Here is a 60,948-nt window from a genome sequence, read left to right on the forward strand (position 1 = left end):
TTTTAATTTAATTTATTGTGTTGTTCATCTCTGTTTGTTTGCTCTTTAGTTCTTCTAGCTCCTATTTGAATGTTTCTTGTATTTTCTCCATTCTATTTTCAAGATTTTGGATCATCTTACTCTCATTATTCTGAATTCTTTTTCAGGTAGACTGCCTATTTCCTCTTGTTATGTCTGGTGGGTTTTTGCCTTGCTCCTTCATCTGCTGTGTGTTTCTCTGTCTTCTCATTTTACTTAACTTACTGTGTTTGGGGTCTCCTTTTCGTAGGCTGCAGATTCGTAGTTTCTATTGTTTTTGGTGTCTGTCCCCAGTGGCTAAGGTTGGTTCAGTGGGTTGTGTAGGCTTCCTGGTGGAGGGGAGTAGTGCCTGGGTTCTGGTGGATCAGGGTGGATCTTGTCTTTCTGGTGGGCACATCCACGTCTGGTGGTGTGTTTTGGGGTGTCTGTGGTCTTATGATTTTTGGCAGCCTCTGTGCTAATGGATGGGGTTGTGTTCCTCTCTTGCTAGTTATTTGACATAGGCTGTCCTGCACTGTAGCTTGCTGGTCGTTGAGTGGAGCTGGGTCTTGGCGTTGAGATGGAGATCTCTGGGAAATTTTCACCATTTGATATTACACGGAGCTGGGAGGTCTCTTGTAGACCAGTGTCCTGAACTTGGCTCTCCCATCTCAGTGGCACAGCCCTGATCCCTGGGTGGAGCACCAAGAGTGTGTCCTCCACATGGCTCAGAATATAAGGGAGAAAAATAGAAAGAAAGAAAGAAAGAAAGAAAGAAAGAAAGAAAGAAAGAAAGAAAGAAAGAAAGAAAGAAAGAAAGAAAGAAGATAAAATAAAATAAAGTAAAATAAAATAATGTTATTAAAATAAAAAATAATTATTAAGAAAAAAATTTTTAAGTAATAAAAAAACAAGGATAGATAGAACCCTAGGACAAATAGTAAAAGCAAAGCTATACAGACAAAAATCACACACAGAAGCATATTCATACACACTCACAAAAAGAGAAAAAGGGAAAAAATATATATATATCATTGTCCCAAAGTCCACCTCCTCAATTTGGGATGATTCTTTGTCTCTTCAGGTATTCCACAGATGCAGTGTACATCAAGTTGATTGTGGAGATTTAATCCACTCCTCCTGAGGCTGCTGGGAGAAATTTCCCTTTTTCTTCTTTGCTTGCACTGCTCCCAGGGTTCAGCTTTGGATTTGAACCCACCTCTGCGTGTAGGTCACCTGAGGGCGTCTGTTCTTTGCTCAGACAGGATGGGGTTAAAGGAGCAGCTGATTTGGGGGCTCTGGCTCACTTAGGCCAGGGGGAGGGAAGGGTATGGATGCTGGGTGAGCCTGCAGTGGCAGAGGCTGGCGTGACGTTGCACCAACCTGAGGCACGCCATGTGTTCTCCCCGGGAAGTTGTCCCTGGATCACGGTACCCTTGCAGTGTTGAGCTGCACAGTCTCCCGGGGGGGAGGTGTGGATAGTGACCTGTGCTTGCACACAGGCTTCTTGGTGGTTGCAGCAGCAGCCTTAGTACCTCAGGCCCGTCTCTGGGTCCCGCACTTATAGCCGTGGCTCGCCCCCATCTCTGGAGCTCCTTTAAGCGGCGCTCTTAATCCCCTCTCCTCATGCACCAGGAATCAAAGAGACATGAAAAAGTCTCTTGTCTCTTCGGCAGCTCCAGACTTTTTCCCGGACTCCCTCCAGGCTATCTGTGGCACATTAGCGCCCTTCAGGCTGTGTTCACACAGCCAACCCCAGTCCTCTCCCTGGTATCCGTCTGAAGCCCGAGCCTCAACTCCCAGCCCCCACCCGTCCTGGTGGGTGAGCAGAGAATCCTCTCAGGCTGGTGAGTGCTGGTCGACACCGATCCTATGTGTGGGAATCTCTCTGCTTTACTCTCTGCACCCCTGTTGCTGCGCTCTCCCCAGTGGCTCCGAAGCTCCCCCCACTCTGCCACCCACTGTCTACACCCGCAAAGGGCCTTCCTAGTGTGTGGAAACCTTTCCTCATTCCCAGCTCCCTCCCACTGGTGCAGGTCCCATCCCTATTCTTTGTCTTTTTTTTTTCTTTTTTCTTTTACCCTACCCAGGTACGTGGGGAGGTTCTTGCTTTTTGGGAGGTATGGGGTCTTCTACCAGCGTTCAGTAGGTGTTCTGTAGGAGTTGTTCCACATGTAGATGTATTTCTGATGTATTTGTGGGGAGGAAGGTGATCTCCGTGTCTTACTCTTCCGCCATCTTGAAGCTCCTCCACAGTGAAAATTTTAACAAAAAGTATTAGAAAATATAAAAAAGAACCAGTCACAGATAAAAAAAATAATAACTGAAATGAAAAATACACTAGAAAGAACTAACAGCAGACTAGGTGATATGAAGAATGCATAAGTGATTTGGAAGATAGAACAATGTAAATCTCTCAATAAGAACATCAAAAAGAAAAATAAATTTAAAAAAATTAGAATTATATAAGGGACCTATGGGAAAGCATAAGTGTACTAACATTTGTATAATAGGGATCCCAGAAGGAGAAGAGGGAAAGGGGTAGAAAATACATTTTATCAAATTATGGCTGCAAACGTTCTGAACATGATGAGGAAGGAAACAGATATCCAGGTACAGGAAGCACAGAGTCTCCTAAACAAAATGAACCAAAAGAGCCCCACACCAAGACATACCATGCTTAAAATAGCAAAAGTTAAAATTAAAAGAGAAGTTTAAAGACAGAAAGAGAAAAACAAAGAGCCACATACAAAGAACCCCCCATAAAGCTGTCAGCTGATTTTTTTCAGCAGAAACTTTGCAGGCAAGAAAGGAAAGGCTTGATATATTTATAGTGCTGAAAGGAAAAATCCTAAAATCTAGGATACTCTACCCAGCAAGGTTATCATTCAGAATTGAAGGAGAGATAAAGAGCTTCTCAGACAAGCAAAAACTGAAAGAGTTCATCACAACTAAACTGGCCTTACAAGAATTATTAAAGGATCTTCTTTTGGAAAAGAAAAGGCTACAACAAGAACTTAAAAATATAGAAGGGGGAAAGGCAAATATATAGTAAATGCTGTGGCTCAGTCACTTAAATAAGTTAATATGAAGGTTTAAAGACAAAAATTGTAAATCAACTATAAATGCAATAACGAGTTAAGGGGTAGACATGAAGATGTAAAATATGACATAATAAAAATGTGGGGGAAGGAGAGTAAAAAATATAGAGATTTTAGAATGTGTTTGAACTTAATAACCATCAATTGAAAAAAAGTAGATTTAGTTAGAGTTTAACATATATGAACCCCATGGTAAACACAAATCAAAAGCTTACAATAGATAGACAAAACTTGGAGGGAAATGATCACAAGAATATCACAAAAGAAAATCATCAAATCACAAGGGAAGAGACTAATAGAAGAAGAAAGGAATAGGGAAGAACTACCAAAAAAAACAGAAAACAAGTAACAAAATGGTTATAAGTACACACCTATCAATAATCACTTTAAGTGTCAATGGACTAAATGCTCCAATCAAAAGACATAGGGTGACTGATTGGGTAAAAAAAAAAAAATCCATCCATACGCTGCCTACAAGAGATTCATTTCAGAGCCAAAGAAACAGTCTGAAAGTGAGAGGATTGAAAAAGATATTCCACACAAACTGAAATAACAAGGAAGCCAGTGTAGCAAAACTCATATCAGACAAAGCCAGTTTTAAAACAAAGTGTATAACAAAGGCAAAGAAAGGCATTATGTAATGATAAAGGGGTCACTAAAAGAAGAAGATATAATATTTCTAAACATATATGCTGCTAATATAGGAGTACCTAAATATATAAAGCACATATTAACTGACATAAAGGGAGAAGTTGACAATAATATAAGAATAGCAGAGGACTGTAACACCCCACTTACAATGTTGTGCAGATCATTCAGACAGAAAATCAGTAAGGAAACAGTGGCCTTAAATGACACATTAGACCACTGGAACATAATAAATATTTACAGGACATTCCATCCAAAAACAGCAGAATACACATTCTTTTCAAGTGTACATGGAATATTCACTGATAGATCACATGCTAGGTCACCAAACAATTCTCAACAAATTTAAGAGGATAGAAAGTATATCAAGCATCTTTTTCATCACAATGGTATTAAACTAGTAATAAATAACAGGAAGGAAAATGGGGAAAACACAAACATATGTAGACTAAACAACATGCTAAAAAAAAACAATGGGTCAATGAAGAAATCAAAGAGGAAATCAGAAAATACCTTGACACACATGGAAATAAAAACTTAACTTTCCAAAATTTATGGGATGCAGCAAAAGAAATTCTAAGAGGGAAGTTTATACCCATACAGGCTGATCTCAAGAAACAAGAAAAATCTCAAATAAACAACCTAACTTACTGTCTAAAGGAATTAGAAAAAGAGAAACAAACAAAGCTCAAAGTCAGAAGAATGAAAGAAATAATAAAGATCACAGCAGAAATAAATTAAATAGAGGCCAAAAAAATAGAAAAGATTAATGAAACCAAGATCTGGTTTTTTGAAAAGATAAACAAAATTGATAACACTTTAACTAGGCTCATTAAGAAAAAAAGAGGACTCAAGTAAATAAAATAAGAAATAAAAGAGGAGAAATTACTACGATATCACAGAGACAAAATCATAAGAGAATACTACAGTTAGTTGTATGTCAACAAATTGAACAACCTAGAAGAAATGGATAAATTCCTAGAAACACAATCTTCCAAAAATGAATCAGGAAGAAATATGTAATCTGAACAGACCAATTACTTGTGTTGAAATGGAATCAATTCAATACTAGTAATTGAAAAACCCCCGAACAGAAGTCCAAGACCAGACAACTGGAGAATTCTACCAAATATATAAAGAAGAGTTAATACTTATCCTTCTCAAATCCTTCCAAAAAATTGAAGAGGAGGGAACACTTCCAAATTCATTTGATGAAATCACAATTACCCTGATACCAAAACAAAAAACACTACAAAAAAGAAAATTACAGGCCAGATCCCTGATGAATATAGGTGCAAAAATCCTTAGCAAAATATTGGCAAACCAAATTCAACAGAACATAAAAAATATCATACATCATGATCAAGTGTAATTTATTCCAGGGATGCAAGGATGGTTTAATATCTACATATAAATCAATGAGATACACATTAACATAATGAGGGGTAAAAGTCACATGATCATCTCAATAGGTGCAGGAAAAGCATTTGACAAATTTCAACACACATTCATGATAAAAACTCTCAACAAATTTGGTATAGGTGGAACATATCTCAACATAATAAAGGCCATGTATGACAAACCCACAGCTAACATCATACTCAATGGTGAAAAACTGAAAGCTTTTCCCCAAAAATAGGAACAAGTGAAGGACCTCCACTGTTGCCACTTCTATTTAATATAGTGTTGGATATCCTAGCAGCAGCAATTAGACAAGTAAAAGAAATACAAGGCATTCAAATTGGAAGGGAAGAAGTAAAACTGACACTATTTGCAGATGACATGATACTATATATAGAAAACCCTAAAGTCTCCACTAAAAAAAACTATTAGAACTAATAAATAAATTCAGTAAAGTTTCAGGAAACAAGATCTATATACAGAAATTTATTACTTTTCTATACACTAGTAATGGATATCAGAAAGAGAAAGCAAAAAAACAATCCCATTTACAATTGCAATCAAAAAGAACAAAATACCTAGGAATAAGCTTAACAAAGGAGGAGAAAGACCTGTATTCTGAAAACTATAAGACATTGATGAAGAAAATTGAGGATGATACAAAGAAATGGAAAGATATCCCATGTTCATGAATTGGAAGAATTAATATTATTAAAATGTCCATACTACCCAAAGCAATCTACCAATTTATTGCAATCCCTTTCAAAATACTGATGACATTTCTCACAGAGCTAGAACAAATAATGCTAAAATTTATATGGAACTACAAAATATCCTGAATTGTCAAAACAATCGTGAGAAAACATAACAAAGTTGGAGGTATCATGCTCCCTGACTTCAGATTATACCACACAGCTATTGTACAGTAATCAAAACAGCATGGTACTGGCACAAAACAGACACATAGATCAATGGAACAGAATAGAGAGACCAGAAATACAGTAAGTCCCCTACATACAAACAAGTTCCATTCTGAGAATGCATTCGTAAGTAAGTCCAATTTGTTTGTAACTCCAACAAAGTTAGCCTAGGTACCCAACTAACACAATCGGCTATATGGTACTGTACTGTAATAGGTTTATAATAATTTTCACACAAATAATACATAAAAAACAAACAAACACAAAAAATAAAGAAAACATTTTTAATCTTACAGTACAGTACCTTGAAAAGTAGAGTAGTACAGTACAACAGCTGGCATACAAGGGCTGGCATCTAGTGAACAGGCAAGAAGTGTTACTGACTCGAGGAGGGGGAAGTGGTCAGAGATGGTAGAGCTGTAGTATCATCAGCAATAGGAGATGGAGGGCAAGCTGCAATTCCACTCATGCCTGACGTTGATGGCACAGGTTCTGGTTCCTTGATGGATTCAATTCTATCTCCCCTCTTGAAAAAACAATCCAGTGATGTCTCGGTAGTAGCTCTTTGTTCTTCTCATCATAGATGACATGGTAGCACTGGACTGCATTCTGAACAGCTGTTGCAACCTTTGTGTACCATTCTACATTTGGGTCCTGTGCCTCAAAAACTAACAATGCCTCTTCAAATAAAGAAAATCCCCTTGCCATTTCCTGCATTGTGAATCTCTTTGTTCTTCGGTTAGTTCTTCTTCCTCTTGTTTCTCTTCATCCTTTCTCTGGGCCTCCAGTTCCTGGTGCTTCTTAGCAGTACCAGTTACATTATCACTCCTTTTATGCTTGCTTCCAGATATCCTGGGCTTGAAATAAAGATACTGTACTACTGTATTCTATACAGTACTGTACAGCAAAGTACACAAAAGGACAATCACTTGTAGAGGATGCATGCACATGACAATGTACGCCAGATATGTGCACTAACTTATGTGATTCGACATGCAAACACACGTTGGCATCTTTGAAGGTTCATATGTAGGGGATTTACTGTAAGCCCATGCACATAAAGTCAAGAAATCTATGACAAAGAAGTAAGAATATACAATGGGAATATGACAGTCTCCTGATAAGTGGCTTTGGGAAAACTGACATCTACATATAAAAAGAATGAAATTAGAACATTTTGTCACACAACATACAAAAATAAACTCAAAATGGATTAAAGACCTAGAATGTAAAACCAGAAACCATAAAACTCCTAGAATAAAATATAGGCAGTACACTCTTTGACATAGGTCCTAGCAATATTTTGGGGGTCTGTTCCTCAGGCAAGGGAAACAAAAGCAAAACTAAACAATGGGATCTAATTAAACTTAAAACCTATTGCACAGCAAAGGAAAGCATCAACAAAACTGAATAACAACCTACTGAATGAGAGAAGATATTTGCCAATGATATGTCTGATAAGAGGTTAATATCCAAAATATATGAAGAGCTCATACAACTCAATATCAAAACAAACAACATAATTAAAGAGTGAACACAGATCTGAATGGACATTCTTCCAAAGAAGAGATACAGATTACCAACAGACACTTGAAAAGGTGCTCAACATCACTAATCACCAGGAAAATGTAAATGAAATCCACAATGAGATATCACCTCACACCTGTCAAAATGGCTATCGTCCAAAGGACCAGTAATAAATGTTCACAAGGATGTGGAGAAAAGAGAACCCTTAATACACTCTTGTTTGGAATGTAAAATGGTACAGCCATGGCACAAAACAGTATGAAAGTTCCTCAAAAAATTGGAATTAAGTTGAGACCTTCAAGATGGCAGTGGAGTAAGATGTGGAGATCACCTTCTTCCCCACAAATACATCAAAAATACATCTACATGTGGAACAACTCCTACAGAACACCTACTGAATGCTGGCAGAAGACCTCAGACTTCCCAAAAGGCAAGAAAATCCCCACATACCTGGGTAGGGCAAAAGAAAAAAGAAAAAACACAGACAAAAGAATAGGGATGGGACCCGTACCTCTGGGAAGGAGCTGTGAAGGAGAAAAAGTTTCCACACACTAGGAAGCCCCCTCACTGGTGGGGACAGTGGGGGGAGTTTTGGAGCCACAGAAGAGGGCACAGCAACAGGTGCAGAGGGCAAAGCAGAGAGATTCCCACACAGAGAATCAGTACCAACCAGCACTCACCAGCCTGAGACGCTTGTCTGCTCACCCACTGGGGTGGGTGGGGGCTGGGAGCTGAGGTTTGGGCTTTGGAGGTCAGACCCCAGGGAGAGGAATGGGGTAGACTGTGTGAAGACAGCCTGAAGGGGGCTAGTGTGCCACAGCTAGCTGGGAGGGAGTATGGGAAAAAGTCTGGACCTGCCAGAGAGGCAAGAGACCATTGTCTCGGGGTGTGTGAGGAGAGGGGCTTCCTGCTCCATGTGCCCGTGGATGACAGAGCACCACCTAAGTGAGTTGCAGAGACAGGCGTGAGCTGAAGCTATCATCTCGGACCACAGAGGTGGGCACAGACCACTACTGCTGCTGTCACTGCCACAAAGAATCCTGTGTGCAAGTGCAGGTCACTTCCCACACCCTTCCAGAAGCCTGTGCAGCACGTCACTGCCAGGGTCCCGTGATCCAGGGCCAACTTCCCCAGGAGAACACATGGTGCACCTCAGGCTGTTGTAACATCATACCAGCCTCTACTACTGCAGGCATGCCCCACATTCCAATTGTCACTACTGTACCCCTCCCTCTCCCCAACCTGAGTGAGCAAGAGAGCCCTAATCAGTTGCTGCTTTAACCCCCTCCTTTCTGGGCAGGGAACAGATGCCAGAGGGCAGCTTACATACAGAGGCAGGGCCAAAACCAAGGCTGAACCCTAGGAGCTTCTTTGTGTGAACAAAGAAGAGGAAGGGAAATTTCTCCATGCAGCCTCAGGAGCAGTGGACTAAATCCCCACAATCGGCTTGGTAAACCCTGCATGTGTGGAATACATGAATAGACAACGAGTGTTCCCAAAATTGAAGTAGTGGACTTTGGGGGCAACTGTGGACTTGGGGATCACTTTCTGTATTTGATTTGTTTTTGGTTTTATGTTTAGTTTAGTTTAGTTTTTAGTGATTGTTTTCATTTGTGGATTTGTTTATTGGTTTGACTGTTCTCTTCCTTTTGTTTTTCTCCATTTGTGAGTGTGTGTGTGTATGTTTCTTTGTGTGATTTTGCCTGATTAGTATTGCTTTTACAATTTGTTTTGGGGTTCTGTCTGTTCGGTTTTTTGTTTGTATCCTCCTTTTCTTCTGAGCCATGAAGCTGGCAGTGTCTTGGGGCTCAGGCCTGGTGTCAGGCCTGAGCCTCTGAGATGGGAGAGCCAAGTCCAGGACGTTGAACCACCAGAGACCTCCTGACCCCACTTAATATTAATTGGTGTGAGCACTCCCAGATCTCTGTCTCAACACTAAGACCCAGCTCCACCAAATGGCCAGCAAGCTCCACTGCTGGACGCCCATAGCCAAACAAATAGCAAGAAAGGAACACAGCCCCACGCATCAGCAGAAAGGCTGCCTAATGTCATACTAAGTTCACAGACACCCAAAAACACACCACAAGATGCGGTCCTGCCCACCAGAGAGACAAGCTCCAGGCCCACCCACCAGAACACAGGCACCAGCCACCCCAACCAGGAAGCCTACACAAGCCACTAAACCAAACTCACCCACTGGGGGCAGACACCAGAAATAAGAGGAACTTTGGACCTACAACCTGTGAAAAGGAGACCCCAAACACAGTAAGTTAAACAAATTGAGAAGACAGAAAATATGCAGCAGATGAAGGAGCAAGGTAAAAACACACCAGCAAACAAATGAAAAGGAAATAGGCAGTCTACCGGAAAATGAATTCACAGTAATGATAGTAAAGATGATCCAAAATCTCTCAAATAGAAGAGAAAATACAAGAAACGTTACCAGGGAACTAGAATAACTAAAGAGCAAACAAACAATGAAGAACAACACAATAAATAAAATTAAAAATACTCTAGAAGGAATCAATAGCAGAAAACTGAGGCAGAAGAAGGGATAAGTGAACTGGAAGATAGAATAGAGGAAATAACTGCTACAGTGCAGAATAAAGAAAAAAAAGAATGAAAAGAAGTAAGGACAGTCTCAGAGACATCTGGGACAACATTAAATGCACCAACATTAGAATTATAGGGGTCCCTTAAGACGAAGAGAAAAAGAAGGGGTCTAAGATAATATTTGAAGAGATTATAGTCAAAAACTTCCTTAACATGGGAAAGGAAATAGTGAATAAAGTCCAAAAAGAACAGACAGTCCCATACAGTGTAAACTCAAGGAGAAACATGCCAAGACACGTATTAAACTATCAAAAAAATAAAAACAAAGAAAAAATATTAAAAGCAACAAGGGAAAAGAAAAAAATAACATACAAGGGAATCCCCATAAGGTTAACAGGTGATCTTTCAGCAGAAACTCTGCAAGCCAGAAGGGAGAGGCAGGACATATTTAAAGTGATGAAAGGGAAAAACCTACAACCAGCAGCAAAGCTCTCATTCACATTCGTCGGCAAAATTAAAACCTTTACAGACAAGCAAAAGTTAAGAGAATTCAGCACCACCAAACCAGCTTTACAACAAACGCTAAAGGAACTTCTCTAGGCAAGAAACACAAGAGAAGGAAAAGGCCTACAAAAACAAACCAAAAACACTTAAGAAAATGGTAATAGGAACATACATATAGAAAACTACCTTAAGTGTAAATGGATTAAATGCTCTAACCAAAAGACACAGACTGGCTGAATGGATACAAGAAAAAGACCCATATATATGCTGTCTACAAGAGACCCACTTCAGACCTAGGGACACATAAAGACCGAAGGAGAGGCGAAGCAAAAAGATATTCCATGCAAATGGAAATCAAAAGAAAGCTGGAGTAGCAATTCTCATATCAGACAAAATAGACTTTAAAACAAAGACTATTACAAGGGACAAAGAAGGACACTACATAATGATCAAGGGATCAATCCAAGAAGAAGACATAACAATTGTAAATATTTATGCACCAAACAGAGGAGCACCTCAATATATAAGGCAAATGATAACAGCCATAAAAGGGAAATCAACAGTAACATGAAAATAGTAGGGGACTTTAACACTCCACTTTCACCAATGGACAGATCATCCAAAATGAAAATAAATAAGGAAACAGAAGCTTTAAATGACACATTAGACCAGATGGACTTAATTGATATTTATAGGACAGTCCATCCAAAAACAACAGAATACACTTTCTTCTCAAGTGCACATGGAACATTCTCAGGATAGATCATATCTTGGGTCACAAATCAAGCTTTGGTAAATTTAAGAAAATTGAAATCATAAAAAGTATCTTTTCTGACAACAACACTATGAGACTAGATATCAATTACAGGGAAAACAACTGTAAAAAATATAAACAAATAGAGGCTAAACAATACACTAGTAATTAACCAAGAGATCACTGAAGAGATCAAAGAGGAAATAAAAAAATACCTAAAAACAAGTGACAGTGAAAACACGACAATCCAAAACCTATGGGATGCAACAAAAGCAGTTCTAAGAAGGAAGTTTCTAGCAATACAATCTTACCTCAAGAAACAAGAAACATCTCAAATAAACAACATAACCTTACACCTAAAGCAATTAGAGAAAGAAGAAGAACAAAAAAAAAACCCAAAGTTAGCAGAAGGAAAGAAATCATAAAGATCAGATCAGAAATAAAGGAAAAAGAAATGAAGGAAACAATAACAAAGATCAATAAAACTAAAAGCTGGTTCTTTGAGAAGATAAACAAAATTGATAAACCTTTACCCAGACTCATCAAGAAAAAGGGAAGACCAAAGCAACAGAATTAGAAATGAAAAAGGAGAAGTAACAACTGACACAGCAAAAATACAAAGGGTCATGAGAGACTACTACAAGCAACTATATGCCAATAAAACAAACAACCTGGAAGAAATGGACAAGTTCTTAGAAAAGTACAACCTTCTGAGACTGAACCAGGAAGAAATAGAAAATATAAACAGACCAATCACAAGCACTGAAATTGAAACTGTGATTAAAAACCTTCCAAGAAACAAAAGCCCAGGACCAGATGGCTCCACAGGTGAATTCTATCAAACATTTAGAGAAGAGCTAACACCTATCCTTCTCAAACTCCTCCAAAATATAGCAGAAGGAGGAACACTTCCAAACTCATTCTATGAGGCCACCATCACTGTGATACCAAAAACAGACAAAGATGTCACAAAGAAAGTAAACTAGAGGCCAATATCACTGATGAACACAGATGCAAAAATCCTCAACAGAATATTAGCAAACAGAAACTAACAGCACATTAAAAGGATCATACACCATGATCAAGTGGGGTTTATCCCAGGAATGCAAGGATTTTTCAATATACACAAATCAATCAGTGTGATACAATATACTGACAAATTGAAGGATAAAACCATGTGATAATCTCGATAGATGCAGAAAAAGCTTTTGACAAAATTCAACACCCATTTATGATAAAAACTCTCCAGACAGTGGGCATAGAGGGAACCTACCTCAACATAATAAAGGCCATATATGACAAACCCACAGCCAACATCATTCTCAAAGGTTAAAAATCTGAGAACATTTCCTCTAAGATCAGGAACAAGACAAGGGTGCCCACTCTCACCAATATTATTCAACATAGTTTTGGAAGTATTAGCCACAGCCATCAGAGAAGACAAAGAAATAAAAGGAATCCAAATCGGAAAAGAAAAAGTAAAACTGTCACTGTTTGCAGATGACATGATACTATACATACATAATCCTAAAGATGCCACCAGAAAACTCCTAGAGCTAATCAATGAATTTGGTAAAGTAGCAGGATACAAAATTAATGCACAGAAATCTCTTACATTCCTGTACACTAATGATGAAAAATCTGAAAGAGATATTAAGGAAGCACTCCCATTTACCACTGCAACAAAAGAATAAAATACCTGGGAATAAACCTACCTAAGGAGGCAAAAGACCTGTATGCAGAAAACTAAAAGACATGGATGAAAGAAATCAAAGACAATATAAACAGATGGAGAGATATACCATATTCTTGGATTGGAAGAATCAACATTGTGAAAGTGACTATACTACCCAAAGCAATCTACAGATTCAATGAAATCCCTATCAAACTACCAATGGCATTTTTCACGGAACTAGAAGAAAAAATTCACAATTTGTATGGAAACAAAAAAGAACCCGAATAGCCAAAGCAATCTTGAGAATGAAAAATGGAGCTGGAGGAATCAGGCTCCCTGACTTCAGACTATACTACAAAGCTACAGTAATCCAGACAGTATGGTACTGGCACAAAAACAGAAACATAGATCAATGGAACAGGATAGGAAGTCCAGAGATAAACCCATGCACATATGGTCACCTTATCTTTGATAAAGGAGGCAAGCATATACAGTGGAGAAAAGACAGCCTCTTCAATAAGTGGTGCTGGGAAAACTGGACAGGTACATGTAAAAGTATAAAATTAGAACACTCCCTAACATCATACACAAAAATAAACTCAAAATGGATTAAAGACCTAAATGTAAGGCCAGACTCTATAAAACTCTTAGAGGAAAACATAGGCAGAACACTCTATGACATAAATCACTGCAAGATCCTTTTTGACCCAGCTCCTATAGAAATGAAAATAAAAACACAAATAAACAAATGGGACCTAATGAAACTTAAAAGCTTTTGCACAGCAAAGGAAACCATAAACAAGACCAAAAGACAACCCTCAGAATGAGAGAAAATATTTGCAAACAAAGCAACTGACAAAGGATTAAACTCCAAAATTTACAAGCAGCTCATGCAGCTCAATAACAAAAACACAAACAACCCAATCCAAAAATGGGCAGAAGACCTAAATAGACATTTCTCCAAAGAAGATATACAGATTGCCAACAAACACATGAAAGAATGCTCAACATCACTAATCATTAGAGAAATGCAAATCAAAACTACAATGAGATATCATCTCACACCAGTCAGAATGGCCATCATCAAAAAATCTACAAACAATAAATGCTGGAGAGGGTGTGGAGAAAAGGGAACACTCTTGCACTGTTGGTGGGAATGTAAATTGATACAGCCACTATGGAGAACAGTATGGAGGTTCCTTAAAAAACTAAAACTGGAAGTACCATATGACCCAGCAATCCCACTACTGGGCATATACCCTGAAGAAACCATAATTCAAAAAGAGTCATGTACCAAAATGTTCGTTGCAGCTCTATTTACAATAGCCAGGACATGGAAGCAACCTAAGTGTCCATCATCAGATGAATGGATAAAGAAGATGTGGCACATATATACAATGGAATATTACTCAGCCATAAAAAGAAATGAAATGGAGGTATTTGTAGTGAGGTGGATGGAGTTAGAGTCTGTCATACAGAGTAAAGTAAGTCAGAAAGAGAAAAACAAATACAGTATGCTAACACATATATATGGAATCTAAGGGGAAAAAAAAGGTCATGAAGAACCTAGTGGCAAGATGGGAATAAAGACACAGACCTACTAGAGAATGGACTTGAGGATATGGGGAGGGGGAGGGGTAAGATGTGACAGGGTGAGAGAGTGGCATGGACATATATACACTACCAAATGTACAATAGATAGCTAGTGGGAAGCAGCCACATAGCACAGGGAGATCAGCTCGGTGCTTTGTGACCACCTAGAGGGGTGGGATAGGGAGGGTGGGAGAGAGACACAAGAGAGAGGAGATATGGGGATATATGTATATGTATATGATTCACTTTGTTATAAAGCAGAAACTAACACACAATTGTAAAACAATTATACTCCAATAAAGATGGTTAAAAAAAAAAAAAAGAAACGAAATAGAGTTATTTGTAGTGAGGTGGATGGAGTTAGAGTCTGTCATACAGAGTGAAGTAAGTCAGAAAGAGAAAAACAAATACAGTATGCTAACACATATATATGGAATCTAAGGGGAAAAAAAGGTCATGAGGAACCTAGGGGTAAGACGGGAATAAAGACACAGACCTACTAGAGAATGGACTTTAGGATATGGGGAGGGGGTATGGTAAGCTGTGACAAAGTGAGAGAGTGGTATGGACATAAATACACTACCAAACGTAAAATGGATAGTTAGTGGGAAGCAACCACATAGCACAGGGAGATCAGTTCGATGCTTTGTGCCCACCTAGAGCGGTGGGATAGGGAGGGTGGGAGGGAGGGAGATGCAAGAGGGAAGAGATATGGGAACATATGTATATGTATAACTGATTCACTTTGTTATAAAGCAGAAACTGACACACCATTGTAAAGCAATTATACTCCAATAAAGATGTTTAAAAAAAAAAAAGGAAAAGTGGAAATTTTTTCAGAGAGTATTTCTTCTTTATTTAATTTTTAAATTGTGGGGAAAAAACATAACATTTACCTTCTTAACCATTTTTACGTGCATAGTTCAGTAGTATTAAATATATTCACATTATTGTTCAACAGATCAGAACACTTTCATCTTGCAAAACTGAAACTCAACATCCATTGAACAAAAACTCCCCATTCCTTCCTCCTCCAAACCCTTGGTAAGTACTATTGTTCTTTCTATTTTCATGAATTTGCCAACTTTAGATACTTTTAGTAGAATCACATAGTATTTGCTTTTTCTGACTGGCTTATCTCACTTAGCATAATGTCATCAAGTTCATTCATGTTAAAGCATATGACAGGATTTTCTTCTTTTTAAAGGTGGAATAATGTTGCATTGCATGTATATACCACATTTTCTTTATCCATTATCCATTGATGAACATTTGGATTGCTTCCCCCTTTTGGCTATTGTGAATAATGCTGCAATAAACATGGGTGTGTAAATATTTCTTTGAGATTTTGCTTTCAATTCTTCTGAGTCTATACCCAGCAGTTCGATTGCTGAATAATATGTTAATTCCATTTTTAATTTTTTGAGGAACTGCTATACTGTTTTCCACAGTGGCTGTACCATTTCACACCCCAGCAGTGCACAAGGGTTCCAATTTCTCCACATCCTTACCAACATTTATTTACCTTTAATTTTTAAAAAAATAATAGTCAACCTAATGAGTTTGAGGTGATATCTCATTTTGCTTTTGAGTTTCATTTCTCTAATTTCCAGTGATGTTGAGCATCTTTTCATAGGCTTGTTGGCTATTTGTACATCTTCTCTGGAGAAATGTCAATTCAAGTCCTGTGCCCAATTTTGATTTGGTTTGTTTGGGTTTTGTTTGTTGAGTTTTAGGAAATCTCTATATATTCTGTATACTAATCCTTTATTATATATACGATTTGCAAATATTTCTCCCATTCTTTTTACTCTATTGATAGTGTCTTTTGATACACAACTTTTTTAAATGTTCATGACATCCAATTTTTCTATTTTTCTTTTGTTACTTCTGCCATTGGTGTCATATCCAAGAAATAATTGCCAAATCCAATGTCATGACGCTTTTGTCTTATGTTTTTTCCTAAATTTTACTGTTTTAGGTCTTACATTTATATCCTTGATTCATCTTGAGTTATTTTTTGCATAAGGTTAACACCTTAAGAGTCCAGCTGAATTTTTTGCTTATGGATATCCAATTTTCTTAGAACCATTTGTTGAAAAGACTTTTTTTCCCATTGAAACCCTTGACAAAAATCATTTGACCATATATGGAAGGGTTTACTTCTGGGTTCTATGTTCTGTTCCTTTGGTCTGTATGTTTGTCTTTATACCAATACTACACTGTTATGATTACTGTGGCTTTATAGTAAGTTTTGAAGTAGTCCAGTTTTGTTCTTTGTTTTCAAGATTGTTTTGGCTATTCTGGGTCCCATGAGATTTCATGTGAATTTTCAAATGGATTTTTCTATTTCTGAAAAAATGTCATTAAGATTTTGATAGGTATTGCATTGAATCTGTAGACCACTTTATGTAGTATTGGTATTTTAATAGTATTAAGTCTTCTAATCCGCAAACATGGAATGTCTCCATTTATTTAGATCTTTATTTTATCTCAGCAATGTTTTGTAGTTTTAATTGTACAAGACTTTCACTTCCTTGGTTAAGTTAATTCCTAAATATTTTATTCTTTTTGATGCTATTGTAAATGGAATTGTTTTGTAATTTCCTTTGGTGAAGATTGTTCATTGCTTGTGTGTAGAAATGCAACTGATATTTTGTGCATTGACTTTGTATCCTAATATTTTGCTGAATTCATTTATAGTTCTAATAGATTCTTGTACAATCTTTAGGGTTTTCTACATATAAAACCATGTAATCTTCAAAAAAACAGAGTTTCACCTCCTCCTTTCCAATTTGGATGACTTTTATTTTTTTTCTTGCCTAATTCCTCAGGCTAGAACTTTTAGTACTATGTCAAATACAAGTGGTGAAAGTGAGCATCTATGCCTTGTTCCTGATCTTGGCAGACATGCTTCAGTCTTTCACCATTGAGTATGATGTTCACTGGTGGCTTTTCATATATGGCTTTTATTATGTTGAGATAGAAAATGCTCTTTCTACATCTATTGAAATGATGAATATACAGATAATTCCATCCAACAGCAGCAGAATACACATCCTTCTCAAGTGTACCCAGAACACTCTCCAGGTTAGATCATATGTTACATGACAAAGCAAGTCTAAACAAATTCAAAAGAATAGAAATTATGCCAATATCTTTTCTCACCACAATGGTATGAAACTAGAAATCAATAACAGGAGGAAAATTGGAAATTCACAAATACATGGAAACTAAAAACACAGTATTGAACAACCAATGTTTTAAGGAAGAAATCAAAAGGCAACTCAAAAAATATCTTGATTATTGTTTTTAAAATGATATTTAAAGGCCCATTTTGTGTCCTGGAGGTTCATGCATATAGATGTGGGATCCTGTGTTGCCTTCTTCCAGGCTTAGAAAGTTGAACTTGGAACTGTCTTAGAAATCATTCACCTCTTGTGAGCCATTTCTTTCTTAGCTTCAATTTCTTCATTAATAAAATAAGGGTCAGACTAAATTAAGGGTTCCTACGTTTTTGGAGTAGGAGGACTGTTTATGAATGCAAAATATCTTACAGATGCAGCTATGCAGTTGATTTTGGTATTAATATTTTTAGAGACTATATAATGACAAAAAGTTTCTAGGAGGTTCAGTGATTCTTTTAAATAAACTTACATTTTATCAATCAAAAAATAGTCTTAAAACAAACAAAAATGGAATAACAATATACTGAAAATATGGGACAAGCCAAAAGCAGTTCTAATAGGGAAGTTTATAGTGAAAAATGCCTACATTAAGAAAAAAGAAAGACCACAAATAAACAACTAAACTTTACATCTCAAAAAACTAGAAAAAGAAGAAAAAATTAAGTCCAAAATTAGCAGAAAGAAGGAAATAATAAATATTGGAGCAGACGTAATTAAAATTAATAATAGGAAAACAATAACAAGGTTAACAAAACTAAGAGTTGTTTCTTTAAAAAAGAAAACAGGGCTTCCCTGGTGGTGCAGTGGTTGAGAGTCTGCCTGCCAATGCAGGGGACATGGGTTCGAGCCCTGGTCTGGGAAGATCCCAAATGCCGTGGAGCAACTAGGTCCGTGAGCCACAACTACTGAGCCTGCGTGTCTGGAGCTTGTGCTCCACAACAAGAGAGGCCGCAACAGTGAGAGGCCCGCACACCACAATGAAGAGTGGCCCGTGCTTGCCACAACTAGAGAAAGCCCTCGCACAGAAACAAAGACCCAACACAGCCAAAAATAAATAAATAAATAAGTAAATAAGCTTTCATTAAAAAAAGAAAACAAAATTGACAATCTGTTAGCTAAACTAATCAAGAAAAAAGGGAGTGGACTCAAATAAAATTATAATTAAAGAGGAGACATTGTGGGTTTCCCTGGTGGTGCAGTGGTTGAGAATCTGACTGCCAATGCAGGGGACATGGGTTCAAGCCATGGTCTGGGAAGATCCCACATACCACAGAGCAACTAGGCCCGTGATCCACAACTACTGAGCCTGTGCATCTGGAGCCTGTGTCCCACAACAAGAGAGGCCGTGACAGTGAAAGGCCCACACACTGCAATGAAGAGTGGTCCCCACTTGCCACAACTAGAGAAAGCCCTCACACAGAAACGAAGACCCAACACAGCCAAAAATAAATAAATAAATAAATAATTTTTTTTTAAAAGAGGAGACATTGCAACTGAAACCACAGAAATACAAAGGATAAAAGAGAATATTATAAACAATTATACACCAGAAGATTGAACAACCTAGAAGAAATTGATAAATTCCTAGAAAGTTATAGCTACCAAGACTAAATCATGAAGAAACACAAAATCTAAACAAACTAATAATGAGTAACAAGATTGAATCAGTAAACAAAAACATCCCAACAAAGAAAAGCCTAGAACCAGATGGTTTCACTGCTGAATTCTTCCCAACATTTAAAGAAGAATTATATTAACCCTTTTCAAGCTGTTGCGCAAAAAATGAAGCGGAGGGAACACTTCCTAACTCATTTTATAAGGCCAGCATGACCTGATACCAAAGCCAGATAAGGACACTAAAAGAAAATTATAGGCTATAATCCCTGATGAATATAGATGCAAAAATTCTCAACAAAATGGTAACAAATAGAATTCAACATTATACTAAAAGATCATGTACATGATCAAGTGGGATTTATCCCTGGGATGCAAGGGTGGTTCAACATACACAAATCAATAAGTGCAATACACCACATAAACAAAATGAAGGATAAAAACCATATAATCATCTCAATAGATGCAGAAAAAGCATTTGACAAAATACATCTTCCATTATTAAAAACTCTCAACATATTGGGCATGTAATGAATCTACCTCAACATAGTAAAGGCCATATATAACAAGCCTACAGTTGACATCATACTCAAAGGTGAAAGATCGAAAACTTTTTCTTTAAGATAAGATGGTACCCACTCTCACCACACCTATGCAGGAAAGTACTGGAATTCAGAGCCAGAACAATAGAGCAAGAAAGAGAATTAAAAGGCATCCAAATAGAAAAGGATGAAGTAAAATTGTTTCTGTTTACAGAAGACATAATCTTGTATATGTAAAATGTACCTTACTTATAGACAATAATAAAGAAGCCACCAAAAAAACTGTTAGAACTAATGACTGAATTCAGTAAAGTTGCAGGATACAAAATCGACACACAAAACATAGGCATACTTCTATACACTAAAAACAAACTATCTGAAAGAGAAGTAAAGAAGAAAATCCCATTTTCAATAGCATTAAAAACAGTAAAATGTTCAGGAATAAATTTATTCAAGGCAGTGAAAAATCTGTACAATAAAAACTATGACACTGATGAAAGAAATTGAAGAAGACACAAATAAATGGAAAGATAATCTGTGTTCATAGAATGAAAATTAATATTCTTATAATGTCCACACTATCCACAGCCATCTACATTTTCAACACAATCCCTATGTAAATTCCAATGGCATTTTTCCCAGAAATAGAAAAAACAAAAATAAAATATGTATTTAATCACAGAAGACCTCAAACAGCCAAAGCAATGCTGAGAAAGAAGAACAAAACTGGAGGCATCACACTTCCTGATTTCAAACTATGTTATAAAGCTACATTAATCAAAACTGTATAATACTGGCACAAAAATAGCTATAGAGACCAATGGAAAAGAACTGAGATCCCAGATATAAAGCCATGAATATAGAGTCAACATATTTGGGGGGAAGGGATAAGTTAGGAGGTTGGGATTAACATATACACACTACTATATGTAAAATAGATAATCAACAAGGACCCACTGTATAGTACAGGGAAGTCTACTCAATATTCTGTAATGTTCTGTATATGGGAAAAGAATCTGAAAAACAATGGATATATGTATATGTACAAGTGAATCACTTCACTGTACACCTGAAACTAACACAACATTGTAAATCAAGTATACTCTAATATAAAATAAAAATTTAATTTAATTTAAAAAACCATACTTGACAAAGGAGCCAATAATACTCATGAAGAAAGAATAGTTTCTTCAATAAATAGTGATGGGAAAACTGGATATTTACATGCAAAAGAATGAAATTGGCCCCTATTTTACACCACTCACAAAAATTAATTCAAAATGGAGTAAATACTTAAATGTAAGAGCTGAAACCATAAAACTCCTAGAAAAAGTAAAGGAAAAATCTCCTTGACATTAAGTTTGGCAATTACTTATTAGATATGACAACAAAAGCACAAACAACCAAAGCAAAAGTCAAGTGGAACTAACACATCAAACTAAAAAGCTTCTGTACAGGGAAAGAAACAATCAACAAAATGAAAAGGCAACCTACAGAATGCGAAAAAAAGTTTGCAAACTATATATTGGATAAGGGATTATGTTCAAAATATATAAAGAACTCATACAACTCAATAGGAAAATAATACAAATTATCTGATTTTAAAATGGGCAGAGGAATTAAAGAGATATTTTTCCAAAGAAGACATACAAATGGCCATACATATGGCCAACAGATACATGAAAAGGTATTCAACATCACTAATCATCAAGGAAATGCAAATAAAAACCACAATGAGATAACACCTCATACCTGTTAGGGTGGCTATTATCAAAATGGCAAGAGATAAGTGTTGGTGTGGACAGGGAGAAGAAGGAATTCTTGTGTACTGTTGGTGGTACAGCCATTATGGGAAACAGCATGTCAGGTCCTCAAAAAATTAAAAATAGAACTACCATATGATTCAGCAATTCCACTTCTGGGTTTATACCCAAAGAAAATAAAATCATGATCTCAAAGCGATATCTGTACACCATGTTCATTGCAGCATTATTCACAATAACCAAGACATGGATACATCCTAATTGTCCATTGATGGAAAATGAATAAAGAAATATGTGGTATTCATACACAGTGGAATCATATTCAGCTATAAAAATGAAGGAAATCCTGCTATTTGCCACAACATAGATGAATCTTGTGGTTTTTATGCTAACTGAAATAAGCCAAACAGAGAAAGACTAATAGTATATGGTACCACTTAGGTGTGGAATATAAAAGAAAAAAAAAGCCAATTTCACAGAAACACATAAAAGAATGGTGGTTGCCAGGGCCTGGGGTGAGTGGAAAATGGAATATTGTAGGTCAAAGGGTAAAAACTATCAGTTGGAATAAGAATAAGTTCTGGGGAGCTAATGTACAGCATGTGACTAAAGTTAATAATACAGTAATGTATACTTGAAAGCTGATGATCTTAAGCATTCTCACCATACACACACACACACTAAAGTTAACTATGTTAACTGTGTGCAGTGATAGATCTGTAATTACCTTGATCTTGGTAATCACTCTACAATGTATATGTATAACAAATCATCACGTTGTACATTTTTTAAATTTTATATTGGAGTATGGTTGACTAACAATATTGTGTTAGTTTCAGGTGTACAGAAAAGAGATTCAGGTGAGGGATTAACCAAGATGGCAGAGTACAAGGACGTCCTCTCACTCCCTCTTGCGAGAGCACCAGAATCACAACTGCCTGCTGGACAATCATCGACAGGAAGACACTGGACTTCACCAAGGAGGATACCCCACGTCCAAGGACAGAGGAGAAGCCACAGTGAGACGGTAGGAGGGGCGCAATCAGAGTAAAATCAAATCCCATAACTGCCGGGTGGGTGACTCACAGACTGGCAAACACTTATACCACAGAAGTCCACCCACTGGAGTGAAGGTTCTGAGCCCCACGTCAGGCTTCCCAACCTGGGGGTCCAGCAACGGGAGGAGGAAATCATAGAGAATCAGACTTTGAAACCTAGTGGGAATTGATTGCAGGACTTCAACAGGACTGGGGGAAACAGAGACCCCACTCTTGGAGGGCGCACATGGAATAGTGTGTGCATTGGGACCCGGGGGAAGGAGCACTGACCCTGGGGGAGACTGAACCAGACCTACCTGCTATTGTTGGAGGGTCTCCTGCACAGGCGGGGGCTGGCTCTGTTTCACCGTGGGGACAAGGACACTGGCAGCGGAGGTTCTGGGAAGTACTCCTTGGCGTGAGCCCTCCCAGAGTCTGCCATTAGCCCCAACAAAGAGCCCAGGTAGGCTCCAGTGTTGGGTTGCCTCAGGCAAAACAACCAACAGGGAGGGAACCCAGCCCCACCCATCAACAGTCAAGTGGATTAAAGTTTTACGGAGCTCTGACCGCCACAGCAACAGTCAGCTCTACCCACCATCAGAGCCTCCCATCAAGCCTCTTCGATAGCCTCAACCACCAGAAGGCAGACAGTAGAAGCAAGAAAAACTACAATCCTGCAGCCTGTGGACCAAAAACCACAGTTACAGAAAGATAGACATGATGAAAAGGCAGAGGGCTATGTACCAGATGAAGGAACAAGAAAAAACCCCAGAAAAACAACTAAATGAAGTGGAGATAGGCAACCTTCCAGAAAAACAATTCAGAATAATGATAGTGAAGATGATCCAGGACCTCAGAATAAGAATGGAGGCAAAGATCGAGAAGATGCAAGAAATGATTAACAAAGACCTAGAAGAATTAAAGAACAAACAAACAGAGATGACCAATACAATAACTGAAATGAAAACTACACTAGAAGGAATCAATAGCAGAATAACTGAGGCAGAAGAACGGATAAGTGACCTGGAAGACAGAATGGTGGAATTCATTGCTGCAGAACAGACTAAAGAAAAAAGAGTGAAAAGAAATGAAGACAGCCTAAGAGACCTCTGGGACAACATTAAACGCAACAACATTCGCATTATAGGGGTCCCAGAAGGAGAAGAGAGAGAGAAAGGACCAGAGAAAATATTTGAAGAGATTATAGTCGAAAACTTCCCTAACATGGGAAAGGAAATAGCCTCCCAAGTTCAGGAAGCGCAGAGAGTCCCATACAGGATAAACCCAAGGAGAAACACACTGAGACACATAGTAATCAAAGTGGCAAAAATTAAAGACAAAGAAAAATTATTGAAAGCAGCAAGGGAAAAATGACAAATAACATACAAGGGAACTCCCATAAGGTTAACAGCTGATTTCTCAGCAGAAACTCTACAAGCCAGAAGGGAGTGTCATGATATACTTAAAGTGATGAGAGGGAAGAAGCTACAACCAAGATTACTCTACCTGGCAAGGATCTCATTTAGATTTGATGGAGAAATCAAAAGCTTTACAGACAAGCAAAAGCTAAGAGAATTCAGCACCACCAAACCAGCTTTACAACAAATGCTAAAGGAACTTCTCTAAGTGGGAAACACAAGAGAAGAAAAGGACCTACAAAAACAAACCCAAAACAATTGAGAAAATGGTCATAGGAACATACATATCGATAATTACCTTAAACGTGAATGGATTAAATGCTCCAACCAAAAGACACAGGCTTGCTGAATGGATACAAAAACAAGACCCATATATATGCTGTCTACAAGAGACCCACTTTAGACCTAGGGACACATACAGACTGAAAGTGAGGGGATGGAAAAAGATATTCCATGCAAATGGAAATCAAAAGAAAGCTGGAGTAGCTATACTCATATCAGATAAAATAGACTTTAAAATAAAGAATGTTACAAGAGACAAGGAAGGACACTACATAATGATCAAGGGAGCAATCCAAGAAGAAGATATAACAATTATAAATATATATGCACCCAACATAGGAGCACCTCAATACATAAGGCAACTGCTAACAGCTATAAAAGATGAAATTGACAGTAACACAATAATAGTGGGGGATTTTAACACCTCACTTACACCAATGGACAAATCATCCAAAATGAAAATAAATAAGGAAACAGAAGCTTTAAATGACACAATAGACCAGATAGATTTAATTGATATTTATCGGACATTCCATCCAAAAAGAGCAGATTACACTTTCTTCTCAAGGGCACACGAAACATTCTCCAGGATAGGTCACATCTTGGGTCACAAATCAAGCCTCAGTAAATTTAAGAAAATTGAAATCATATCAAGCATCTTTTCTGACCACAATGCTATGAGATTAGAAATGAATTACAGGGAAAAAAATGTAAAAAACACAAACACATGGAGGCTAAATAATACGTTACTAAAAAACCAAGAGATCACTAGAGAAATCAAAGAGGAAATCAAAAAATACCTAGAGACAAATGACAATGAAAACACGATGACCCGCAACCTATGGGATGCAGCAAAAGCAGTTCTACGAGGGAAGTTTATAGCTATACAAGCCTACCTCAAGAAACAAGAAAAATCTCAAGTAAACAATCTAACCTTACATCTAAAGAAACTACAGAAAGAAGAACAAACAAATCCCAAAGTTAGCAGAAGGAAAGAAATCATAAAGATCAGAGTGGAAATAAATGAAATAGAAACAAAGAAAACAATAGCAAAGATCAATAAAACTAAAAGCTGGTTCTTTGAGAAGATAAACAAAATTGATAAGCCATTAGCCAGACTCATCAAGAAAAAGAGGGAGAGGACTCAACAGACACCGCAGAAATACAAAGCATCCTAAGAGACTACTACAAGCAACTTTATGCCAATAAAATGGACAACCTGGAAGAAATGGACAAATTTTTAGAAAGGTATAACCTTCCAAGACTGAACCAGGAAGAAACAGAAAATATGAACAAACCAATCACAAGTAATGAAATTGAAACTGTGATTAAAAATCTTCCAACAAACAAAAGTCCAGGACCAGATGGCTTCACAGGTGAATTCTATCAAACATTTAGAGAAGAGCTAACATCTATCCTTCTCAAACTCTTCCAAAAAATTGCAGAGGAAGGAACACTCCCAAACTCATTCTATGAGGCCGCCATCACCCTGATACCAAAACCAGACAAAGACACTACAAAAAAAGAAAATTACAGACCAATATCACTGATGAATATAGATGCAAAAATCCTCAACAAAATACTAGCAAACAGAATCCAACAACACATTAAAAGGATCATACACCACGATCAAGTGGGATTTATCCCAGGGATGCAAGGATTCTTCAATATACGCAAATCAATCAATGTGATACACCATATTAACAAATTGAAGAATAAAAACCATATGATCATCTCAATAGATGCAGAAAAAGCTTTTGACAAAATTCAACACCCATTTATCATAAAAACTCTCCAGAAAGTGGGCATAGAGGGAACTTACCTCAACATAATAAAGGCCATATATGACAAACCCACAGCAAACATCATTCTCAACGGTGAAAAACTGAAAGCATTTCCTCTAAGATCAGGAATGAGACAAAGATGTCCACTCTCACCACTATTTTTCAACATAGTTCTGGAAGTCCTAGCCACGGCAATCAGAGAAGAAAAAGAAATAAAAGGAATACAAATTGGAAAAGAAGAAGTAAAACTGTCACTGTTTGTGGATGACATGATAATATACATAGAGAATCCTAAAACTGCCACCAGAAAACTGCTAGAGCTAATTAATGAATATGGTAAAGTTGCAGGATACAAAATTAATGCACAGAAATCTCTTGCATTCCTATACACTAATGATGAAAAATCTGAAAAAGAAATTATGGAAACACTCCCATTTACCATTGCAACAAAATGAATAAAATACCTAGGAATAAACCTACCTAGGGAGGCAAAAGACCTGTATGCAGAAAACTATAAGAAACTGAGGAAAGAAATAAAAGATGATACCAACAGATGGAGAGATATACCATGTTCTTGGATCGGAAGAAACAACATTGTGAAAATGACTCTACTACCCAAAGCAATCTACAGATTCAATGCAATCCCTATCAAATTACCAATGGCATTTTTTACGGAGCTAGAACAAATCATCTTAAAATTTGTATGGAGACACAAAAGACCCCGAATAGCCAAAGCAGTCTTGAGGGAAAAAAACGGAGCTGGAGGAATCAGGCTCCCTGACTTCAGACCATACTAGAAAGCTACAGTAATCAAGACAATATGGTACTGGCACAAAAACAGAAACATAGATCAATGGAACAAGGTAGAAAGCCCAGAGATAAACCCACGCACCTATGGTCAACTAATCTATGACAAAGGAGGCAAAGATATACAATGGAGAAAAGACAGTCTCGTCAATAAGTGGTGCTGGGAAAACTGGACAGTTACCTGTAAAAGAATGAAATTAGAATACTCCCTAACACCATACACAAAAATAAACTCAAAATGGATTAGAGACCTAAATGTAAGACTGGACACTATAAAACTCTTAGAGGAAAACATAGGAAGAACACTCTTTGACCTAAATCACAGCAAGATCTTTTTTGATCCACCTCCTAGAGTAATGGAAATAAAAACAAAAATAAACAAATGGGACCTAATGAAACTTCAAAGCTTTTGCACAGCAAAGGAAACCATAAACAGGACGAAAAGACAACCCTCAGAATGGGAGAAAATATTTGCAAACGAATCAACGGACAAAGGATTAATCTCCAAAATATATAAACAGCTCATTCAGCTCAATATTAAAGAAACAAACACCCCAATCCAAAAATGGGCAGAAGACCTAAATAGACATTTCTCCAAAGAAGACATACAGACGGCCATGAAGCACATGAAAAGATGCTCAACATCACTAATTATTAAAGAAATGCAAATCAAAACTACAATGAGGTATCACCTCACACTAGTTAGAATGGGCATCATCAGAAAATCTACAAACAACAAATGCTGGAGAGGGTGTGGAGAAAAGGGAACCCTCTTGCACTGTTGATGGGAATGTAAATTGATACAGCCACTATGGAGAACAATATGGAGGTTCCTTAAAAAACTAAAATTAGAATTACCATATGACTCAGCAATACTACTACTGGGCATATACCCAAAGAAAACCGTAATTCAAAAAGACACATGCACCCAAATGTTCATTGCAGCACTATTTACAATAGCCTGGTCATGGAAGCAACCTAAATGCCCATCAACAGACGAATGGCTAAAGAAGAAGTGGTACATATATACAATGGAATATTACTCAGCCATAAAAAGTAATGAAATTGAGTCATTTGTTGAGACGTGGATGGATCTAGAGACTGTCATACAGAGTGAAGTAAGTCAGAAAGAGAAAAACAAATATCATATATTAACGCATGTATGTGGAACCTAGAAAAATGGTACAGATGAGCCAGTTTGCAGGGCAGAAGTTGAGACACAGATGTAGAGAACAGACATATGGACACCAAGGGGGGAAAACTGCAGTGGGGTGGGGATGGTGGTGTGCTGAATTGGGCGATTGGGATTGACATGTATACACTGATGTGTATAAAACTGATGACTAATAAGAACCTGCAGTATAAAAAAACAAACAAACAAAACAACTAATACTAAACTTTCACTGGCTTATTTGTATGGAAATATGTTAATATAAATGTTTCAGACATTACATCAAATTTCTAAAAATCTTATATGTTCTGGTATAATGTTATAAGTCATAATCCTAGTTATTACTTTAAAATGTATATCTCAGAAATAACTAATTTTCTTGTCAACTGCATTATTATGAACTTTCATCAGATCTTTAACCGTGGTCATTTTTAAGTCTTTTGTGATTTACAGACAGTTCTGAGTGTACTCTGATGCTTTTGCAAATATGTTCCTATAAAAGGGCTTCATCTTCAAGAAATTCATGGAAAAGACTCTGACAAGTACAGGTTTCTGGTAACTGACTGTACTGCTGAACTGAATGAATAAGTATTTTCAGAACTCTAATGAAATACTGATGAATTCATAAAAGTGCTAACAAAAGATCAAGATGAAAAAAAATTAATTACATGGGACTGAGTGAACTGATGAGGATGAGTATAATTTTTGTGACTTTCTGTTTGAATTAAAAAAAAAAATCCCACAAGGACTCAGAGGCAAAGAATATACAAATCAATTTTCACTGCAAAGTAAAGGAGCTGTTACAGTGGAGGATTACTGGACTGAATGTCAATATTATGACATAGTATGAGTGTGTTTCATGTTTGGTAATTGCAATCATTGTTGCTTTTGTTGTGGTCATCCATGTACAATGCTTGGTGTCAGTCTATTTATCTCTTGTAAAAATAAAATTCAGTGTGTGTGTGTGGAAAAAAAAAAGAAAAGAGATTCAGTTATACATATACATTGTACACTTTAAATACATGCAATTATATTTGTCAATTATTCCACAATAAAGTTAATAAAGACAAAGTAAGCAGAAGAAAAGAAATGATAAATGTTAGAGCAGAAATCAAGGAAATTGAAAAGAGGAAAATAATAAAGAAAATCAATGAACCAAAACGCTGGTTCTTTGAAAAGATCAATAAAATCAATAAGGATCCAACTAGGCTAACAAAGATAAAAAGAGAGAGAACACAAATTACTAATATCAAAAATGAATGAGGGGACATAACGATAGATCACATGTATTTTATAGGATAATAAAGGAATATTATGAATAACTCTATGCCCACAAATTTGATAACCTAGAATAAATGGACCAATTTCTTGAAAGACACAATCTGCCAAAACTCACACAAGAAGAAATAAATAATCTGAATAGGCATATATCTATTAAAGAAATTGAATCAATAATTAATAACCTTCCAAAAAAGAAGGCACCAGGCCCAGATTCGTTCACTGATGAAATCTACCAAACATTTAAGGAATAAATTACACCAATTCTCTATAATCTCTTCCATAAGACAAATGCAAAGGCAACATTTCCTAACTCATTCTATGTGACTAACATTACCTCAAAACCAACACCAAACAAATACATTACAAAAAAAGAAAACTACATACCAATATCTCTCATGAACATAGATGCAAAAACCTTCAACAAAATATTAGCAAATTGAATCCAACAATGTATATAAAAATTATAATAAGCCATTACCAAGTGGGATTTACTCCAGGTATGCAAGGCTGGTTCAGTATTGGAAAATCTATTACTGTAATTCATTACATCAACAGACTAAAGGAGGAAAATCACATGATCATATAAATAGGTAAAGAAAAAGCATTTGAAAAATTCAACACACATTCATGAAAAAAAAACTCTCAGCAAACTAGAAATAGAGGGGAACATCCTCAAATTGATAAAAATATATACAAAACACTACAGTTAACATCATACTTAGAAAAAAGACAACCCTCATAATGGGAGAAAATATTTGCAAATGAAGCAACTGACAAAGGGTTAATCTCCAAAATTTACAAGCAACTTATGCAACTCAATAACAAAAAAACAAAAACCCAATCCAAAAATGTGCAGAAGACCTAAATAGACATTTCTCCAAAGAAGATATACAGATTGCCAACAAACACATGAAAGGATGCTCAACATCACTAATCATTAGAGAAATGCAAATCAAAACTACAATGAGGTATCACCTCACACCAGTCAGAATGGCCATCATCAAAAAATCTACAAACAATAAATGCTGGAGAGGGTGTGGAGAAAAGGGAACACTCTTGCACTGTTGGTGGGAATGTAAATTGATACAGCCACTATGGAGAACAGCATGGAGGTTCCTTAAAAAACTAAAAATAGAACTTTGTTACGACCCAGCGATCCCACTACTGGGCATATACCCTGAGAAAACCATAATTCAAAAAGAGTCATGTACCACAATGTTCATTGCAGGTCTATTTACAATAACCAGGACATGGAAGCAACCTAAAAGTGTCCATCAACAGAGGAATGGATAAAGAAGATGTGACACATGTATACAATGGAATTTTACTCAGCCATAAAAAGAAACAAAATTGAGGTATTTGTAGTGAGGTGGATGGACCTAGAGTCTGTCATACCATGTGAAGTTAGTCAGAAAGAGAAAAACAAATACCATATACTAACACATACATATGGAATCTAAAAAAAAAATGGTTCTGAAGAACTTAGGGGCAGGACAGGAATAAAGACGTAAAGGTAGAGAATGGTCTTGAGGACATGGGGAGGGGGAAGGGTAAGCTGGGACGAAGCGAGAGAGTGGCATGGACTTATATATACTACCAAATGTAAAATAGATAGCTAGTGGGAAGCAGCCACATAGCACAGGGTGATCAGCTCGGTGCTTTGTGACCACCTAGAGGGGTGGGATAGGGAGGGTGGGAGGGAGGGAGATGCAAGAGGGAAGAGATATGGGAACATATGTATATGTATAACTGATTCACTTTGTTACAAAGCAGAGCTAACACACCACTGTAAAGCAAATATACTCCAATAAAGATGTTAAAAAAAATCATACTTAATTGTGAGATACCAGAAGCATTCCCACTAAGATCAAGAATAGGCACCAATGTACACTTCCACCACTGGTTTTCAACATCGTACTGTAAGTTCTAGCTAATGCAGGAAGACATATAAAGTGGAAAAGTTATAAAAACTGGGAACAAAGAAATAAAAAGTTTTTGCAGATGAAATGATAGTCTATGTAGAAAAACTGAAATAATAATAATAACTCCTGCAACTAATGAGTGATTGTAGCAAGATTGCAGGATACAAGATTAATATACAAAACTCAGTCACTGTTGTATACACCAGCAGTAAACAAGTGGAACTTGAAATTTACAAATGTATTACCTGAATTTGGTAAAGTAGCAGGATACAAAATTAATGCACAGAAATCTCTTACATTCCTATACACTAATGATGAAAAATCTGAAAGAGAAATTAAGGAAACACTCCCACTCACCATTGCGACAAAAAGAATAAAATACCTAGGAATAGAACTACCTAAGGAGGCCAAAGACCTGTATGCAGAAAACTAAAAGACACTGATGAAAGAAATCAAAGAAGATGTAAACAGATGGAGAGATGTACCATGTTCTTGGATTGGAAGAATCAACATTGTAAAAATGACTATACTACACAAAGCAATCTACAGATTCAATGAAATTCCTATCAAACTACCAATGGCATTTTTCACGGAACTAGAACAAAAAATTTATCAGTTTGTATGGAAACACAAAAGACCCCGAATAGCAAAAGCAATCTTGAGAAAGGAAAATGGAGCTGTAGGAATCAGGCTCCCTGACATCAGACTACACTACAAAGCTACAGTAATCAAGACAGTATGGTACTGGCACAAAAACAGAAACATAGATCAGAGGAACATAATAGAAAGCCCAGATATAAACCCACGCACCTATGATCACCTTACCTTTGACAAAGGAGGCAAGAATATACAATGGAGAAAAGACAGCCTCTCCAATAAGTGGTGCTGGGAAAACTGGACAGCTACATGTAAAAGAATGAAATTAGAACACTTCCTAACACCATACACAAAAATAAATTCAAAATGGATTAAAGACCTAAATGTAAGGCCAGACTCTATAAAACTCTTAGAGGAAAACATAGGCACAACACTCTATCACATAAATCACAGCAAGATCCTTTTTGACCCACCTCTTAGAGAAATGGAAATAAAAACAAAAATAAACAAATGGGACCTAATTAAACTTCAAAGCTTTTGCACAGCAAAGGAAACCATAAACAAGACAAAAAGACAACCCTCAGAATGGGAGAAAATATTTGCAAACAAAGCAACTGACAAAGGATTAATCTCCAAATTATACAAGCAGCTCATGCAGCTCAATATCAAAGAAACAAACATCCCAATCTAAAAATGGGCAGAAGACCTAAATAGACGTTTCTCCAAAGAAGATATACAGATTGCCAACAAACACATGAAAGAATGCTCAACATCACTAATCATTAGAGAAATGCAAATCAAAACCACAATGAGATATCATCTCACACCGGTCAGAATGGCCATCATCAAAAAATCTACAAACAATAAATGCTGGAGAGGGTGTGGAGAAAAGGGAACACTCTTGCACTGTTGGTGGGAATGTAAATTGATACAGCCACTATGGAGAACAGTATGGAGGTTCCTTAAAAAACTAAAACTGGAACTACCATATGACCCAGCAATCCCACTACTGGGCATATACCCTGAGAAAACCATAATTCAAAAAGAGACATGTACCACAATATTCATTACAGCACTATTTACAGTAGCCAGGACATGGAAGCAACCTAAATGTCCATCAACAGATGAAAGGATAAAGAAGAAGTGGTACATATATACAATGGAATATTACTCAGCCATAAAAAGAAATGAAATTGAGTTATTTGTAGTGAGGTGGTGGTCTGTCATACCATGTGAAGTAAGTCAGAAAGAGAAAAACAAATACTGTATGTTAAGGCATATATATGGAATCTAAAAGAATGGTACTGATGAACCTAGTGCCATGGCAGGGATAAAGATGCAAATGTAGAGAACGTACTTGTGGACACTGGGGTAAGGGGAAGCTGGGATGAAGTGAGAGAGCAGCATTGACATATGTACATTACCAAATGTAAAATAGATAGCTAGTGGAAAGCCGCTGCATAGCATAGGGAGATCAGCTCGGTGTTTTGTGAAGACCTAGAGGGGTGGGATAGGGAGGGTGGGCAGGAGGCTCAAGAGGGAGGGGTTATGGGGATATATGTATACATAGAGCTGATTCACTTTGTTGTACAGCAGAAACTAACACAATGTTGTAAAGCAATTATACTCCGATAAAGATGTTAAAAAAAAGATTTAAATAAGGAAAGTACCTGAAATTGAGAAAAAAAAAATTTTTAATAAAATAAAAATGCATTACCATTTACATTATCATCCAAAAAATTAAATTATCAGGTATAAATCTAACATAGTATGTACAAGATCTCTATGAGGACAACTACAGAACTCTCATTAAATATATCAAAGAAAAACTAAATAAATAGAGATGTATTCCATATTTACGTATAGAAACACTCAATATTGACAACATGTCACTTCTCAACTTGATCTATAGATTCAAAACAAACCCAATCAAAATCCCAGCAAGTTATTTTGTAGATAGCAACAAACTGATTCTAAAGTTTACATGCTGAGAAAAAAAGACCCTGAATACCCAAGACAATACTGAAAAAGAACAAAGTTGGAGGACTGACACTACTCCACTTACAAACTTATTATAAAGCTACAGAAATCAGGATAGTATGGTTTTGGTGAAAGAATAGACAAGTAGATCAATGGAACAGAATACAGAGCCTAGAAATAGAACCACATAAATATAGTCAACTGATTGTTGAAAGAGAAGCAAAAGCAATACAGCGGTGCAAAGATAAGCTTTTGAACAAATGGTACTGGAACAACTGGACATTCACATGCAAAAAACTTGAAACAGACCTTACACCCTTCACATAAATTGACTCAAAGTGAATAATAGACCTAAATGTAAAATTGAATACTTTATAAAACATCTAGAAGATAACATAGGAGAATACTTATATGACCTTGGGTATGGCAATGACTTTTTAGATGCAACACCAAAGGTATGATCTATGAAAGAAAAACTTGCAGAAGTCTAGGTCAAGAGAATGAGGAAACAATCCACAGACTTGGAGAAAATATTTGCAAAAGACACATCTTATAAAGTACTTTTATCCAAAATATAAAAAAAACTCAACAATAAGCAAATGAACAATCCGATTTTTTAAATGGGCAAAAGATCTGAACAGATTCCTCAACAAAGAAAATATTCAAATGCCAAGTAAGCCTATGAAAGATGTTCAACATCATTTGTCATTAGGGAATTGCAAATTAAAACAAAAATGAGTTACCACAACATACCTATTAGAATGGCCAAAATCCAAAACACTGACACCAAATGCTGGCAAGGATGTGTAGCAGCTGAAACTCTCATTCACTGCCGGTAGAAATGCAAGATCGTACAGCCACTTTGGAAGACAGCTTGGCAGTTTCTTTTGAAACTAATCATGTTCTTATCATGTGATCCAGCAGTCGTGCTTCTTGGTATTTACCCAAATTAATTGAAAACTTTTATCTACACAAAACCTGCACACAGGTATTTATAGCAGCTTTATTCATAATCGCCAAAACTTAGAAGCAAATAAGATGTCTTTCAGTAGGTGAATGGAGAAGTAAACCTTGGTACACCCAGAGAATGGAATAGTATTCAGTGATTTTAAAAAAAGAGCTACCCTGCCATGAAAGACATGGAGGAAACTTAAATGTATATTAAAGAAATTTTAATTTCTTTAATTTCTTTAATTTTCTTCTTTAAGAAGAAAATCTAAAAAGGCTACATACTGTGTGATTCCAACTCTATGACATTCTGGAAAAGGCAAAACTATGGAGACAGTAAAAATATCAGTGGTTGCCAGGGGTTAGGGGCAAGGAGGGATGAATGGGCAGAGCACAGAGGGTATTTAGGGCAGTGAAAGTATTCTGTAGGATACTACAATAGTGGATTCATGTCAAAACCCATAAAATGTACAATACCAAGAGTGAGCCCTAATGAAAACTATAGACTTAAGTGATAATGATGCATCAAAGTAGGTTCATTGATTGTAACAAATGTACCACTGTGTAGGGGGGAAGGTTGTGGGTAGGAGGGGACCAGGGGTATACTCTCTGTACTTTCAATTTTGCTGTGAACCTAAAACTGATTTAAAAATAAATTTTATTAATTATTTTATAAATCATATATAATTCATAAAGTTATATAATTATTTAATTCATATATATATATGTATATATATATACCAAATATGTATATACCATTATTAGCTCACAGGCCTCAGTTTGGTTAGATGAAGGATAATGAAGTTTAGGTGTTTAGGAGAGAATGAAAATGCCGTGGAGAAATTACCCAGTGAGAGAACGAGCAAAAAATAGTAAGGTGAGATGATGTGAGAGGTATTTTCTAATGGGAGAGAATAATGAAACTGGACTGAAGGCAGGTCACAGTAAAAGCAAACCTTTTAGAGTGAAAATGCTCATTACAAAATCAAATGTCAGTCACTAATGTGACTCTATATTGGCTTCAAAGCCAAACTGTTCTGAAACAATCCCTCACAGAATGCCACCTAGAGTTATAAAAAAGGCCACACTCCATGTTTCTTTCATCAACTAGTTCACCCACCACAGTGCTTCCTGGCCCTCATAGTGCACATGTTCCTCTTTGGAACTAATCTAAATCTCTCCCATTACAGTTTGTGCCAATTTTCCTTTTCATCCTGTGTTCAGTGAATATGGGCATAACGACTGGGCTTGTTGTTATAGAATTGTCAGGAGTTCTCCAAGTCCTGATCCCTAGACCCTGTATAAACATTATGGCCATACTAGTGATTTATTGGCTGCTTCTTACTGGATGTTTGACCTTGGGCCTGTCACTAAACCTCACTGAGTCTCCATTCTCACCTCCATCCCCCCACCCACTGTAAAACAGGGCTGATACCATCTACTCCTTTTGATTGTAATGACCTTAATGGGAGTTCACACTAGAAAGGAACCAGCACTGGTTCTGGCCTAGAGTACATGTTTTGTGAACTGGGTTTCTGATTTTCTTTCCCTAAGAAGATAGCCGGGACTTGCATTTCTCTTTTTCTTTCAGAGAATCAGCCTACCTTAATCCTTTCAGACTCCGTCTGAGGCTCCTTTAATACCAGTGTTAGGTTTGTAGTCTCCTCATTTTTTATTGGCCTCTCTGCCTTCCTCCTCTCTCTTCTGTAAAACCCCTCCCTGACCTATCCTTCTTAAGTTTGGGATCTTGGCATTAAGCACTAGCCCTTGCTTGCTTCCATACGCATACCTTATCTCTCCCAGAGTTGAGGATGCCTTTGAATGCCCAAGAAGCCTGTTTCTCCACTATATTGTATTTTTGCCTCCATCTCAAAGCCCTAGACTTTCCTCATTCCTACTGTTCTCCTAACCCAGAAATGGGCAGCTTACCCTGGGGGCAGGGTGGGTACAGAGCCCTGGCCCTCCACCACTCCAACAAGTATTTGCCCTATTAACATTCCCATGAAAGAACCTTAATCTTTCTCCAAAACACTCCTTGGTCCTGACCCCACTACGATACTTTGGGGTAGGCCCAGAGCCTAGTAGTGCTCATTCTCCAGGGTGTCTGGCCTTGCAATTACAAAAGCCCATCACAATGATGAAGATGGATGGAAAAGACACAGGGCTCCTTTCTTGTCCAAGACACAAGTGCTGGCATCACTAAGGCTCCAAGGAGTTCAGGGAGGTAGGTAAGGATGGGTTGGTGGAAGGATGCTGTTTTCAGAGCCCAGAATGCGAAGCCTGAATTGAGAGCCAATAGGCAGGAAAGTCCAAACTGCTCTGAGCCTTCTCCCTAATCTCTCAATGCTGTCCATGCTTAGATGTGGACTAAGGGAAGCATGGTAGGTCCATGCCCTGTGGAAGTCTCAACCACTCTGTGGATGACAATAATAATGGCCATTTGTTGAGTATACCAATGGTGCACTGAATCCTCCCAACATCCATCTAGAGTGATTTCTATTGTCAGTCCCATTTTTCATGTTGGAAACTGAGGCCGAGATAGGTAGAGTGCCTTGTAGAGTTCCTCAGTCGATTATGCTTGGGTTTAAATCCAAGTTCCACAGATAAACTACTAGTGTGAGACTCAGGTAAGTCTCTTCCTTATGCTCAGCCTCAGTTACCATGTCAGTAAGAAAGACTTAATCTGCATTCTTCATATCCTTCCTAGTAGTAGCGAGGGTCCAATGACTGACGACTGAAGCCAAGCTCCATAACACAAATACACTCCTTCCCCTCTCCCTGTCGCTCTGCAGAGGCTGAACCAAGCTGAAATCTGGGCCAGGGAAGTGGGAGAGGTTTGACGGTAGTGGAGAGTAGCCCTGGGCTATTCTGGCAACCCCGAGAGGCCAGACCAGGCTTAGAAAATATTTACCAGGCAGTGAGAGCCTCCCAAGCATTAAGCCTGCTAAAGAAAAGGCTTACCCAGATCCCCATAGTCCATCACGGGTGGACTGTACTGTTTATAAAGCAATCTCACATTCATTATCTCCTGCAAGCCTTACAATAACATGGTTTGTGGGGGTCAGCTCAGACCTGGCAGTGGAGGGGTGTCTAACTGAAGCCCCATTTGACCCATGCCCCTCTAAGTCTCAGAAAAACTAAGCAATCACTCCCTAGTGATGTTAAATAACCCTTGCATAGCCTGAGCCATGATCTTCAGCCTGTGGGGTTTGACTTTTCTGCAGGCCACTCTGCTTTCTGCAGTGAGGCTGCCTCTCTGATTAATCTCCAGGTTAAAAAAAAGAAATAAAGATTTCCAGTCAAATAAACTAGACTGAACCTCCGTGCCAGTCCACCTCTCTCTCCTACCTTCCTACACCCCACATTCCACTCCCATCCCCAAAAACAAACAAACAAAAACACAAAACTGAATTAATCCTGAAGCCACGTTCTGCCAATCACTGGACAATGTACTCACTGGCTTCTCTTCCAGACATCCCTAAAGTTGAGTCAAAATGGTGATTTCCAATCTGTTATTCCAAGGTCATTTATTGATTCAGCACACAAATATTTCTTGAGACCCTATCATGTGCATGACACTCCACTCTGCAGGGCTCAAACACACCTCCTCACACCCTTTCAATGTGCTCAAATTCCAAAAGATTCAGATAAGACCCCAAGTAACTCCAAGGTGGACAAGAATAGTATTAGTCAGTGGGGGAGGGGAGTTGATAATGGGATTCAGACAAGAGGAAGAGTGCTTTCTGAGAGTATCATAACATAGGGCTTTAGGGAGGAGGGGACATTTGAACTGAGCCTTGAAGAAGAGGGAGAATTTGAACATTTTTTATGGATAAAAATAGTCTAGACAAAGGGACTTGCATAAGCAAACATACATTTTTTAGTGGAAAGAGTGTTGATCTGGGAGTCAACAGATCTGAGTTTGAATCTCAGTTCTGTCATTCACTGCCTTAAAGAATACCTTCCCTACTCATGCCCTCAGTTTCCTCATAGGTAAGATGATAATATTGCGTTAGCTTACTTTTAAAGTTCCTGCATATGCTTTCATCCTGATATAGCTTTTCAAATGTCAGGTAGACCAGTTTGCCTCAGGATAGAATAGCTGAAAGACAATAATGCAAGGGTATTGGGTCTATGTTATGAAAAGGATTGAATGCTGGGCCTGGGAGCCTGAGCAGGCAAAGAAAATAGAAGCCAGGCCCCAGGCCTCAGCCCTGAGGTTGTACGTTTTGCCTGGTTCCAATTTAAGAACATGAACTTTGCAATCAGAGCTGCCTAGGATGGGAACCTAGCTCTATTATACACCAGCAGTTCATTTAAATACTCATGCCACCTCTCTGAGCCTCTGTTTCTTCATCTCTAAAATGGGAGTGAAAATAAGTAACTCATGAGGCTCTTGTGAAGGTTAAATGAGATCATGAGCAAAAAGTGCCTATAAGTATGTGACTTTCCTGTCCCTTAGTCCCTTCTCCCCAGTGCTTGGTTTTAATTAGTCTTTGTTGACCAATTACTTCTGTTCCTTCTTTTCCTTCTCCTTCTTCAAAGCAGGCTTCAAAATATATCCAGAATTCAACCACTTCTCTCCATCCCCAAATGCCATTCACCTGGATTATTGCAATAGCCTTTTAATTAATCAGCCTGATTCTATTTTGCCTACTTACAGTCTATTCTTAATCCAATGGCCAGAGCAATCCTTTCAAAACTTAAGTCAAATCATGTAACTCATCTGCTCAAAACCCTACAATGTCCCCCTACCTCACTTAGAGTAAAAACTTAGAAATTAAAAATGACCTACCCCATTAGATTTTGGACCTCATCTACCTGTTAGCCACACTTTCCTTCTTGCTATTTCTTCAATAGAAGACAGACTTTTTACCTGTTGTTCCCTCTGTCTGGATCCTCTCCTCATAGCTCACTCCATCACTTCTATATTTTATTTAAATATCATTTCTAAGTAAGGTCCTCCAGACCACCACTTGTTAAGTTGCAACATCCTCCAGCATTCCCTATTCTCCTTGCTTTCTTTTTCTTCACAACATTGATTATTATCATCTGACATAACACAAAATTTCATTACTTATTAGTATTTCTCCCCTTGAGAATATAAGTTTAATAAGGTCAAAGGCTTTGTTCACTATTGATGTCTCCATGCACAGAATAACACCTAGCATTCAATAAATATTTGTTGGGTAAATTAATGAATACAGTGGTCCTGTGCTGTGTGCCAAGCGTTAAGTTAAGCAGTTTGCATACATCATCTCAGGAAATCCTGCCTTGTAAATGCAGACACTGTTAGGATCCCTATTACACAGGGGAAAACCCTGAAACTCCCAGAAGTGAAGTGATATTCCCAAAACCAAAGAGGGATTAGTTAATGGAGGTGCCAGGTTGTGTTGGACTTCATACAGGAGCACATTCTCTGAATAGGAGCACAGCCTGAACTAAAGATTGTGGTAGGCTTTGGGAGGGGGAAGAGGTGAGGGAGCATGTGGGTGAGAAGGAATCCTGGAATACAAATTGGTTTTGTCGTCAGGAGGTGAGCTGGCTTCTTGAAGCAAAATCTTGAGTTCACTGGCATCTACTGGCAAGTCCATGCCTTTTTTCAACAATTGGAGCTTTACAAAGGAAGTCACCTCAAGTGTGAAAGAAAGTTGGGAGCTTCAGCTGCCCTGGACTTGAGACTGCAGGAATTTGGCTCCCTGGGATACTGACAGAAAGAGACACCCAAGCAATACTAGTGAAACTGAAAGGGAAATAAAAAAGCCCACTACCCACATGGGTCTTCTCCTTCTTTCCTTCCTTTTTTCATAACCTCCTCTCTTCATCTTTCTTTAATTTGTGCATATTTGTAAAACATCCAACTTATTGTGTGCCTACTGTGTGCCGGACTGTTGTAGACACGGGGGATAGAGTAGTGAACAAGAGACAAACATCCCTGCTCTGCCTTCCTAAGGTTACATTCCAGTAGACGGCAGGCCGGATTAATTGGATGTTTTACAAATGAATCTCTGTGAAATGAATCTCTGTCCTTAGAAACAAAGCTCTCCTCCTCGTGGAGGGGGCGATGAGGAGTAGGGTATCATGGGCCAGTGCCATGTGGAGTACCCGTGCCAGGGAATGTGGGCAGAGGGGATACCAAGGATGCAGACTGGGTGCGGGAAGATCAGCGTAAAGAAGCCGCGGGGTAAGGACCAAAGAGCAGGATTTGGCCCTGATTCTACACGTCTCCATCTCACTTTGGAGGGAGCTGCTCAGAAACCTCTGGAGGAGCTCCCTTCTGCCTCCAAAAGCGCAAAATTAGTGCTATGGGACCAGATGGACAAAAGCGAGAAAGATGAGATAGAAAGGCCCAGGAGCTCTGGGAGAGGGAGTGTAGAGTGAACAAGTCCCTGTGAAAGTGAAATGGCCGTTCATTTGAATGCAAATGCTATGTAAAAGCCTAAAGCCCCTTGACGTCAGCCCAGCCATTGGGGGCCCATCTATACCGGGCTACCAGTCACCTGGAAACCGTCAGGGTAGGAAACGCCGATGGAGTAGTCTGAGGGGCGCGGAGGAGCTTGCAGCACAGCTACGGCCTAACCTACTGGTTCCCTACTGCTTCTCAAAGTCGGGTTGGGGCCTTACAGGGACTTCAGGATGGCTTAGGGAGCTCCTTTCTCATACCCAAGCCACTATGTACAGAAGCTGCCTTTTGGAAAAAGAAACGGGCATGTACTCGGGCACTCTCAGGAGCCCCGCAGGAGGTGGCACAGCCGGGGCTGGCGCCACTGGGGACGGTGGGAGTCCGATGCCAGCCTCCAACTTCGCAGCGGCCCCGTCTTATGCGCACTATATGGGGTATCCCCATATGCCCGGTATGGATCCTCACGGGCCATCGCTGGGGGCCTGGGGGTCACCCTATAGTCCCCCTCGGGAAGACTGGAGCGTGTACCCCGGGCCGTCCAGTACAATGGGCACGGTGCCCATGAACGACATGACCTCGAGCACCGCTGCCTTTGGCTCGCCGGAATACAGCAACCTGGAACCCGCAGGGGGTGGAAACAGCGGTAGCAGCCTGCCTACACCAGCCGGCGGATCACTGTTCCCCATCGACGCCTGCATCGCCGACGCCAGTTCTAACAGAAGCCGCCACAGCCCCTATGCGTGGATGCGCAAGACCGTGCAGGTGACTGGTGAGTAATCGATTCCAAAGCTCTCACACTTTTCCTTCCTTTGCTTCTCATCTACTTCTCTTGGCCTTCTGGCCCTCCTACTCCTCAGGCTTCTCCCCGGACAGCTTAGCTAAGGAGACCATTGAGTGTCTTACTGCCCAGGGCCCCAGCCCATTAGTGACGTCCTTCGCTTGTGCCTCTGTTCAAAAGCAGAGCATGGTGCTTGGAACTAAGCCGACCGTAGGGGACTTTTTCACCATTTTCTGATCGGTCAAGGGAGCAATCGGGCGGACAATGGGCATGTTGAGCCACAAGGGTCAAGATCCAACCCTGTAGTTGCCCAGATGGGAAAACAGATGCACGGGGAAGATCAGTGGGTGAATGAGGAGAGGACAGCCACGTGTCCCTGTGCTCAATCACTGCTGCTTGCCCGTTCCATTTCAAACCCTTCCCCATCTGGGCAGGTCGGCTTCCCCCTCAAAGCTGGTGGTTCTCAACTTAGGTTCACAGTGCTTGGTTGGCAACAGACCCTCCAGTTTAGCCACGAAAGCCCCAATGGCAAAGCAACCTGGTCACCCTGGACTCTCAAGGAAGCTCCAGCTTCTTTCGCCCAAGCTGGCAGAGGCAAGCTGGATTCAAACCCAATGCCTTCTAACAATTTCCCTTCCGCCAGTGGAAGCATAGAGGCTGTGAGAAAGCTACAGCACACCACTGGGACATAATAAGCTACTCAACCCTAACATCCCCTGGGCGTGCACGAATATCAGCCCCAACATCAATAAGATTAAAGTGATTAAAGCCCTGCTAACAGTCAGGTAGGCGTTTCGAGGTGCAGGGACTGGATGCAGGCTTGTCACCGCACATAGGAAAGCCCAGAGATCCCAGCCTAATGCCTACCCACGCTCCTGCCAGCAAGCCGGTGGGCGGCTACTGGGAGCCAGGGGCGGGGGAAGTGGGTACTCTGCTTTAATCTTGGACAGGGGGTGGAGGAGGGAGGCGGGGAGATGTTTGTTTTCAGCTATAGTTGTTCTTTTATCACATTCTTATTATTCCAACCTATCGCTCCCTGTCATTAGAGAAAATTAGTAAAATTCAGCTCTATCACTTTCATCCCTCTGGGGAAGAAATGACATTTCAATAGCATTTGTCCACAATGATTATGCTTCTGCTCACAGTTCTGCCCTTTTTCTCTCCCTAAAAAAAGCAAAAGCAGGAGGGTGGGATGGGACCAACTTTCACCGTTAAGAGGGCTCAGCCCAGAGGAGATAGTTCCAATTGATTAGGACATTACTGGGGTAGCAATCCCAAATTAAGAGTTGAGCTTAAATACTTAGCTTTAAAGTGTTTGGAAGTAAGTCTGCATATTGCTTTTTGAAATAAGAGTGAGTTGGCTGGCTAAAGAGAATAGAAAATTAGGTTAGGGTATTGTATTCCCAGGGCTGTTATTATATCTAATCTTAGGGTTGTAATTAACATCTATTCACTAAGCCCTAACCATCAGCAAAAGACACAAAAGCCAGAAAAGTAGCTGCTCCCAGTTCAGGATTATGTTTTGAAATACTTTAGAAGAGGAAAGTCACTAGTATGTTGTTTGGAAGAGAGAACAATGGGAAGAAAAGGACAAGACAAAATAAATCTTGAGTCATGAATTTTCTGTTTATGAGAGAAAATATGATGGGTTTCTCTGCTTAAAAGTCTTTCATTTGCATTTGTCAGATTCTCTCTTGGGTAAGTTTAGAAAGGGACTCTAAATTGCTCTGTGGTGTCTTCATCATTAGCTAACTCTTGAAACCTGGGTGTACAATGCCACCTTCACAAGATTTTCTCTCCTACTTCTATGAGAAATTCTAAATTGAATGATTTTGGTACCCCATTGACTTCTGGCAGCCTATCCTATAGATGGGGCTTTATTAAATTCAATCTCCATTTCATTTTAATGTCTTATAAAAGTACCCCTTTATTATATTCTTGTAGCCTAAGGTGCATATTTAGCAACAATTTAAGAATGTGATGAAAAGTATGGACCCTCTCCCCAGAAAAATGCACAAAGGCACAAATGCGCATGTATACACACATGTCATTTTTTGAATAATTTTGGGAGATTCATGGATCCACTGAAGCCCTTCCATGGATCTCAGGTTATGAACCCCACAAAAAATTAAGTTGATCACCTCTTTGTATCACTCCAAACAAAAAGACACTCATTTGTATGCTTAGTACATAGCGAGTGTTAAACAAATATTTGTTAAATGAATGAATAAGTCAGATCCTCCTAAATTTTCTACTTCACTCTGTAGTATTGTAGGACAACATTTGACTTATGGCTGAGAAGAAAATAGATGAAGTACAAAATTGAAGTAACCCCTCCCTGATTATGGTAATCAAATGAAAGCTCTTTCCATCACTGACGAATGTTTTTAAAATAGCCTTAAGTTAAAGAAACAAAAATACACATATTAGGGGACAATCGGAAAACATTTCATAGTGATTATTATCGCATTTGATTTTCAAATGAGAGAAAGGGGACTGACACAGAATAAATGAATGTCCACTAAGTGATTTGATTTAAAAATGAAATATTTTTATTTCCACTTTGTTCCCTAAGTATTCTGTTCCAATACACTTCTGGCTTTAAAAATTATATGGAAAGGAACCTGATAGAAAGATTCTGGGAAAAGTTCAGTATTTTCGTATTTTAAATATTGTCAGTGCATCACAGCTAGGAATTTTTTCATTTTTTGCTTTTTTTTTACCCAGAGTTGTAACCTTGGATGAGTATTGGCAAAGTGGTAACCTAAGCAGGACTGGAGAGGGGCTTTCTTTTTAGGTGTGGGAAAGAAGAGGAGAGAAGGAAGTGACTTTGAATAATTATGATTAACCCACTGGACAAAATACAAAACACTGAGGAAGTTATACTTAAAAGATTTTATTCAGTTAGGACCCTTCAGAAAATGAGTTAATAATTCCTGAAGTTTATCATTATCTTTCTTTGTTTTGATCATTTAATTGGACAATTTTTATGAATGAATTTGGATGCAATTTTTAACTAAAAGCAGCAAAAGATTACCATCAGATGGAAAGTCATCATGATGGTGTCAATTACACTCTACTCCCTAAAGAAAGAGATTGGTTTTCATCCTCTTTACCCTCACTGTCATCATCATCATAACCCCTAGGTTTGGAGAGTGCTTTTCTGCCTAACAGTGCTTTCACAGCCAGTCTCTCAAATGAGCACGTTTAGGGTGATGATAAGTCATCATATATAATGATATGTGTTTGCAAACTCTGTAGGGATACTGTCTTCTAGGTAGTGGGAACTACAGAGGTTTCTCCAAGGCTTTAGGCAGGGGGAGGCAGTGAAATCCCCACCACAGGGCTATGAAGCAGCCCTGTAATACAACTTACAGTTTATTACTTTCTTAAATTAACCCACAAGAGCGCCAGAGAAGGGGATCCCTCACCCTCAGAAATGTTGTAGTCTCTGGGAGAAGAGAATAGCTTGAACAATAAAAGCTAGTGCTCTTAGAAAAATGCTCTACTAGAAAAATGTCCAAAACCCATTCAATCAGATTTCATCATTTAAGGGAAGAGGCAATGAAAGGGGTGGAAAGAAGACAGTTTGGGAGCAGGGACACAAGAGGAGCACCAGGAAACAGGAGTTCATATCTCTTTGTTAAATGTGCAGTCAATATTTCCCCCTGATCTATGTCTTCTTGAGGTTTGAGGTCTTATCTGTCAGATTGGGGCAACAGACTCTTTTTAACACTTTGCATGGCTTTGATATGCAGCTTGGCTCTTCCTCATTCCTCCTTTCTTCAGGGGTTATATTGCCGGAAAGGGTGAGGATTTTCATGGCAAATAAAGAGGCCTGGTCTTGACTTTATTGTCCTCAGAAGAAACTGCAAGAGGGGAATTTATGACCAATGGGGGTGGGGAAGGACTGCAACCTTCCAGAGTTCTTGAAGTCTGGTTATATTTACTGATTATCAAAGAGCGGAAAACAGACACACACAAGTTGAATTTTAACTTCTGCCTCAAGTTAGAATTTAAACACTTAGTCACTTTGGGATTAGGAAGGGTTTTAGGGAACATCTCTTCAAAGATATATTTTGATTCTAAGATTTGAGGTTCTGGAAATAAATTAAACCTCAATGTTTTCATTGTGACCTCAAATATACATTCTGCCTTTGTAACATACCAAATGCCAGACCTTTGGTTTCCTAAATTCAGAAAACCAGCTCAAGTTTGTTTTCTGTATCTGTGAGTCTGTTTCTGTTTTGCATATACATTCATTTGTATTATATTTTAGAGTCCACATGTAAGTGATATCATACAGTATTTGTCTTTCTCTGTCTGACTTATTTCACTAAGCATAATATTCCCTTGGTCTTTCCACATTGCTGCAAATGAAACTAACACAATATTGTAAATCAACTATACTTCAATTTAAAAAATTGACAACAAAAAAAACACAAAAAACAAACAAAAAAGAAAACCAGCTTAAAATTTGAGCCTTTGAGACAGATTGACTGGGATTCATCGTTTTCCATTTTTAAGAGGGAAAGTTTTGTTTAGTTCTTTAGTCCATGAGTTAATCCTAAAACATATCTCTCATCTAGAATTTGTTTCTACATTCATGTCCCTTTTTTTTTCTTTCCTGGAGATGAAAGGGTGTCTGACATTTGTTTAGGGCTTGTAAATTCCAAACCAATTTGCTAGTGTTCCTGAATGTAAAGAGGGTTCAGGATGGGATCTGATGCTATGTAGCTCCTTTGTTAAGCTTGTGCTGCATCTTAACACCTCAATGGAGTTTAGGGAAACACTTTAAAGAAACCTTTGTCTTACAGATCGCTCCCCAAAACTTCACATCAAAAACAACCAGGGAAGATCAGAAGGAGTTTGCCAAAAGCCATAGAGAAAAGGAGGAAGATCCTGGAGGGGGTTAGAAAAATGGAAAAGAAAGAGAAACTTCCTAATCACCTTTGGAACATTTGAAAGGAGGAATAAAACTCTATTTGAAGGAGGGCATGAGAAATTAGTTAAACGTTGTAACACAAAGCAAATGTTTGTATATCCTTTCAAAGAATACTAGAATACCCATTTTATTCTGCTAAAGTCAACACCCCCTCTTTCTCCCATTCATTATCCACTTGGGAATAAAAATTTGTTTAAGACTCTCCCCAAAAAACTAAACTATTTTTTCTAATAAGTAATAGGGGCTATCCTAGAACAGAATCTAAGTGACAATAGATGTTTTCTTTTTAAATTACTATCCAAATGAAATTCTAGAATGTATATGTAATTAGAATGTCAGGATCACAGAACAGCTTGCCTCACTTGAGCCATTCTTATGCTCCCCAGCATGTTTAAATCAGGAATAACATTTGGCACACCGGACTGGGAGCCAAGGGTATGTGTTTGGGTCCCCACTCCTCAGCTCACTAGCACAAAGCCACTTACTTACCTACACTGAGCCTCAGGTTCCTTATCTGCAAAATGGGGATAAGACACATTCTGCGTAATTTGAAAGGGTAAGTGAGAGGTTCAATAGGAAACAATATGAATGAACTGCATAAAATATCAATATAAAAGGAAGTGCATGTATAATGAATGTTGCTACTACTGACAATGACAATGCTGTTCCCCTATGTTAGTGTGAAAGGAATGAAAATCATGGCTTAAGTGTTTGCTTTAAAATGCTTTGGTGTAACAGTATGTCAATGGTGGTGTGATAGGTGTGTTGAATATATATATATACATATATATATGTAAAATAGCCACAGATGACAAAGTAATTAATGGAGAAATGGACTTATGACATATTTGGTTAAAAAAAGTACTTGTTTTATATTTGAAAGTAATAGCTAAGGGTAGGAACAATGACTATGATTCCTCCAACCAAAACAATCTCCAAAGAAGCAAAATATGATTAAATGCACTGCTTTCTCCCCTAACAGGGAAAACCAGGACAAAAGAAAAGTATCGTGTGGTTTACACAGATCATCAAAGGTTGGAGCTGGAGAAGGAATTCCACTGCAATAGATACATCACCATTCGGAGAAAATCAGAGCTGGCAGTCAACTTGGGCCTTTCTGAAAGACAGGTACACCAGAAGTACATCTAACACGTTTCATATAAGCATTTCAATAGGCTGAGGTTTTAGGGAAGTCTGTAAGTAAGAGTGGCAGCAAAACAGAAGACCAAGCCATTCTCAAAGCTCTCCTAAAGCCCACATTCATCCTACTGGACCACCTAGTTTAGTACCATTGGTTGATGGGTTTATTAATAACTGAATGTGGTGGGCACTGTGTAGGTGTGAAAGCAAGGGTGGGGACGTAGGGGGAGGAGAAGGATTAAAACTCCCATACAATTGATCAGTCAGGGCAAAACCTTGATATGGTTCCCCAAGTAGTCATAATCAATGTGTGAAGTGGAAATCTGTCAATCATGGCAATTATCTGGTTCATATCAGTCAAACTGTAACAGTAAATGAACACCAATGCTGCTACCTGAAGCAAGTTTTTCTATTACTCAGGGTAGGAATTTAATTTTCTGTGGTCTATGTAATCCTATGATTCTTGCCTCAAATTTAGCTTACTGTGGATACTCAGTAAAGATTAAATCATGGCAAGGATCAGTGGTTTCCACTCACCCAGATTTTGACATTACATAACTACCTGATTTTTTTTTTTTTTTACTTAGGTCTAGGAGTAATCCTGGAAATCATAAGATTCTAGAACTATAAAGTCCATTAATGTATTGCCGTATCCCAAGAAGCCTGCATTTCAACCATTTATGAAGGCACATTGGTATCCCAGCAAGAGATATAGTATTTCATCACCCTTGTTCACCCAGTTCTGTTTTAACAACCTTACTTCTTTTAATGACAGATCATAATCACCTTTGCTATTTAAATCCCTCCCTTTTTATCACCATGGCTCAGCATCTGCCATTCTATCATTATTTATTTCTACCTGCGCAACAGAGATGGTGGGTGAGGTATAATATAAAGAGCACTGCATTCAGAGTCTGAGGCCCTGGACTTGATTTCAGTTTCATCTCATGCAAGATATTTTCCTTCTCTGAGTCTCAGCCTTTTTAAAACCTGTTGTTAAATGGGCATACTTCACAAGGTCATTGTGAGGCTCAATTAAGTGATGCATGTGAAAGGACTTTGTAAATACTAGAGTCCCTGAACAATATCAGCAATGACTGAAAAGTGCATTCAGTATGTTGCCCCATTAAATCCAAAGCATTTTGTGTTTCAGGTGAAAATCTGGTTTCAGAATCGCAGAGCCAAGGAGAGAAAGATGATCAAAAAGAAAATATCCCAGTTTGAGAACAGTGGAGGCTCAGTGCAAAGTGACTCTGGCTCCATCAGCCCTGGGGAACTACCTAACACTTTTTTCACCACCCCATCTGCTGTCCGTGGATTTCAGCCTATTGAGATACCGCAGGTCATAGTCTCTGAATGAAAGAAGGGCAAAGAGAAATGGAAAGTGCCTTTCCTTTAGCATTGTCTTTTTGGTCTCTAAGATATCAGCAGGGGAGTTGCAACATTATGTAATTCCTTGTAAGGCAGTATTCAGAACAAGTGGATGCGCCATGGGTTGAAGATAATTCAAGGGTCACTTACTGTTAGGAACTATCCCCAGAAAACTGTTGTGTGCTATGCTATGTCAGTCACTCAGGGAGCTTGGTGATAAGCTGTATAATTAAAAGCTACAATTGCGAGCCCTTGAACTCTATTCACAACTTCAGAAATTTGCTTGTGCACAGGCTGTAAAAAACAGTTCTGCCAGGATGCACGTTTGTGTATGTATACTTGTGTTTGTCATTTGATGCTTGGGTGTGTCTTTTGATGCTATCTTTTGGGGGTGGGGAAAAGGTTAAGCAGAAATTTATCTATCTCTAGCTAAACTTTCATGTGTTTAATTCAAAAGCTAACAGCGTTTTCATAACAAGACAAATGTTTTTAAAAACATCAGGAGGTGATTCTGAATCCATAGTCACTTGTTAATAAAAATAATAAATTTTTAAAAAGTTTTCGTCCCTTGATGATACTTGTCTGGCATCAATTATCTCAGAACTTCCAAACTGCAGTGTCAGTTTCAAATCTTGCCAAAACAATGAAATCAGACTAGAATAATACAGGCCAGCTTGGTTGAATCATTAGAAAGGGCAGATTTCCAACACACAGAATAAACTCTTCCCCTCTTCTGTCTCTCCACTCCATTTACTGTTAGAGTGTGAAACGGCAGTCAGATTGAACATGAGCACAAGGACAGTGTATGTTCTATAGCTTCTCTCATTGCCATCATCTTCAATCTGTTCAATTTTACCTACATTATATCATAGTGCAGTGCGACCCAAGAAACTGCAGTTTACAGGTTACAAACACACAACTTAGGCTGCAGTGAATGGAGTTGTCTGGAGTTTGTGGTGTTGGTCCAGTTCACTGTTTGCATATCAAAGTGGCCAGAGGATGAACTCTGAATCATTTAAAATTAAGATGGTTTAAAAGAAATTTTGATTAAAGTAGGCAAAGGATCAGAGCACAACTTTCCTTTCCTTTTCAAAACACATCTTTGAAGTTCTTAAGAAAATAGAATCTTGAGCATAGCTACCTGTTCTTGGGTTGGGGGTAAGAAATTTATCCTCCCTCTCCTTATGAAAATCTCAGAAAGAGGGTGTCTATTCCATTACACTGCTTCCAATAAATATGGGGTGGACTATATGTTAACTGGCCAACAGGTCATCTGGATTGCTGAACATAGAAAATCAGCATTAAATGAGTCCTTCCAAACTAGTAAAGGGAAAGTGGGAATTATAAGGATGAGGAAGCTAACTTCTGAGTGTACTTGTCTATGTACACTCAAAGTACACTCAGAAGTTAGCCTCTCATCCATAAAACCCCCCAAGAAAAGGTATACCTTTGGCTATAGCAGTTGGATTTCCCTGGGGTTTGTTCTTTCCTGCTGTAAACTTTTTGTTCCACAGAGAAGAAACATTTCTCTATTTTTATAGATTCTAATTCTCTAGAACCTGCTAGCAGAACCACAATATAGAGCTTTTGTTCTTAGCCTCATATTGCAGCTACATCCTCTAAGAAGACATGTTGATTCTTTCTCTGAGACCTGAGAAAAATATATACCCCATGCTTTTATGGTTTTATTATGGTGGTGTGTGCTGGAGGTATATAGAGAAAAAGTTAAACACAAACAAAAGTTGCATTCGAAGTAGGTTTCAATAAAGAATTTTTTTTCTGGTTGGGGGAAGAGTCAGGAATGAAAACATGCCAAATGACTGACAGTGTTCAGCTAGGGTAGTGGGATTATGCAGATTTTCTTCTTTTAATTACTTTTAAAATGTATGCTATTTTATAATAGAAGTTTCCTTAAGAAACATGCTTTCACCTCAAATCTTTCTTTAGTTTATCTTCAAGTAATTTGCAACTTTAGATCCTACTTGCAACTTATAGAAGTGTTTCAATCTCCTAGTTCCTTACTTAAGGCCTTTGATCTAGTCTTAGAGTTGTTTGTGTACAGCTGCAAAGATAAGTCTTTGGGAGGGTCTGACTTCTTTTCAAAGGAGGAAGGAAGCAAGGCCCAAGGGATGTCTTCTACTCTTGGCTCAGATGCAGAGAATCTAGCTGTTTTCTTGGGTTGGAACACTTTAACATTACCAAACCAAGTCAAGAAGGGCAAGAGGAGACAGCAAGGGATTTGGGTGGTGGGAGGGAGGGATATATTATAACAGGGTATGAGGAATATTGGTGTGGGGGGGTAGTAGACATGTTTATTATCTTAATTCTGGTGATGGTTTCATGAGTGTATACATATGTCAAAAAATCAACTTGTATACTTCAAATATATGCAGTTTATCATATGTCAGCTATGCCTTAAGAAAGCTGCAAACAAGTACAACAGAGTGGTTGCAACTGTAACAACAATACAGAAGGGAGGAACTCACTAGAGGAGTTAGTCTATGGAGATAGTCACCTTAGATAACTTAGATTCAGCGCCCAGGTGGGGATCACTTTCTTGTATACTCATGTCTGAGTGTGCTATTGAGGAGGGACACCAATAATTGATCGTCAGTGAGTCTCTCATAAAACGAGGATGGGTTTGGAGGGTAGGGAGAGGCCAAGATATGTGGACACTGAATCTTAAAGTATGAGTGTCAACTCAAGGCAAATAAGTCCCATATTGTGTTCTTTCAGGACCAATATTGTGAGTTGGTAGTAAAAGTAGCTATTCACATCTTATAGAAAAAGAAGCACTGGTCAGAGGCGGGATCAAGATGGCAGAGTAGAAAGACCCTGAGCTCACCTCCCCCCACAAACACATTAAAACTACAACTACATAAACAGCAACTCTCATGGAGAATGACCTGAAGACTAGAAGAGCGGCTCTTCTACAACCAAGGCTGTAATGAAAGATCCACACAGAGTCTGGTAGCAAGGGAGGAGAAGTAAGTTAGTCAGGATGTACATCGCTAGTGGGTGACCCAGAAGGTTCAGGATCCTCCCTGGGGAGCAAGGGGTTTAAGCCACATATTAGGCATCCCAGCCCTAGGGTCCAACACTGGGAAATCAAGCTCCATTATCTGGTTTGAAAACCAGTGGGACATAACGGAAAGATGTAAGAAACCAGGACTCCACTCTTGAAGAACACACACAGATTTGCTGGCTCCCAGTCCCAGCATGGATACCATACATTGAAAAGTTGCCTGGTGCTCTTGCCAGCCTGCCAGCACTGCCTCAGCATGCCTCACAGCCTGCACCAGGCTACCACTCCAGCCCCTACTGCTTTAGCACTCCTCCCTGCTAAGATGGAGGCCACTATTGCCAATGCACATGCGCTCACTGGGGAAGGAGCAGAGCCAGCTTGGGCCACAGCCTTGCCCCTAGCTAGGGTGGAGACTGCCATTGCCAGTGTGCACATACACCAGGGAAGGAGCAGAACCTGCACAGTAGTGTGGCTCCAACCCCTCTGGCCCCAACACTGCCTCTAACAAAGACACACACACCAGGGAAAAAGTGAAACCTAAGCCTTCAGGCCCCAGCCACAACTCCAATATGGCAGTGACCACCACTGAGCCTAGGAGAATCCCCAATTCACACTTGGCTCTGTCTCTGGCCCCTCTGATTCCAGCCCTATCTCCCACTAAGGCCAATGTACCCAGGGAGAAGATGTAGCCCATGCTCACCTCAAATCCAGCTCTCCCAATAAGCCACTAGGCACATGTAGACTGCACAGGGATGCCTTCACACAAAGACATGCCTTTAAAACCAGAATAGGTAACTATTTCACCTAATTTCATAGTGACAAACAGAGAAACTTAAACAAAATGAGAAAACAGAGAAATAGGTTTCAAATGAAAGAACAAGATAAAAGCTCAGGAAAAAACCCTAATGTAACAGAGGAAAATAATTTACCTGAAACATACTTCAAAGGAATAGTCATAAAAATGCTAAGTGAACTCAGGCAAATAATAGATGAACACAAAAAGAACTTTAACAAAGAACTAGAAAATACAAAAAAGAAGCAGTGAAAGCAGAAGAATACAATAACTGAAAAGAAAAATACACTAGAAGGAATTAAAAGCAGATTAGGTGATACAGAAGAACACATAAGTGATCCAAAAGATAGAAAAGTGGAAATCACCCAATCAGAACAGCAAAAAAGAGAAACAATTTTTTTAAAATAAGGATAGTTTAAAGGATTTCTGGGACAACATCAAGCATATTAACATTCATATTATAAGGGTACCAGAAGGAGAAGAGAGAGTGAAAGAGGCAGAAAATGTATTTGATGAAATTATGGCTGAAAACTTCCTGAACCTGAAGAAGGAAACAGAAATCCAGGTACAGGAAGTACAGAAAGTCCCAAACAAAATGAACCCAAAGAGACCCACACAATATATATCAAAATTAAAAAGGCAGAAGTTAAAGAAGGAGTTTTAAAAGCATCAAGATAATATAGTCATATACAAGGGAACCTTCATAAGGTTATCAGCTGATTTTTCTGCAGGAACTTTGCAGGCAAGAAGGGAGTGCCATGATATATTTAAAGTGCTGAAAGGGAAAAACCTATAAACTAGGATACTCTATCCAGCAGAGTTATCATTTGGAATTGAATGAAAGATAAAGAGCTTTTCAGATAAGCAAAAACTAAAAGTGGTCATCAATACTAAACCAACCTTACAAGAGGTGTTAAAGGGTCTTCTTTAAGTGAAAAAGAGAAGTCTACAACAAAAAATAAGAAGTTATAGGAAAGGAAAAATCCCACAGGTAAAAGTAAATATGTAGTAAGTACTGTGGATCAAGCACTTAAATAAGCTAGCACAAAGGTTAAAGGACAAAAATTATAAAATCAAATGTAACTACAGTAAACAGTGGATAGACATGAATTTGTAAAATATGACATCAAAAACACAAAACATGTGGGAAGGGAGTAAAACATGTAGATCTTTCAGAATGCATTTGAACTTAAATGACTATAAGTTAAAAACAAGTAGATATACTTACAGGTCAACTATATGAACTCCATGATAACCACAAATCAAAAACCTACATTAGATACACCAAAATTAGCAAGAAAGGAACTCAAACATAACAATAAAGAAAATGATCGGAGCACAGGGAGATCAGCTCAGTGCTTTGTGACCACCTAGGGGGTGGGATGATAGGGAGGGTGGGAGGGAGATGCAAGAGGGAGGGGATATGGGGATATATGTATACATATAGCTGATTCACTTTGCTATACAGCAGAAACTAACACAATATTGTAAAGCAATTATACTCCAATAAAGATGTTAAAAAAAAAAAAAAGAAAATGATCAGGACTTCCCTGGTGGTCCAGTGGTTAAGACTGCATGCTCCCAATGCAGGAGGCCTGGGTTCAATCCCTGGTCAGGGAACTAGATCCTGCATGCCACAACTAAGTCCCGGTGTAGCCAGCTAAATAAACAAACAAACAAATAAATAAATATTTTTTTAAAAAGAAGAAGAAAGAAAATCATCAAACTGCAAAGGAAGAAAATAAATGAAAAAGAAAAAATTAGAGGGGACAGGCAAAACAACCAGAATACAAGTAACAAACTTGCAATAAGTACATACCTATCAATAATCACTTTAAATGTCAATGTACTAAACGCTCCAATCAAAAACATAGGGTGACTGAAAGTGAGGGATGGAAAAAGACATTCTGTGCAAATGACAATGAAAAGAAAGCTGGGGTAGCAAAACTCATATCAGACAAAGTAGACTTTAAAATAAAGTCTATAATAATAGACAAAGAAGGGCATTATATGATGATAGCAGGATTAATACAAGAAGGGGATATAATAATCATAAACATATATGTACCTAATAAAGGAGCACCCAAATAAAGAAAGCAAATGTTAACAGACATAAGTGGAGGAATTGACAATAATGCAATAATAATAGGGAACTTTAACACCCGATTCACATCAATGGACAGATCATCTAGACAGAAAATCAATAAGTAAACAGTAACCTTAAATGACACATTAGACCACTTACACTTAAAAAATATCTACAGAGCATTCCGCCCAAAACAGCAGAATACACATTCATTTTAAGCACACATAGAATGTTCTCCTTCTCCAAGACAGATCACATACTAGGCTACAAAACAAGTTTCAACAAATTCAAGAGGACAGAAATTATGTCAAGCATCGTTTCCAACCACAATGGTATGAGACTACAAAAAAATTACAGGAAGAAATATGGGAATACACAATCGTGTAGATTAAACAATATGCCACTGAAAAAACCAATGAGTCAATGAAGAAGTCAAAGAGGAAATCAGAAGATACCTTGAGACAAATGAAAATAAAAACATAACTTTCCAAAATTTATGGGATGTAGCAAAAGCAGTATTAAGAGGGAAGTTTATAGTGATACAGGCCTATGTCAAGAAACAAGAAATATCTCAAATAAACATCTAACCTACCATCTAAAGGATTTAGAAAAACAAGAACAAACAAAGTCCAAAGTCAGCAGAAGGAGGGAAATAATAAAGATCAGAGCAAAAATAAATAGAATAGAGGCAAAAAAATAGAAAAGATCAAAGAAACCAAGAGCTGTTTTTTTGAAAAGATAAACAAAATTGATAAACTTTTAGCTAGGCTCATTAAGAAAAAAGTGAGAGGACCCAAATAAACAAAATTAGAAATGAAAGAGGAGAAGTTACAGAAATACAAACAATCATAAGAGAATACTACAAACAGTTATACTCCAAAAAATTGGACAACCTAGAAAAAACTGGAAACATTCCTAGAAACATACAATCTTCCAAGACTGAATCAGGAAGAAACAAATAATCTGAAGAGACCAATTACTAATATTGAAGTTGAATCAGTAGTCAAAAAACTCCTAACACACAAAAGTCCAGGACCAGACAGCTTCACAGGGAAATCTACCAAACATATAAAGAAGAGTAAATTCAATTCTTCTCAAACTATTCCCAAAAACTGAAGACGAGGGAACACTCACAAACTCATTCTATTAGGCCTGCTTTGCCCTGATACTAAAACCAGAAAAAGATACCCCCCCACCAAAAAAAAGAAAATTACAGGCTGATATAGATGCAAAAATCCTCAACAAAATATGAGTAAGCCAAATAAAAAACACATTAAAAGGATAATATACAAAGATCAAGTGGGATTTATTCCAGGGATGCAAGGACGGTTCCACATTCACAAATGAATAATGTGATACACCACATTAAAAAAACAAAGGATAAAAATCACATGATCATCTCAATAGATCCAGAAAAAGCTTTTGACAAAATTCAACATCTATTTACAATAAAAACTCTCAACAAAGTGGGTATCAAGGGAATACATCTCAACAGAATAAAACCATGAATGGCAAACCCACAGCTAACACCATACTTAACTGTGAAAAACTTAAAGATATTCCTCTAAGATCAAGAACAAGATAAGAATGCCCACTATCACCATTTCTATTTAAGATAGTACTGGAAGACCTAGTCACAGCAATCAAACAAGAAAAGGAAATAAAATGCATCAAAATTAGAAAGGAAGATGTAAAACTGTCACTGTTTGCAGATGACATAATACTATATATAGAAAATCCTAAAGATTCCACCCAAAAACTATTAGAACTAATACATGAATTAAGTACATTTTCAGGATACAAGATTAATATACAGAAATATGTTGCTTTTCTATACATTAATAATAACTATCAGAAAGAGAAAGCAAGAAAACAATCTCATTTACAATAGTATAAAGAAAATAATAAAATAATGAGGGATAAATTCAACCAAGGAAGTGAAAGACCTATATTCTGAAAACTAAAAGACTTTGATGAAGGAAATCAAAGAAAATATAAATAAATGGAAAGATATCCCATTTTCATGAATTGGAAAAATTAATATTATTAAAATATCCATACTACTCAAAGCAATCTACCAATTTAATGCAATCCCTATCAAAATACCCATGACATTTTTCACAGAACTAAAACAAATAATCCTAATATTTATATGGAAACACAAGTGACCCCAAATTGCCAAAGGAATCTTGAGAAAAAAGAACAAAGCTAGAGGTATCATGCTCCTTGACTTCAGAATATATTGATATTACAAAGTTACAGTAATCAAAACAATGTGGTACTGGCACAAAACCAAACAAACAGATCAATGTAACAAAACAGAGAGCCCAGAAATAAACCCACGCACATATGGTCAATTAATCTATAACAAATGAGGCAATAATATATAATGGGGAAATTACAGTCTTTCAATAAGTTGTTTGGGAAAACTGGACAGCTAAAAGCATGAAATTAGAGAATTTTCTCACACCATATATCAATACAAAAGTAAACACAAAATGGATTAAAGACCTAAATGTAAGACCAGAAACCATAACGCCTACCTAGAAGAAAACATAGGTAGTATACTCTTTGGCATAGGCCTTAGCAATATTTTTTTGGATCTGTATCTTCAGGGAAGGGAAACAAAAGCAAAAATAAGCAAATGGGACCAAATCAAACTTTAAAACTTTTACACAGTGAAGAAAACCATCAACAAAATGAAATGGCAACCTACTGTACTAACTGGGAGAAGATATTTGCAAATGATATAACCAATAAGTGGTTAATATCCAAAATATATAGAGCTCATACAACTCAATATCCAAAAAACAAACAACCCAGTTTAAACATGGGCAGAGGACCTGAATAGACATTTTTCCAAAGAAGACATACAAGTGACAGGAAAAGATACAGACACATCAAAAGATGCTCGACATCACTAACCATAAGGGAAACACAAATCAAAATCACAATGAGATATCACCTCACACCTGTCAGAATGGCTATCATCAAAAAGGCAAGTAATAACAAGTGTTGGCAAAAATTAGAATAAAAGGGAACCCTAGTATACTGTCAGTAAGAATGTAAATTGGTACAGCCACTATGGAAAACAGTATGGATGTTCCTCAGAAAGTTAAAAATAGAGCTACTATATGATCCAGCAATTCCACTCCTGGATGTATATCTGAAAAACACAAAAACACTAAGTCGAAAAGATATATGCACATCAATGTTCATAGCATCATTATTTACAATAGCCAAGATATGGAAGCAACCTAAGCGTTCAACAGATGAATGGATAAAGAAGATGGAGATATATATATATATATATATATATATATATATATATATATATAAATGGAATATTACTCAGCCATAAAAAGAATGAAATTTTCCATTTGCAACAACATGGAGGGTATCATGCTTAGTGAAGTAAGTCAGACAGAGAAGAACAAATACTGTGTTTCCACTTATATGTGAAATCTAATAAATAAAACAAAGGAACAATTATAACAAAACAGAAACAGACTCACAGATACAGAGGACAAACTAGTGGTTACCAGCGGGGAGAGTGGTAGGGGGAGGGGAAAGTTAGTGGAAGGGGATTAAAAGACACAAACTACTAGGTATAAAATAAATAAGATACAAGGTTGTAATGTACAGCATTGGGACTATAGCCAACATTTTATAATAAGTTTATACAGAGTATAATCCATAAAAATATCAAATCACTATGTTGCACAACTGAAACCAATATTGTGAGGCAACTATATGTCATTATAAATAAATAAATAAATAAATAAATAAATAAATAAATAAAATTTTAAAAAGGAAGCACCAAGTTGGAAAATGAGACCTGAAGTTCTAATTTTACCTAATTCTGCAATTAAATAGCTGTGTAATATTTGGTCAAGTCACTTCACTAATAAGGGTCTCAGTCATTTCATTTCTATAGTCTAGGGTTTTGACTTGGCATTATGAGTTTATTCCAGCTCTAGTTTCTATATGACATCCTGGGAAGACCCCATATGCTTTCACCCTTCCCCACTACTCACACAAAATAAAATATGCGTGTGAGCACGCACGTACACACACACATACACACACACACACACACACACACACCTTCTCTTTGTTCTCAGGGACTAAAGTTCCACTGATGCTAGATTCAATCCTTTGGACTCAAAGACATTTTCTGTCTTTCAGTGTTTACCATGGGACTTTCTCTTTCAGAGTCCCCATGTCTCCATGTATAAAATGTGGATTTAGAGCTTAATCTTGCCAATCTCTAAAATTCTAGGTCTGCAAATCTCTAATTAAAATGCAAATATCACTGGAAGAGGAAGGCGCTTAACGTGCTATTATTCATTTCTCTAAACTCTTTCCAAGCAGAAAAGACTTAGAAAGGACAGCTAAAAATGGAGCACATGGAAATGACTCCCTAAAACAGGAATGAATCCCCTAAAACAGGAGAAGTATACCACAAAATAATAAACACAAATTACTTGGACTTTATAAGTTTGCCTTTAGTTGTACTTGTGCACACATTTCTCATTTTCCCCTATGGGTAAGGGAAGTAGCAAGTCAAATGCCTTCTGGGGAAAAGAAAAAAAATTCTCCCCTCTCTTCTTCTAGCATAGCCTCTCCTGGCTCTTGGCCAACCTGAAGAAAGAAAAGTAGAAGAAAAATGGAGCCCAGAACAGGTTGAATGGTGGCTCCTCAAAAGATACATCCACTTCTTAATCCTAAAAACTTCTGAATAATAATATCTTATATAGCAAAAGAGTGAATATTTTCTTATATGACAAAAAATTAGATTAGTGAACTTCAGAGGAAAATCTTACCCTGAATTATCTGGGTAGACCCTAAATGCAACCAGATGTTTCTTTACAGGATACAGGTAGAGGGAGATTTCTAACATGTCGTAGTTGGTTTGGCCTGCTATAAAAAAATACCACAGACTGGGTGGCTTATAAATAACAGAAATTTATTTCTCACAGTTCTGAAGACTGGACTTCCATGATATTTTTATTGTCCCCATAGTTTTGCCTTTTCCTGAATGTCATAATGTTGGAATCACACAGTGTGTAGCCTTTTTATATTTCCTTCTTTCACTTAGTAATATGCATTTAAGGCTCCTCCATGTCTTTTCATGGTTTGATAGCTCATTTTATTTGAGCACTGTCTGGATTTTCCACTGTCTGGTTGTAACACAGTTATATACATTTCACCTGCTGAAGGACATCTTAATTGCTTCCAAGTTTTGGTAATTATGAATAGAGTTCACATTAAACATGCATGTGAAGGTTTTTGTGTGGACATAAATTTGCTAGACCTTATGGCAAGAGTATGTTTACTTTTGTAAAAAACTCCCAAACTGTCTTTCAATGTGGCTGCACCATTTTTTATTCCCACCAG

General features: G+C 38.0%; 1 protein-coding gene across 1 annotated transcript; it reads left to right on the forward strand.

Moving 5' to 3' along the window:
• Positions 1 to 39,022: 39,022 nt before the first annotated feature.
• CDX4 (caudal type homeobox 4) lies at positions 39,023 to 55,650 on the forward strand. Its single transcript, XM_082447437.1, has 3 exons — positions 39,023 to 42,179; positions 48,116 to 48,261; positions 49,427 to 55,650. The coding sequence occupies exons 1-3, from the start codon at positions 41,426 to 41,428 to the stop codon at positions 49,631 to 49,633; spliced, it is 1,107 nt and encodes a 368-aa protein (XP_082303563.1). The 5' UTR covers positions 39,023 to 41,425; the 3' UTR covers positions 49,634 to 55,650.
• The last annotated feature ends 5,298 nt before the right edge of the window (positions 55,651 to 60,948 follow it).

The sequence above is a fragment of the Balaenoptera physalus genome (genome assembly GCF_965194825.1).
Source record: "Balaenoptera physalus genome assembly, chromosome: X".
NCBI lineage: Eukaryota > Metazoa > Chordata > Mammalia > Artiodactyla > Balaenopteridae > Balaenoptera > Balaenoptera physalus.

What these genes read in the sequence shown, in the direction of transcription:
- CDX4 (XM_082447437.1), top strand. Translation starts at nt 41,426, where the DNA reads ATGCAAATGCTATGTAAAAGCCTAAAGCCCCTTGACGTCAGCCCAGCC. An exon ending in CAAGACCGTGCAGGTGACTG is followed by an intron (nt 42,180 to 48,115) that starts GTGAGTAATCGA and finishes CTCCCCTAACAG; the next exon opens with GGAAAACCAGGACAAAAGAA. An exon ending in TGGGCCTTTCTGAAAGACAG is followed by an intron (nt 48,262 to 49,426) that starts GTACACCAGAAG and finishes TTTGTGTTTCAG; the next exon opens with GTGAAAATCTGGTTTCAGAA.